At 40.0% G+C, this 72089-nt stretch overlaps 2 protein-coding genes and 1 long non-coding RNA gene across 3 annotated transcripts in view; 2 read left to right on the top strand and 1 right to left on the bottom strand.

The window, feature by feature from the left end:
- Window positions 1-4826, top strand: part of LOC103142119 (uncharacterized) — a 7945-nt gene extending 3119 nt beyond the window's left edge. The window contains exons 3-5 of the mRNA XM_007558009.2: window positions 1-1030; window positions 2555-2591; window positions 2699-4826. The exon at window positions 1-1030 is cut by the window's left edge and continues 769 nt beyond it. Of these exons, the coding sequence (XP_007558071.1) occupies window positions 1-1030; window positions 2555-2591; window positions 2699-4224 (2593 nt within the window). The 3' untranslated portion in view covers window positions 4225-4826. The remainder of the gene's footprint in view (window positions 1031-2554; window positions 2592-2698) is intronic.
- Window positions 4827-12276: 7450 nt separating this feature from the next.
- On the top strand, window positions 12277-29408 carry LOC103142118 (protein Wnt-11-like). The gene is made up of 6 exons (XM_007558008.2): window positions 12277-12543; window positions 14244-14413; window positions 17906-18150; window positions 21053-21330; window positions 21414-21706; window positions 27776-29408. The coding sequence occupies exons 2-6, from the start codon at window positions 14331-14333 to the stop codon at window positions 27948-27950; spliced, it is 1074 nt and encodes a 357-aa protein (XP_007558070.1). The 5' UTR covers window positions 12277-12543; window positions 14244-14330; the 3' UTR covers window positions 27951-29408.
- An 11468-nt stretch (window positions 29409-40876) lies between these two features.
- LOC103142117 (uncharacterized) lies at window positions 40877-43559 on the bottom strand. Its single transcript, XR_476655.2, has 3 exons — window positions 42952-43559; window positions 42489-42519; window positions 40877-42028 (listed from the first exon to the last, which is right to left on the bottom strand). It is a non-coding gene; the product is annotated as an uncharacterized LOC103142117 (long non-coding RNA).
- Window positions 43560-72089: the final 28530 nt, after the last annotated feature.

Raw genomic sequence — 72089 nt, 5'->3', positions numbered from 1 at the left:
GTTGGCAGAGGCTGTTGATGGGCTTTTAAACATGCCAAGAGAGGCTTTAGAGGAAATTCCAGAAACTTGCTGCTCAAGGTGGAAAAAACGGGAGGACTTTTTTGATATCCTTGCTGATACATTAGAGGGCGTACTCAGCTGCTTGGATGCTGTTAGCTCTAGTGCCACAGGCGCCAAGTCGATGCATGCTCAGGTTCTGTCTGCTGCTCTGAGGAACATGGATTTCATCGTCACTCTTGTGATTTTGAAGAACGCCTGTGCACCTCTTCGTAACTGCAGCACCGTTTTCCGCTGCGGAAACCCTGCTGACATCCTTTGCGAGGTGGAAAAAATCCCTTCCATCATAGCAACTCTTGAGAAAATGTTAAAAAATGTGAGCTCTGTGCACACCACTTGGTTTGAACAGGCATTCCAGTTAGCGACCAAGGTGGCTCCTGAACAAGTGTGCTTCTCAGAGGAAGTTAATAGCTATGATTCCCCAGAGATTTACTATGTAGAAAACCTGAGTATTCCACTACTCCATAATCTGATCGAGGAGATGAAGTATTGCTTCTCAGAAAACCATTTAAAGGCTCTGTCTGTCCTGTCACTGCTTCCTTCTTGCAATCCACAACCCATACTTTCAGAGGCCACAGACAAGCCTTTCAGCCTTTACCTTGCAGATCTTCCTGAGCCTGACATGGCTGAGCACGAAATTAACGCTTGGGCTGCCGTCTGGAGAGAGAAATACCAAGATAGTGCTCTTCCAACATCTATCGCTGAAGCACTTGTTCATCCAGAGTCCAAAAGCCACCCAACCGTTACCTTACTGCTCAGACTGGTTGCTGTGTTGCCGAGTGTCAGTATGGAGTGTGACCTGATGAAGACCACTCTGAACTCAATGAGGGATCTGTTTAAAAACACCACATGCAGAGGCAGCCGGATCAGTCAAGTGATGCTTTTGTTGCACTCCACGACACTGCAGAGACTCCCAGAAGTCATTGAGATGTGCATGGAGGTTGATCCAGAGAGCACTCCATGTCTGTCCCAGGTACGTTCACTTGTCACATGGATGTTTTAGCCAGATAACTATACTAATGAAAAATATTGAATGTCTTAATAATATAAACTTTAAATTTTATAAATGAGAATTGGTTGCAGTAGTTTTAAATAGACTCGGATATATATACATATACACTCCCTGTCTAATTTTGGTAAGTTTGGAGAGAAACCATATGCTTTTTGTTGCCATCAGCGCAATTCTGGCAAAGATCTGCTTAGACCTTTGATTACTCTTCTTATCTTGGCACATAGCTACCTTTTAAATGTAATCCGCCGATTTCCAGGTCCATATTATCCAAAAGATTGGTTCTGAATTGGATAAAGCAGGCTAAAATTAGTTTTTATGTATTTGATTACTGTCATGGTAGAACACCCAGTTGTCTCTAAAATTCAACCATTTAGCTGCTTGAGGTGAAGTGGAAATATTAAGAGGAAGGCTGCCTTCTCCTATTTCTCCCACCCACCTATCCAAGCACTAGTATTGGCATTGGGACCATCACCATATTTAACAGCTGGTCCAGTTATCTCAGGTTTGAAAGCCTCGTCTTTAATCCTTCAAACATTCATCCTGACGTTGTGGCCAGATGCCTAAATCTTCGTCTTGTCTGCCCATAAAACTTTGATCCAGAATGTATTTGGCTTGTCCACATGGACAGCTGCAATTTTCAGTCAAGATTTAAGAGGTGTTGATGTTGGAGCAGGCTTTCTGCTTATTCATTTCAGTTCAAATGCTTTATTTTTCCCAAAGGGAACTGAAATAAAGAGAAATGTTAAACTTGCTGGTGTTTCAGCATGTTCAGGCTGGGGGTGGACCCTGGGTTGGTACTATTCAACCTAACCAACTTCTTTTTTATTGGAGCTGCCAGTTTAGGCCAGGTGGTTGAAACCTGGACAGGGTTGGGTGTCCCAAGCACTCGCCAAAGCTAGAGCAATTTGTCTTCCGTAAAACCTATGATTTGTTAAAGTTTACCTGATTTAGATGTGAAACTAAGCATTGTTACTCCCATTTTTGAACATTTTCACCAACAAAATGCAGTTACAACTGTGACTTTAAACTGCCAAAATCTGATAAATGAAAGTAATATTTAATTTTGCTTTAAACAATCCTGATTTTTCAAATCTGTTTTAGTAAGTTTGTCTTAAAATCAACTTTAATGTTTGATGTTTCAAGACGTGTGGAAATAACCCATGCCAAGTAGGTCAATGTTTTGTCCAAAACCCTGAAAGGCCGATGGGGAAACTCAATTTGTACAATTATTGAGTGCTGAAATGGAAAACTTGAATGGATGGGAGAGTTTTGATATATTGGAGGCTTTTAGAAAAAGATAAAATCCACTATAAATCCAAAATCTTTAAAATGTATTGAAGTTGTATTCACCCAGAAGAAGCATTCAAATGCAAGGCAAAATTGTACAGTACTTTCACAATGAGCTCATATGACTAATGCAGTGATAAGAGAACAATCTGTGGTTGCTATCTATGCTAGATAACTAAGGTTTTCAACTCATTTTAGGTCATGAAAGTTCTCCAGAGACTGAAGTTGGACAGAAGTAAGTTGATGTATTGCTTATTCGGTGACATCATTATCACCAAGTTTTGTGTTCTGTTTAAATTCAAGGTAGGAGTATAACTTTTGTTTTCTCTTATTGAAATTTAGGGGACCTCGATGTGAAATCAGCAGAATCCCAAGAATCGAGTGTTGCAGAGAAACCTGCAGATGAAGAGGTGAAAGCACCAGATAGGGGAATGACTCAAAAGGTAGCTGAAGGACCTAGAACGGCGGTGTCTTTCTACGAGCCGCAGCTACGTGAACAAATCTTAAAGGAACTCTGGGACTCTCAGTTCTTCACGGTCATAACTGAGCAAGTTATTGAAATTGATGGTGAGCTCTATATCCCATTGTGCATCAGGTACTTAAACAAAGAGGACATCCAGTGTGAGGAAACACTGGCTTTCATCCCTTTCACCGAGGACTCTGATGTCCTTTCCGAGGCCATAGAAACTGCCCTGTCTGAGAAGTGGGGACTCAACATGGAGTATTGCAGAGGACAGGCCTCACTAAGTGTTGGTGAAGCAGGAGCTCAGATGAGGGCTGTAAGTTTAGCCATTGCAACAAAATACCCTCAGGCTATTAGAACAGTTAGCTCTGCTCTGTCCCTCAATGTTTGGCTGGCGAGATCCTCCCCTGCTGAAGAAGCAGCCAATGGATCCGTCCTCATGGATAAATTATTACACTGGCTCACAGAGGATGTAGAACGCCAGAACATGCTGGAAGACATGATCATGTTGACGTTCCAGCAGGATGAGGCAAAGGCCTGTGAGCTGAGAGACAAACTCATCAAGAACTGGGAGAAGAGTCATGATATGCATGAGGTTATGGTAGAAATTTTGGAAGCAGCTATGCTCTGCCTGAATGAGCTGAAAGGAGAGGGAAGTACTTCAGACCAGCAACAAGCGTCACATTTTTTTGACGCGATCAGAAACTTTGAGTTTATCTTTTCAACTGTGGTGCTGAAGAATGCCCTGAGCTTAACTAAAAAGCTAAGTCAGTCTCTTCAAGGTAAACCTTTAGATATGTTGCTTGCTGTGAATACCTTGCCTGATCTCAAAGCGTCCCTTGGTAAGCTGAAGAGCGAGATTGACGTCCATCACAAGTCCTGGTTTGAGGAAACGGTCTCCTTGGCTTCTAAGCTAAACGTTCAGATGCTGCATTCAGTTCTTCTAGAGCCGCTGAGTGACTTTTACAAAGAATCTGTCAGCGTGAAAGTCGTGGAGCACTCGATAGCAGAAATTGACGACCTCTTCACAGACAAGGTACTGGATACTTTAAGATGCCTGGAGATTGTGCCTTATGCAATGTTCAAAGTGGAAACCAGCATTCTTAGTGGTCTTGTGTTTCGCCTGTACAAGGAGGACTTGCCAGACCAGTCCTCTCTTCACTCTGAGATGAAGGCGTGGAAGGAGAAATGGTTGGATCCTCTGGCAGGTTACCTTCCAGCCACTGTGCTCGATACGCTCAAGACATCACAGATCAGAAGTTTTAGTAATATTGAAACGCTCCTCAGACTTCAGGTCATTTTGCCATTTTCGCGACGGGAGAGCAACTTCAGGCAGGGGAAAAGGAGTCTGCAGGACTTCATTCACCAAGAGAAGAGATCCCTCTCTGAGCTCCATTCTCTGTAGGGGTTACAGGTCCTCTGGTTGAAGCTTTGAGCAGTGTGTTTGAGAGGAAGTGGACGTTCGTGCCCCCCAACTAAAGGACTGTTTTAGCCTTCACGGACAATTGTCCCTGTACATTACTAAATTTTTGTTGGTTGTCATCCTTCAATCCTATGCTCTGTTATTTCCTTTCTTTCACTTTGTAGTTTGTACAGTTGTATCTCCCAATGGGACCAATATGATGGAAAAACACAAAGCCCCAGTGATGGTTCTCAGTGCTTGTGCCTTGATGAGAAACTGATTTTTATCCCTTATCATGAAATTGAGATGGTCAGCATTGTCCCATTGGTTTTACTTGAGAATCTTCTGCCCCCTCTACCCTCATAATCAGAAACGACACTGAGTTTAATCACTTTTACCAACTTTTTATTTTTTAAGACTCACTCTTATATTTCCTTGGCACAAATAGAAACTGTTAGTTCTGTCATGTCTGATTATTTTCTGTGTTTGCCATCTCCTTGCGAGAATGACTTTGCTGTAAACGTATCTTTGAGAATAATGTTTCCTTTATAGGAAAATCTTCATATATATTTGTCAAAAAACAATAATAAAATGATCCAAAAAGATATGTTCATTGTTGACTATGAAAAGGTAAAGGTAATTTTATTTATATTGCACATTTTCAGCAACAAGGCAATACAAAGTGCTTTACAGGAATTAAAGGGAAATACAAACTAACAAACCAAAGGAAAGAAGAAGAAGAAAGAATCTGTTGATCTGAAGTAAATAAACTAGATACTCCTATTCAGGGTTGGTAGATAAGTTTAAGTAAGTATCCTCTGGTCTAATTCCTTTCCTCGTTGGAAAGAGTCTAAAAAGTAGTTAAGTAGTTTTTCTGGATTCTAAATTTGTTCTAATTCCTGTTCTGGGTTGCTAAATAAGTATAATTAAGTATTCTCTGGACTTTAAGTAGTCTCTAAACTTGTAAAAGTAATGAGTACTCCACAGTTTCTAAGTAAAAACTAAATGAAGTGTCTTGAAGTCTGTATGCTAATATGAAAGTCAACACAAGGTGGCGCAGTGCACCTATTCAAAACTGTCTTGTAACAAACTACAGGCATTAAAAAGTAAGAATACTTTTTAACTATAAAGCCGTTTCCTCACATAATAACCAGATTTATCAAACAAGACTAAAATAATGGGCTAATTTCCCTCGTTAATGACGGAGTCTGTTTCCTATTGCTCTAAGAATATGTCCAGAGGAAACATTTGGGATTCTTCATCTCTATATGCTGTGTAAATATTTAGTTTACAGTTGCTACTTATTTGCCAGTCGAGCAGGAGGCCATTCTGGTTCTCGGTATGAGGGAGGGACGTGTTTAACCTGTATTTGCAGGAGATGCAAATCATCTCTTCTGTGATTCATTGTCGCTTTTGTCTGTTAGTTAATATGTAATTTAAGGAATAAGTGTATTCTGCAGGTCTGCTGTTAGACGTTGCCTTTCCTGTTAATCATTTGTTAGGAATTCCTGCAGTTCTGAAAGGAGGCATTGCAATAATAAAAAAAAAAACCCTGCATGGCTGTTTAAAAATTATAATCTATTGAAAACAGTGATTTTATTTGTTAAGTTCTTGATCTTTTTCTAGTACAAACTGAAGTGGCTATAACCTAAGTGTAAAACCATTATTAAACATTTTCCAAAAGGTTCTTAGCATCAATATTAGGCTACAAATTACATTTCTGTAAGTGGTAAATCTTTTGCGTTTGTTCATTCATCGCTGATTTTTATAAAGAATGTCACTTCAGTTTGTTTAGTCACAGTTGTAACGTTGTTTTTCCATTTTCTCCCCCAACAAATTTCAGTTTAATGTTCATAGAGAAAATATTTCTGTTACGTTAACCTCTGAGTACTTTGACATGAGAATGTGTTTTTATTGAAGTTGGCTCAAGAACAGGGAGTTCAGCACTAAATTAAATACTATTAGACGTTTCTGTACTGTCGGAACGTGCTAAAGTAAGCTAATTTAGATGTAAAAGCAGGAGGCTTTTACAACAGTGACATCTACGTTACTAGGTCAGATCTGTGACTTTAATAAATTGACATCAAAATTGTTTTAAGAAGGCTTTAAAATAAAATTGAACCCGGTGAACCTTTCATAAACCCTGCTCTTTGCTCTCCACCAGGAGCTAAACATCTGCAGGCCGTGCTGTATTTGTTGACCTTTTTAAATGTCTGTGCTCAGGCTGCTACAGGTAAAATCTCAGGTGTGGCCTGTGCGTTTGAGCGTGAAGAACACATCCTCCCTCTCTAAGCAAAACAAGGCATTCCCATAATTGACCTCTGCAGCAGGCTTCCTGTTTAATGTCAAGGTCCTGTGCTGATATAAGAGCCGTGGCAGTCTTGTAATCATATCCACACACGGCTGGGATTTAACTACACTTGCAGGAAAGACAGAGGGGCTTAAATGGATTTCATTTCAAGGTTCTCTTTCAGGGAGATTTGACAGCACAGACCGCAACGCAGACCCGTCAGCAAGCAGAAAAACTTTTGGTTTGAGTTATTCAGACGTCAGCTTGTTCATTGTACCCTCAAGAAACACTTCATTTTTATTTGCAGTTGTAAAACTGTACGATTTGAAACAGTAAGTGAAATGTGAGGGATAGTGTAGGTATTGTTGGTGAGATGGGATCGCATAAATTACCCTCTGGATCGACAGTAAGAGGTTTTTCGATTTACGAGGGATCTCGAGGTTTATCTAACTCCAAAGTTATTGCTTTCAAATCCTAGATCTGGATCCGCATCCGTTAGCGGTTATTTTTTGACTCTTGAGAAGTCTCCACTGAGCAATGTGAATATACAGAAGAGGAACGTCCAAATCTTTTGTAATCCTTAAAAACCCAAGCTTTAATCCGTTATGAGGATGTTTTGGTGTTCCGGTCTAACAGTGTAAATATTCACAAGAACCAGATGTATCTGCACAATTTATCTAGCGTGGTGTTTAGAAGCCAGTGGCCCGGTCGATGGCGAGATTAGTGATCCTGCCGTCGCTCCTCGGCTTTGTGTTTAGCAGGAAGTGTGGGAGCAGAGACAGCTGTAAATGAATGGAGTGTCTGAGAAGGTTGGAGTCGTCTCCCCACCCCTCATGGCCAATCCTAACCCCCAAGGAACTTGACACATTTTGCTCCTCTTCAGAAACACCTTTAGACATAGTAGGGTGTCGTCGTACGTTGTGATGAAGGACCTGTATGACTGATGCTCTGACAACGGGACCTCAAACCTCGAGTTGGACTCACTGAGATGTAAACAGCACCGTGTTGGCAGGAAGATACTGATCCCAAAACTCCTCTATCAAGAATGTGGACAGTATTTTCACCCATAACATTTTAATTTAGCATGTAAATATCAATCGTAGCAACACAATGTCAGCTTTTGTTTACAAGAAGCATTTGTTGAGTGATGATACAGGTCTGAAATGGGCTGCATGGTGCCGGAGTTCAGTCTGAAGTGCTTGTGAAGGACCTCATGTTGAGTTCTGAAGTCTTTCCCCCATCTGTCACTTAAAAGCACCCCCATCTGTCCATACTCAAAGCACAAAGATGCCGAGGGTGTATAATGATGCGTGTGAGACGACGACTGGACGACGCTTGTTGTTCCTGTGGAGGTTTCAGACACAACAAAGTTTGGGGATTTTCACCTGGTGAATGCGAGGCTCTCGTCACTCAAAACTAAGCCGCGATCTGCAAAAACATTTCGAAACCCAATCTGAACCTAAGCTCCGATCCAGAATGTTCTTGTTATTTGTCAATAACCAACTGGCAGCACATCCACATGCCTACGTGTCATGCACGAATCAGAGATAAGAGGCTAAATGAAAGCTAGCTGTTACAGCTGCGGTTCGCTGACTGTTTCCATTTGAAAAACCCACTTTTAAGCTTCAATCCAGAAATGATGGCTTTTAAGAAAAGTCCTGCTTTTCATTTGACAGGAGAATTATCTACGGTTTTCTGGGGGCTTGGCCGATGATGAACAGCAGGCAACGATGAAGGTATCCTCGTCAGAAAGTGAAATATGTTCGTTTATTAGTTTATTGTTGTGGTTTTCTTATTGCGGGCACTGACAACATTAAAGGGAAAAGAATGTTTTTTTAAATTAAGAAAAATTACTAGGTCCGTAAGCTGTTCTACTCTTCTTCTTCTTTTGAAATTTGAACCTACGGATAATTAATTTTTCCAATGAATATGGACTACTCTCTTCAACCCTCTATGTTGGTTTTGTGAATATATCCTAAGCCATGAAAGTAACTGTGCACAATTCGGGCTGGGATCCTCCTGGGTGAAAACTGAGGGTCCTCCGCCCCATTCATGATATTATGCTTGATCCTCTTGAGATTACATGGACAACAGCTTGGAGCTGTGAAACCTCTTCCTCCTCAGACATTAGCACACAGAAAACCTTCTAAATCATTTGCGCAACACAAGCAGTTCCTCAGCAACACTAAAATACAGTTACACATAAAGGGTTTGACTGAAGGCTAATAAATTGCAGTTTACATTTTTTTGGTTTCTGAAATATTTCTTTGGGATTTAATAATATCCACCCATCTGAGGGTATTTGTCTCAATTACATGACATCGCAGCTGAAAATAAACTCGAAGCTCTGGATCAAACCGCATCTGATTGAAAATGTATTTGAACATTTCCAAACCGTGGAGCTGGAGCTGAAGTTTAAGAGACACTGATGCATGTTCGCCAGTAATCCAGCCTCGGCTGCAGTGACAGTTTTAAAAACTCCGATGCAAATGTAACATTATCTCCGCGAAGCTGGTTTTCATCTTCGACGAGGATTATCGATCTTAACTCCGTTCTGGGCCTGCTCCTCCATGACGTGAATTATTTCGTTATAATAACCCCCACTCCCCCTGCCACCCCTCACATCTCCTGTGTTGCTTGGAAGGTGAGATGTGAAGATCAAGGGGCTGCATGTTGATCCTAGCTCAGGAATGGAGAGCCTGTGTGTAAAAAGTCTGTGGACAGGCCTGGTCCTGCTGGAAGCTCCACAACTCCCACACACACTCTGACCTCGTTGCCCATTCACAGCCGACTGCCATGTAAAACACATCAAGCCTCCCTGACACCATCCCCCCCGCCACGCTGGCCCTGTGTATTCTAAACAAGGTTCATGCATATGGAGTTGTTGTAAAGCTGTTTGGCAAACACGTATTGAAGCCAGCGGTGGGTTCCCAGAGGAAGAGGGGGGGATTGTTTTGGTCAAAAGCAGCATGACAACACCTGGCCCGCCGCCGCCGCCGCCACTCCCCGATGGCGCAAAAGGCCAGCAGTGGAAGCTGCAAGGTCAAGGCCTGGACAAGAGCTCAGCTCCAGTCACTTCCTGAGCCAAAGCCATACGTCGCATTCCTGCAGCCGCGGCGTATCGCTTACAGCCTGGTTAATACTGGAGGAAAACAGACCGAGCAGGAAAGCTATGTAACATTAGGAAGCTTTTCTGCTCCTTTTTTTAAAAAAAAAAAAAAAGATTTTTAACAGAACATGTGTTAGAGAGTGTTTGTGTGTCTAAATGTGGACGGACCACAATATCCTGTCACACTGCATTACGGCGCATATACTGTAACTGTTATATATGGTGTCCGAAATGATTAAAGAAAGATGTGCATCGTCCTGCGAGGAACTCGAGAACGTCGTTTTATATTTTCAAATAGCTTGGGTTTGAAAAATTTGGAGAAAATTAATCTCAGTTGGCATAATCTGTATTTATGTTTCTATATTAGCTTTACATTTTTTAACTTGATTACATCTGAAAATTGGCCTGCTATGATAATACATATTGCTGGATGAGAAATTGTCCCAGAAAATATTTCAATAAATGATAATATTGTAGTTTTGAGAACATTGAACATTTTGAATTAATATAACAACCATGGCAGAATAATGCAAGTTTGCCCTCTCAAAGATTAATGCACTTTAATTTGGTACATAACATTTAACACTGAAACTATATGACATTTTGAACATCCAAGATGAAACACGACAACAAAAAGCAAAAAAAACAAAACAAAAAAAAACACTCACACACACACACACACACACACACACACACACACACAACCGAAATCATAAATAAAATGGATTATGAAGTTTCTAAACACTTTAAAAAATACTAATCATTAGACTGGAAATTACCGAGCTCATTTGAGTTCATCATGTAATTAATTGCTCATTGCGACGGGCTTTTAGGAAAGTAAAGACGATTTGGAAAAGCCGAGTCCCTGAGTTCGTTCATTTGTTTCGTATGTGTTCAAAGAATCCAGAAATGCCACAAAGTCTAAATGTAAAAATATTTTTTAAATAGTAAATGAAAAAAGACATTAATGATAGGAGTTATTAGAGAGTTTCAGTAACCCTACAAGGCTCGACCATGTATATCTATGATCGGACTACATTCATTGTCTGAGTTTGGTGTTTGGAACAACAACGGTACTTTTGTTCACCACTTCTCCCGCTCTGGATTCGGATGCAATGTAAAATAAAACAGATAAACTGCATGTCACGTTAATAGGAATGGTCTCGTTACCTCTATCAAGTTGTTATGGTTTGAAAACTGGAGTACTATTTTTTATTATACTATTCATACAATTTATAGCATAAATAAGATGCCAAGAGTCCCCAGAAAATTCTCCAACTGTATGGAGCACAAAGTAACACAGCACCACCTGTTGCTGTGCACTGCTGGTCAGCTGACTGTAAGAGAACATTTTTATCTTGTCTGCAAGAAAGAGAAAGATATAATTTGGCTCTTTGGAAATGTTTGCAATCATAAGAAAACCTGATATATGTTTGACTATGTGTATCAAAATAGTAAAAAAAATAAACTAATACATTTTTATAGAAACCTTTACGTAAAAAGTAATCTTTTATCAATTTATAGGAATAATTGTTGCTGCTTCTTTTTTTCCCCCCAGAATTATCAAACCATGAGAATGTGATAAAAGTTCATGCCTAATTAATAGAGACTGAGAAATGAACCATTACACAGCCTGACAGTAAAACTGCATAAATATATATTTTTTGACTGGCAGTTGAAAAGACAAAACATATTGTTAGACAGTTTTAGTCCCCGTACAAGGCGTTAGTTACCCTGGTCGTCTAAGGCATTGGTTCGCAAAGTTGAGACTGGGTATCAATAAATATGGAATGACAATCCTCTGGAGAAAATAATAAAAATAACAGTTGGTAATACATATTCCGGCTAAAAATGTTAGAAGAGACGGAAAACCGCTTCAGGGTGGATAAAACAATATATTGGCTTTGCTGTCTTTGTATCCCTGCAGAAATAAATAAAACGTTTAACTGATTCTCAGAGTAATGAGTGTTGTCCTCTGACATTTTGCAAGTCATAAGCTTAACAGTTTGAGAACAACTGATCTGAGATTTGAGTGGATTTACTGAGCTTCAGTGCTCGGAACAATAACAGGACTTCTGGATCGGCTCGGCGGACTCTTTGGACTCGGATGCCTTTCTGATGCAACATAAAATAGACAAAAGTTTCCCCCTTTCTTTACTATAATGCTTAAGTCCCAACAGGGTTTTCACAAATAAATCATTAAAACTTAGTAGTCTTGCAAAACGTTCATTTGCTTTTATTCCCCGAAGAGGACCATAAGATTAAAACTTTAAAACAGGTGTGTCGTTTTAAGAGTAAAAAAATAAGATTCTGATCTAATGCATCATATATAAATAACATTTACATTTACAAGACAATATCTTAGTGGTGACATAATGCAAAGCTCGATAAGACACCACTAAATATCCTCGCAGGGATCTGTAATGGACTTTTACTGGCGTTTGTTAATAAAACCAGAGAAACCATAAAGATGTCACTGAGCAGAAACGTGAACGGACTATTTATCATCAGGGGCTGACTGGAAGTCTGTCCTCTCCAGCTCCCTGTGGGAATATGAAGGTGTTTCGCTCCGGGTCCAAACACCGGTGCAGCCCGCGTTCTTATGCTAATGCGGTTCTGACATCAGCAGTGAGATCAAAGCGGGGCAGGGGTATTTTAGAGCTCAGTCTGCCCCCACTCAGCTCACTTCCACTCCAGCCTCTCTGTCTGTCCCACACTCACACACAGGCTGCTGGCCGGACACCGCTCACACACACCATGCGTACCTGTCCGGAGCCCATCCACCGCCCCGTCTTGGATTTTACTAAAGCTTCCGGCTGATAGGAACCAGGACAGCTGACCTGAAGGATAACGCGACCCGCTGAGATTTAACTTTTTTTTCCTCCTGGCTGCTTGTGCGGACTTGTGGAGCGGCGCGGTAAAGGTGAGCCGCGGAGACACGGCTGGAGGAAAAGTTCAGCTGCTGCTTCACAGCGCGGTGTTCGGTTTAAATAATGTGCTGCTAAACAGCATCGGCGGAACCGTAGGCTGTAATAAGGTCTTGTTGTCGCGGCGGCAACCTGCAGTTTATCATTTTATGGTAGGTGATGAGACATTCAGATGGAGGTGATTTGAAGTCTTTCGGTAGAAATATTTGGTCTGCTTCGACGGAATGTTTTGTCCTAAAAAGTATTTTTAATTAAATTTTGATTCGTTCATTAACTTTTAAGATGTAGTTAAAACTGTTAAAATGACCACACACACAAAAAAACACGAAACAAAAAAATATGCATCTTTCCTTTAAAAGTAATACAGCCTACTTAGCTAGTCTCCAATTGTTTATCCTAGATATTTTAACTAAGCGTAAACAGAGAATGTAGACTGAAAAGAAAAACTTTCCTCTCTCTCTCCCTCTGTGTGTGTGTGAGAGAGAGGGGGGAAGAGAGAGAGAGAGAGTGTGTGTGTGCGTGTGTGTGTGCAGACCTACCTTTTAAACAGGAGCTACCTTATTGGGTCAGTCTTGGTCACATGTAAATGTCGGAACGTCATTTAAAACGTAAAAGCTTCAAATAGGCTTTCCTCGAGGATTTCTCGTTGTCCATCGATTAGCTAAAGATTGTATTGTATTTACCTCACAGTGAAAACCTGCAGAGCTTGAATAGCCGCTCCCACACTCTCACAAACACACACACACATAAATCTACACCAAGGCAACAATTAATATCACCCAATTTAGTTAAAACAGCTTCCAAAGAGACTCCAACCAATCAGCGCCGAGCTGCGGACCTCGCGCTTTACGTGCGCGACTTATCAGCGGCGTGCACGTTTCACGCGCTCTCTTCAAAGGCTTTGAGTTTATCAGTGGCTGTTTTTATCAGATCAGGCCTCAGAGGATCTGCCCCGTCCCCCTCTCTCTCTACACAAATCACTGCCTTGATCTGAGCTGCTGTCTTGCTAATGTGATCCTGATCTGGAGCTTCTCACATCTTCCCTTGTGACAATAAATTGAATTAAAGGAGTGAAAATAAACTGAATATACATGGCGTGGTACGGAACAATCCCACACTGCAGATTCCCTTAATTGGAATGAGTAGAAAAATTAAAGTATGACACTATTTGTTTGTGTTCAGTTTCAGATTATGTAAACAGTAAAGTCAGTTTATTATTTTTGGTTGTGCCGTTTTGAGCATGTTTACAGTTGCAGAATAAAGATTTTTGTGAAAATGCAAACTGTTCCTTTGTCTTTAAGTTTCACTGCTGTTGCTTTTGTTTTCCCTGTGTTTATTGGCTGGAACGAGCTCCGGCAGAGGATTTTCCGTGCTGTACGATTGAATACTTGGCCTACAACAGCTGCTAGTGGACTCTGCCTTGAGAAGTTTTTCCCCATATTTGCTTTATTTATGTAGTTTTTGCTCTTCTCTCTGTTTCCCATGTCAACACCCCTTGATATTTTAGAGACGGATTTCACCAAGTAAAATTAAGCCTGAAAATAAAAAGACAAAATAATCCAAATGGAAAATAGTACGACTTAATGCACTTAGTTAAATTTATCCTAATGTGAATTCTTCAAGTTGAAGTTGCGTTTTACATCTCATGCTGAATTTCTTGTGTGCGTTGCACTGATATTCTCCTGATTTGCTGCAGGACTTTGTGACTGTGGGCCGGGCCATGCGCGTTGACCTCTGAGTGTGAGCTCTTTGTGTTTGCGTCCCGTGTGAACTGGAAGCCATCATGAGGAGCAGCTCTCACATCCTGCCTCTCGGTGTGCTCACTGCTCTGCTGCTGTCTCAGGTCTGCTCGGGCATCAAATGGCTGTAAGTATCCTCTACAATCCTACCGTCTTGTTCCATAAGCAGAAAGTGTGTGTGTTTTTTTTGTTTTTTCCCCCACCAGCTTAACGTGTAAACTGTTTTCACTGAAGATTTGGAACTTTGTTTGCTGGATGTTTTCGGAAAGTGGAAAAGCTCGCGGCAGCTTGGAAACAGACACCAGCTTTCCGTGAATTTCCACTGTGTTTTCCGTGTGTTTGTATTCGATGATGGGGGGAGAGCGACTGAGCCGCTGGTTATCGAAATTACAAAGGAAATCGTAATTGTTTCATTACTTGTAATGCGGCCTAAAGTAAAATCTTACACAATTTATGCCGCACGTTTTCACGTCGGAGACGGCGAACGTGACGAATTCTGGCGGCAGAAGAAGAACAGGAGGGCAAAATGAGTTGGCGCCGCGGTGGTGTCACCGCTTTCTGTGTGTAGTCTAGTTAGGCCTCAAATTATAAAAAATGGCTCGCTGTAGCTGGAAGACGCAATGCCGAGGCTGATTGCTTTTACTCGCTGTAATGTAAAAGCAAACAACCAATTTTCACAAGAGGTTTGGAAAGTCCATAAAATTCCCAGTTTGCTATTTTAGATTTAGTTTATGTTTGAGGTGAACGTTTGCTATTTTCTTCTTCTTTTTTGCAGAGTTTACAGAGATGCACTGATGTGATTTCTGATTTTGTTGCAGCTCAAACCCGCTCTTTTTCATTCTGTGTATTTTCCCGGATAACTTTAATGCATATAAACTCATTTGTGTAAAATGAGCTGGTTTGATAACCTTAAGTGAAAACACAACAACGTAAAGTTGTGTGGTACAATATAGATTTTTAAAATAATAAAAAAAGGACGTTTATAGCATGATTAAATCACTTTTATTTAAATAAAGGGCCAAAAGAATTTCACACTGTTTCTGAAAGAAGACAACTTATTTATTATTACGTTTGGTGCCGTTATGATTTTAATGTGTAGACCTAAGCAAAATGAAAAAGGTATTTTTAACTGCTTATTGCACAGAATACGGTCTCGTTTTGCTGTGTGTGTTTTTGGCCGCTCTACTAGTCACACTTTTTGCTGCTTTAGCTTGACAGCCGTGGTTTTAAGGCAGCACTACCTTGATAATGAGGCTAGTTGGTTTTGTTTGAAACTGACAGATTAAGCGATCTGAATCTGTCTTAAAGTGAGGGGAAACGTGTGCAGCAACGGGTTGGGGAGGGAAGCACAGCTCTACTCTCCACAGAGTTGGGAAAAACGCTGAAAGTCTGAAAGACTGAAACAGGTTTCACGGTTTTGAAAATATAACTTTTCAAGTCAAGTTTATCTGTACAGCACACTTCAGCAACAAGGCAGGTTAAAGTGCTTTACGTCATAAGAACATAATGCATGTTTTTTGCTAGTTTCACCAATTATGAAACCAGAATAAAACATTATATTTTGACAAATGACATCATCACAAACGCCAAAAAAATAATCAGAATCAAATTAGCGGTGAGGGAGGTTGACTTAGAATAATAATAATAAAAAAATAACAATAAAAGTGATGATTAAAACTATTTGTTACTTCTTTTTTTTAGGTAACTGCGTGGTACGGCTTTCACAGCGCCACAAATATTTCTCCTGAAAAATATTCCTATTTGAAATAAGCTTCTTCAGGACGCCACACAGTTAGAGACGTGTGATTTATATCACTAAACTGCACATAGAAACGTCATGTAATCACATTTTCGAATTTACCGATATTTGTTGATGCTCTCGCGAAAAAACAGTAAAAAAAACAAAACATTTACATTAACTGGAATTTCTCGTGACAACAATAAATCAAAATTCTTATCATGACAACAAATCTGTCATGATAATTGATACAACCCCTAAATAAAATATTAAAGATATATATTGATCAACGTTCCAGTTATCACAAATGAAGGGGAAAGCTTCGATTTAAAATAACTCAGTGTTTCGACAGTTTTGCTATTTTCTATTAGTGAACCTTAAAAACTGAACACTGCCTGTTTGGCTCTGACTCTGGGGATGCAGAGTAGAACCTTGGTATTGTGTAAAATTTGTTTCAACAGAAAAACAACAAAACAAAACTAGAAAATATGCATCAGTTCATGCATCAAAACATGCGTTACTTCCAGTTTCAATCACCGGCTGATTGATTCCTGCTTCACTGTGTGTGTTTGTCGTGAATCCTCGCCGTTGTGCGTTCCCTGTGGCTGCAGGACGCGCTGGCAACACCTCAGCAGGTGTGCCGGTGAGAAGCCTGGATGCCATGTGGTGAATCTAAGTGGGAAAGCTGCAGAGCCCCGATCGCGCTCAGCAGCACAACTCAAAACAGATGCAGCTGTAAACACCTGCGAGTGCTGGCTCGGTTCGAGCCCGGCTCAGTCGCACCGAATCGCCAGGCACATAGCGGCGGCCCCCCTAATGCGGAACAGGCGCTGCGAGCTCGGTCCCTAACCTGCTTTAATGTCTGAGATCGTTACAAACCGAATCCGTCCAACTTCTCATTGTCTGTGCTCTGCTGATTCATGTCAGACTGAAGCCGCAGAGGACCACACTTCCTGCGCTGGGAGCTTCTCTGGATGTTTTCTTTCACTTTTTTCTTCTTTTTTTGGCACATCTTCAGTGTTTGAACAAAAGAAAATGCCTGCGCCAAGACGAAGTCACTTGTATATTATGAATATGCATCTGACTTTACTTTGCAGGGTGTGATAGACCCGTGCTTTTCTGTCTGTGCGTGCCAGAGCAGGGGTTAAAGTGTAGGCAAAGACAGAAATCAAACACTTGGCACAATGAAAGGAATAAATCTCGCAGTTTTATCCTCATAAAAGTAATACTTTCGCACATCAAGCAATCAATATATTTTAACCATCACCATAATCAAAATATGCGGAGTAATCCAGTCAACAATAAGCTATAAATCAGTTAATCCCATTATAAATTAAAATGAGAGCAATCATTTACATTTGCGTGCTTGTTTGTCTCGTTTGCTTAATCTTTAAAGAGATGCTCCACTTTAATGTTATTAAAAAGCCGCCATTTTTGAAAAATGCTGCAAACATTTCACATGGTACAAAGTTTTCACATTTTGTTTTGGTTTTACAAAAGTCCAAACAGGCAGTTTTGCCAGTTTTCCCTGGCTGAGCCTCATGTTTTGAAGGGCAATTTTGTATTATTTTTACTCCATAATCAATTGTACTTATTCTTTCGGTTGTTTCATGTATTTGCTTTGGATGTTTAAAATGTCTACCAGTTTCAGAAATAAATGTCAGAAATCAATGTTCTTTTTTTCAACCTTTGAGAGGTGTACTTGCATCAATATGCCATTATTATTATTTTAAGAGTTAGAAAAATGGTCTCAAAACGACAACATCATCGTTTTTTATCTTCTGGCCAAATGCGCTAACATTTCAGGCTTAACACGGAGCGTATCACGAGAACACACTGACTGAAAGTGCGTTTGTTTTTTTTTTCTCTGGCTGTTTGCAGAGCGCTGTCACACACACCCGCCTCTAGACCCGTCAACCAGACGCAGCACTGCAAGCTGCTCCCCGGCATGGTGTCCTCCCAGGCGCAGCTGTGCCGCAGCAACCTGGAGCTCATGCAGACCATCATCCAAGCCGCCCGCGAAGTCAAGAAAACGTGTCAGAAGACGTTCGCCGACATGCGCTGGAACTGCTCCTCCATCGAAATCCCCGTCAACGCCACCAAGTATCGGCCGGACCTGGAGAGAGGTACGGCTGGCGTCGAGAGAGAGAGAGAGAGAGAGAGAAACCGCTGTGTTTCAAACATGGATGGGCATTTATCGTATCGTTTATCACTTGTCGTGATAAGTTCAAATTATTGCCCATATTATTAGTTTTACTATTTTCTTCACAGTTTTTTTTCATTGAGATTATCAATAAACATCAATAAATTTGGAAAATATGATTAAATTAAATTACTATGTGCATTTAGTGACACTAATCATACTTCTTTCTTTGACTGGTGTCCTAAAGAAGCACATCACACATTTTTTCGAGAGCAGTATTTGTGTTTGTGGAGCTCTGATTGCTGCGCCATGCAGTCACAGCTAAAGTTCCCCTAAAAGAGAATGAATAAATTATTATTTTTTGTCAATTTTATCATTATCACAATAGTACCACAAAATATCGTGATACAATTTTAAGTCCACATCGCCCAGCCCCTGTTCCAAATCAAAGCAAATATTTAAAGCCAGACTCGTTTGGATTAAAAGCACGTTTTCCATGATCGCCGTATAATTTTGCTGCCAGGAAAATAATTCCCATCGCTTTAACACGAAGAACCCCTAGAAAGGAATTGAACCGAGGCTGTTACTTGGTGTGGTAATTTGGCTTGGTATGTCTGAAAGGCTCAGTTTTCTCAGGCCGCATGCCTGCTTGAACTGCAGTTTGATCCAGCAGTTTCCCATCGCCAGAGAACCTTGAAACAGTCAGTGGTAGTTTCAGGGACGGCGCGTCGGGAAAAGCGAGGAGGCGTTTTGGGGCGTACAGCGCTCATTGAACAGGACATGGCTGCCTTGGGGTAAACGAGCAGTCTGCACCGGACAGGAAATGGCTCATCGCTGACCGGGCCTGGCTTTGATCTAACCGTGATTTCTTCCCGTACCTCCGATTGCTCCCATGCTTTGACATAATGTGTGCGCACGTCACTGCCAATCACATCGGCGCTCACTCTACATTACAGCATGAGAACCAGTCGTTGTGCATGCAGGTCTCTGCTTTTTTGCTCTAACAAAACCAAAGAAAGCACATAAGAAAAGTTAGAACAGACATTAGAGAGGCAGAATAAGAAGCAGAGCGGGTTTAAATATGGCTATCAAAAGTGGGCTTTTTATCCTTTTTCCTTGATATTTTCATCTGAGCATCTTTAAATGAGTGAATCTTGTGAGCATCTTTAAATGAGTGAATCGTGATGAAAGCTGCAATGTAATGCTTTTAATTGTTTTTATACAGAGCCTTGCAGAGGCAGGCCTTAAGTCAGGGGTGTCAGACTCATTTTCATTTTGGATCACATCAAGATTGGATCACAAAACAGTCGGCTGCGGCAAATTGTATCTATAAAACCCTTTAACTAACTGTTAGACTGTTAATAAATAGCTGCCTCTGTTTGATGAGTTCTTAGAATTAAATATTTGTGAAAATAGAAACTTATTGAAGATGAAAACATTGATTTCATTCATAAAATGATGTTTAAGCACACAACTGTTTTTTTGAAGTCTCTAGCACAAAGAGGTCCACATAAAAAGTTATCGTGGGCCCGATTTGGCCCCTTTTCTGTGAGTTTGACACATCAGTTTTCTAAGAGTGAAATCTGAAAAGTGTGGTGTGCATTTGACTTTACACCCCAGCTCAGTCAACTCATGATAGAGCCACATTTTGTTGCATTTACAGCTGCAGGTCTTTTAGTGTATGTCTCTAACAACTTTGCACATCTAGGCACTGAATTTTGTACCTAATCAAACCTCAAGCTCAGTCAAGCTGGCAGGAGAGTCTGTGAATAAACGTTGATGAGGTCACTGTAACACCTGAGCATGGTTTGATTCAAATATATTTTCTTACTGCATGTCAGTGGTTGTTGTCCTGCTGGAAGGTGAAGCTCTATCCCCTTTTGCAGCCATTTTTAAATCCAGCATAATTATTTGCTGGATTTAAAGAAGAAAAACATTTGTGTTTTTCTTCTTGCAATAAAAATAATTGATGGTAGTGGTTGTTGAGTTAACACAATGTGAAAATGTTGCAGGAGTGTGATGACTTTTTCAAATAAAACGTGTCTCCCTATGTCAGGGTGTACAAGTTTTTGTAAACTTGAGGGCACTGAATAATTTTATTGTCTGTTATTTTCTTATCTTCTGAACAATTAAATGCAAATTCAATAATTTACTGAAACAAAGTGGAAAAGAAAAAAAATTATTGTAGGTAGAAAAAAGGGTATTTTCTCCTAATACAGGGAAGTTGTTCTGTTTCGGAACTTTCTGGGTGAAATGTTTTATAATTTGTTGGTCCAGAAAATGTTTTTAATCTATTTTTAGCAACAAATACAAAAACTTTAAAGCCCAAGTTTGTACTTTTGAGTAAATAGTTGCTGGACGTTTGTGACATGACTTGGGCTGCAACTAACGATTATTTTAGAAGTCGAGACAATAAATCAGTAAAGATATTAGTTAAATTTTCCATTTAACCACTTATGCCTTTTTTATATAATATATAATATATTAGAAACACAAACAATAAACCAAATAATTCAAGAGAAGAAGATAAACATTTTATTGCCTAAAATGCTGTGGCAGGTGAAATTAAAACTGTTCCACTTGAGGGGTTTGGATAGAACATGTGTGCAGTCAAAAATGATTTATTGTAAATGCAAAATATATATGCATATATTTTTCAAATTACTGATCTGAATGTGCTGATATCATCTCAATGCAGTTAGCGATCAATCGATTAGTAAATTAGTTGACGATTATTTCAATAACTGATTCATCACAATTAATTGTTTAAGCCCTAAATCATGATATTAAAATAAAAGTTAAAAAACAAGTAAAAAAAATTAGGTCCATTTGCGGCCAGAGAGGCCACACAAACGTTGTTCCTAATACTCTGATGCGTCTCTCAGGAACGAGGGAGGCCGCCTTTGTGTACGCGTTGTCGGCGGCGACCATCAGCCACACCATCGCCCAGGCCTGCACCTCCGGGGATCTACGCACGTGTACGTGTGGCCCCATCCCCGCAGAGATCCCAGAGCCCGGCTACCGCTGGGGCGGCTGTGCCGACAACCTCAACTACGGCCTCTTCATGGGCTCCAAGTTTTCAGACGCCCCCATGAAGATGAAGCGCTCCGGGTCCAGTGCCAACAAGCTGATGCAGCTTCACAACAGCGAAGTCGGGAGACAGGTAAGCGGGTGTTAGAGAGGAGGAGTTCTGCACAGTTGTTCTTTCTAGATGTGGTGAGTTAATCCAGATTCGTTGGTGTTCAGGCACTGAGAGAGGCGCTGGTGATGAAGTGTAAATGCCATGGTGTTTCTGGGTCCTGCTCCATAAGGACCTGCTGGAAAGGCCTCCAGGACCTCCGGGAGATCGCCATGGACCTGAAGTCCAAGTACCTGTCTGCTACCAAGGTGGTTTACCGGACCATGGGCACGCGCAAGCAGCTTGTCCCCAAAGACATTGATGTCAGGCCGCTGCGGGAGAATGAAATGATCTATTTGCACAGCTCCCCTGACTTCTGCACCAAGAACGAAAAACTGGGTTCTGTTGGGACGCAGGACAGGTAAGAGCAGCATTTGGGTTTCTGTCTCTTTCATTCCTAAAACGACCTGTTCAGCTCCACGTACCGTTACTGTCACTGTCACTGTCGCAGCAGTGAGGCAAAATACCACAAATTAGCCTGCCATCTGATTTACTCAAAAGTATAAAGTGTTAAAGTACTGATCCAAAGGCTTTTATTTAAACTGAAAAGTAAAACTATTAATCGGCTTAATCATGATGATTAAAATAATCAACTAATCTATTATTTGATTTGTAGTTACAGTATATTTGTTAAAAAAAAGGCACTTGCTGAAAAATAACATGTCCAGAGCAGTAATTAAGCCAAAAATGTAATACATTTTGCACTACTGATAAAAAGAAAATAAAGCTTTAGTTTCACCAAGTTTTGTAAAAATAAATAAAAAAAAATAAAATAAAATGTTCCTATTAAGCAACTTTTGCTTTCTAAATGCGAATCAGTTAATCTAAAAAAAATAATTAGCCTACACTGTACTGATGCTAAGTTGTGCAGAAAGGACAGAGCTTTTCACATGTTAATATTAAATGCATCTTTTTAGCTGCAGATGCATCGTTTGCAATGATCAAGCAAACAATAAATGAATGATAAGTTATTGAATTTTATTAACTGAAACTCACATTTTAGCGCATAAATTTGAATTTGTTTTTTTTGTTTGTGCGTCTTTTAATCTATTTTTGTAACCATCTGCTTAGCTTGTATCGATCAAGAAATGTTTCCAAACAGCTGATTTATTTTCTTCTCAATCTTCTAACCAAGCGATCAGGGCTGAGTTGTTTTTAACCAGCAGTGCTCAGAAAACAGGTGGGAGACGGTGTTGGCACCAACTCACTGATCCACAGGAACTAACTTTTATCCCCTTCATCGCAACATGAAAACTTTAGCCGTTAATGACTGAAACTGCAGAGGCGTGTTTTTCAGATCAGGATAAAAACTCACCAGCCTTTTTATAACTTGTGGACCTTTGGAGTTTTGTGGAGGGACAGAGCGAAGCATTTCTAATGGGCTGCATTTTTTCCAAAATAATCATTTTGTCATATCACTTTGAAGTAGTCAGTTCATATTTTATGTTAACTTGAATCATAATGGATTTTAAACCATCAGCGCTTGATTAAAGCCATCTGTGGAGAAGCAAAGAAAGAGAGAAGAAAAGAAAGAAAGAAAAGGAGGAAGGAAGGAAAGAAAGAAAGAAAGAATAAAGAAAGTAGAGCCTCCTCTGACTGAACTGATTATAATACGGTTTCACAGTGTAAATGCTGTAAAATAATCACATTTATGGCTAAAACCTCGGGATTTAATCACGCCCACAGCTGTTTCATCTCTTCTATCGCCACAAAAACAAAAGAACACGGAGGTCTAACATGTATTTTCTATAACAACATTATCACTTATAGCTTTATTACATAAAAGCACGACTCTTAATCTCGTGATTTGCCTGTACGGCTTTGTGGCTCCGTCTCGGACTCCCCGGTGGAAACGTTAACCACGTCGAGCGTTTGTTTTTTAGTTCGCCCAAAGAACCTTGACGAGGTCCGGAGATAAACGCTACAGTTTTTAGCACAGCTTTTTGCTGGAGGCATCACTGTTCAAAGCAATGTTTGAGGTAAAAAAAAACAAAAAAAACAAATCCATCATAACCTCCGATGGGTTCTGGGTTAGATTTGTAAGCGTGACTCATATCAGCACCAGACAAAGGAGGAAATGACCAGTCCCGAACGTCTGCTCATCCAGGAAGTGAGCTCCAGCGAAACGCCGCCCGCCGTGCCTTTCAGCGGCGTTTATTTTCCAGGCCCGGCTGATAAAAAGCGGAGTGCCGTCTGCGTTCCCCACCGCCCCCCCGTCTGAGCATGTGCCGCTGAAAAGGCCACTGTGAATGGAGCGCTTGTGTTGTTATCTAAAACAATTACTAATGGAGTTATTCTTAGCGCCGAGGGCCCCTGGAGCTGATACTGCTCTGAGTGGGCGGCAGAAACGGGGATCTAGCCAACGGCGGCCAGAGATAAAGATGGACCCACGCCGTGCTCGTTTTCGGAGAAGACATCAGGCAGGAGAGAACCCGTAGAATCACAGATTTAATTAAAAGTCGCTAATTTAAACGTCTCTCTGTTGCAGAGGATTACAAACAAAGGAGTGGAAGCAAAAAGTCCAGATTGGCTCCTGTGTCGACGTTTTGTTTCCTTTTTTTACGGATCACAATGAATCTTTCATCCTTCAGGAGGCAGAGGATGGTACCTTGGTACAGACGCCATCACTGCCATATTAGGGCCGTCTGAGCAGCTGACAGATTTGTTTTGTTGTAAATGTCATATAGAACACATGACTGTTAAATCATGAGTCCTGCAGTCTTGTGCCACTTATCACAGATAAGCAGAGGACCGGCTTAATGTGGAGGACACTTTCAGAGTGCAGTGCATGGTGATAACACACCAGAAACACAGCTTATAACATCATGCTTTATACTCACAAGTGTTTACACTATGACCGCCACGTCGTTACTGGCTGATACTCGACCTGTTGGGCATGTGTGACGCTCTCGTTTTCTTGAGCTGAGATTTGTTTTTAAGATTTTAAAGAAAGCCAATAGTTCCTATCTTGAAACTGAACGTGAAGAATGCACTTCACTTATAACTGTTATTGTTTTCTATAACTATATTTTTTTTGTATTTCATTCATTTATTCATTTGTTTTTTGACTTCTGAGGCCAGGTGAAATCTGTGGTGAAAAAGCACCAGGAGCCACAAATAGACCCCAGAAATTTGCATTTTGGTTTGATTGTAATGCAGCAGGATTGTCATTCAAGGTAGCATTAAAAAGATCTAAAAACGTTTTAAACTTGACTTGCTGAAACTTGCAGATACCATATATAATAGGCCACAGCTAAAAGTTAGTTGTTCTATGTTATTTCAGAGAGGTCTGCAGAGCAATGGATGTTGTTCTGGGAGTTTTGGGGGGGCAGTCCGGTCTTGGGAAAGTTCACTTTTGTGTCATGATTTTTAGTGATATTTTAGTGACTAAGGTCACCGAGAAGTTAAAAATTTGACTGTAAAATATTTTTTAAATGATTTTTGTTCTGTGTTGCTTTATTTGGACCTATGACAGATGTCTGAAGCACAGAGGGGGTATTATGTATTTTCCAGACACACGGTGCCATTTTATAGCACAATCAATTAACTATGTGACCTTCAGTTGTTATGAAAATACTGTCTATACAGAAAAACTATTTTAAAATATTACGGCCATTTCTGACGCCTTGAAATTGGCCTCTGTCTCTTTAAGAAGCTCCTACTATTTCCGACACTCCATCTTTAACATGTCAGCACAGCAATACTTCTCTGTGATGCCGTTTGCAGTTGTTATTAGGAATGTTGTAGTTTGTATGATAAGCTCAGGTGTTTGCTAACCTGTGGGTAAATAGGCGGAGCATTGTATGAACAGGCATTTAGGCACTTCTGATTGGTTGCCATGGGAGATTCAATGATTTCTGATACATGCACAAATGTATCAGAGCAAAACTCCAGTTAAGTTTTTGAAGAGGGAATAACGTTATAAAATGACATAACGCTCTAAAAAGTCAACTTTGAAAATTATGCCCCTGTTAAGAGGACATACATGAAAAAATAATAATAATATTGGATGGCATCTATTGATACCAAAGCTAAAATTGTCCAGAACTAAACAGTTTGTGTTCTCCCACATAAAAAAATCACCAGAGGAAATTGCTGCCTCTCTGTAGCCATCTAATTTCTGATTTCAAGCGTGCCAGCAGTAATCTGCGTATTTCTTTTCTTAACACCATAGTTAACTTCGTTCTTCCCTTTCTGCCAGCAAAAAAAAACAAAAAACTATCGCCTGCTTAGTGAAAATCCAAGTGGGATTCTGCCAGCATTCCCAATAGATGAAATGGGATCACTTGCTGCATTGACTTGTCATGTCCTGGAAAGACCTGATATTTTGACCTTGAGCAGAATCCTGATGTTTGCATCTAGCCCTGCAGACGTTTTGTCCTCTTTCTCCTGACTCTTCTAACCAGTGTGGCGGCCCGCTGGCTCCCTCTGATGCAGCAAACCTGACGCTCTCAATCCTCGCTCTCCCTGCCTCCCTCCTGCAGCGGTCATTAGTTTAGAGGCTCTTTTACCCGGCTGGTCATTAACACCCCGCCACCATAAAACCAAACAGTTACGTTCGGAGGGGCGAGCCAAAGAAAGGGAGGGTCGTGTCCCGTTTGATTTATGACAGGACTATTCTTTGCTCATTCGGGATGCCTCCGGGCCTCTGGAATGAGAGGCGCCAAAGCAGCCATTGCTCAAAGACAACAAAATGGACGAAAAAAATGTCTGGAATAAAGAGAGCACGAAAGGTTAAAGCCCAACAGTCGGTCACAACCTCTCAGAAGATTATCGAAGGGCCTGCGAGGGGGCGCAGGAGTTTTTTTTTTAAAGAATTACAGTGTAAATTAACCCTTTCATGCATGAATTATGATCCTTTGTGTCAGGATTTTTTTTCCAATTTTTTAAAAATTATTTTCTTAAGGCATAAAAAAGGTAGGAAAAATAAATAAATAAAATGTTTTCATTTTATTTTTTTAGGTGATCAACTGTAATTTTCTCCAAATACAAAGTTGTTATTTGAAAAATACATCAGTAGTGTTGTTCTTCAGGGCTTATCTGATGTCACAATATTTTTTTTACCTGCCAGAGTCGTCTACAGTAGAAGGAGGGACCGGGTCGGTTCCCATGCTTTTTTGTCTGTTGGCCATATTGGATTTAACAAAGATAATTTCTTGCATTTGCAGCTGATGGCCAGCAGTTGATGGTGTATTTTATGATGCATTAGTGTCCACTTCAGTGGTCTGTGTGCATTTAAAACATAAAAATCCACAAGAAGCACAAGAACATGGCTTTTAGACAGCTGTCCACCGTAGTGACCACTGTGCATGAAAGGATTAATTGAGTTGAAAGGGATTTAAAAAACATTCATTCACCTCATTCTAACTAGAGATAGAAAAATCTATTTTCCAAAGACAGAAACATTTTTAGGTACAATCCTCTGAAACCCCTTAAAAAGTGTTCAGAGATCAGCTTCTGCTATAATTCAGACGTTCTGTAATTGATTCCAGACATAGGAGCAGTTTGTAGCAAAGACCTCTTCCTCAGTTCAGATTGGACCCTCGGGACCACGAGAAGGTATAGGTAAAACCTCACCGTCTGGTGGTCGATTTAGCTTAGCAGATACGTACGTAGATTTCCAAAAATGGATTTATAAATCTGTGATTTAGTCTTCTGGTAGAGACCAGCTCAGAGAAAAAGAAATCTGTGGAGAGAGCTTTGAGATTTGTTATAAGTCTAAGACAGCCATGCTAGGCCGAGTCTAACATGCAGAGAATGAGATGCATGTTTCCAACATGTACAACCTCTTATAAGCTATTCTTCCCTGGCTTCAAATGGGAACAGGGTTGATTTCTGGGGTTGCACTGATTACAGTTTTCTGAATACCGATTTTTTTTAAACCAATACCAAATTTGGCTGCCGCAGATTTTTTTGTTTGTTTGAAAAGTGACTAAATATAGCGACAATAGTTGCAAAGTTGGCATCGGTGGGGTGACTGTTGTTAACCAGACGTGTTAAGCATTCTTAAAACAAACCTGCTTATACAATCAGACCCATTCAATAAATTAAAACATTAAAAAGTTAACTTATGTCAGAGACTGTATCAGTCTTTATGCATGTTAATTACAATAATTTTCTGCTTACGGCCAATAAAAACGTTTAAAATTAGAATAGTGCATAGACCATTAAAAAAACTACTTTTAAAAACAGAAACGTTAATGAAAAGTATGTTTAATACCTGCTTAAAGGTTATTTTTGTAGTTGTACTGTCATTGTTTGCTAAAACCAAACGTACCTTCAGTACTCTTTGAGTTTGCTTTTATTTGTTGTGCCATAATGTATTTTTATTTTTGCTATTTTAGATGTGAAAATGTTTTATTTTAAAATATTTTCACTGAGGGGGAGTCTTCCCATTTTTTTTATTTTATTTTTCTTTTTGTTTTTGCAGGCAGTGCAACAAAACATCCGTCGGCAGCGACAGCTGTGACCTGATGTGCTGCGGCCGCGGCTACAACCCCTACACGGAGACGCTGGTCGAACGCTGCCACTGCAAGTACCACTGGTGTTGCTACGTGACCTGCAAAAAATGTGAGCGCAACGTGGAGAGATACGTCTGCAAGTGATCCACTGGCGGGCGGCCCCCCCGTCGAGCCCTCTCTCCCTCCCCAGGCTACAGATTAACCAAAGCACTACAGTACCCAGAAGGCTCCAGTCTTCAGCTTTAGCATGCGTATCTCAACAAGAGTTGGTATATTCTTGTGCAGTATCCGTATCACGTTTCATCTCCAAAACTTCCAACTGGGCTTCAAGGTTTGTTGATGGGAAAAGTGTGGAAAGAGGACCATCCTAACGGGTGTTATCCGCTGTCATGTTAGTAATCGTAACCCCTCACCCTGTGACAGAGGTACGGAAAGCCAGTTTAAACATATCTCTAGTAAAAAGAAATAATATTGGATATTGGATTTTATGCTGGAGGATATGTTTGGCCTCCTTCCCTGGATATCAAAGGGCTCTCATGGATTCAGATTTTTTTTTTTTAGGTACTATCGAAACTATTTTTTTCTTTTCCTCTGGAGCAATACCCCACAGAGGAACACAAAGGGAAAACCTCACATACTTTTCAATCACGGATCATTTCTGTGGTTGATGCCTGGGACTCGTCACGTGCCCCGCCTGGACCATGACGTGCCTGATTCCCTGTGGAACGAGAGAAGAAATCAAAGAACTTTGTGAAACGGTGCATTATCTCAATTTCATGCAGGCAGATCAAAATATATTCTATTTTTCAGAGCATATGAGCGTAACTCATGGGTTTTGTAAACCACTTTTGCGTGGGTGTATATACTGTTATTTTGTATACTGAAATAAAGAAATAAGTATTTATAAAATATCCCATAGCCTCACAGACTCTTTGCATTTTAAATTAAACACCATTAAGAGTCATGTTGTTTCATACCATTTAAAGCAGCTGCAGTATATTTTGTATTAAAGCAGATCATCTCAGCATTTCCTCGCAGACATATTCATACCACTTGACCTTCAATATTATTTACTGGACTTTAATGTGAGAGACCAACACGAGGCAGTGCATGATTGTGAAGTGGATGGAGAATGATAAATGGGTTCAAATAAAAATCTGAAAAATGTGGTTTGGATTTGAATGAATTCTCTCTGCGTCAACGCTTTGGTTGAGAACAATTACAGCAGCAGCAAATCTTCTGGGGTATTTTTCTGCGTGTTTTGCACATCTAGAGAGGGACATTTAAGCCTTTTCTTCCTTTCCAATCAGCGCAGGCTCACTCACACAGTACAGAGAGATTATATGAACAGTTGATGTATGCTTAAGATTGCTGTCCTGCTGGAAATTTCCTTCTGACCAGCTTCCCTCTCCATGCGGCAGAAAAGCCGGTAAAGCGCTAATAGCTGACATAATTGTTCTCTTCACCTTTGCTAATTTTAAAAACGTTTAGTGCTCTTTGCGTCCATTAATATATAATTTCAGGACAAATCCTAAAATCGCTAATTTCCTTGACTGTTTTGCAAATTTCCCATTTAAAATAAAGTTTGACGTTGGTGTTTAAGTTTTGGTCACATAGACGTTTATATTCATGCTCTTCTTTTTTAAGATTATGTATCCTGCTTATGCAGCTCTTCTGTTTCCTCTCCTCAATTTCTCTGTTTTCCCCATATGACTTTATGTCAAATAAAAAATGCACTGGAACAAAATAAAACATGGACGGTGATATGAAGATATAGAGCATGTAAGTTATAATGTCAAAATTAAACTGGTGCTCGAGTGAAATCATTTGATTTGAAGCAGATGAAGCAGAAGCTTCATCATTAGCTTCTGCTAAATAGCATGTTGATGTAGCAGTTTAGCGTTAGCGCAGCTAATGTTTATGAGTTAGCACAACGAACCATTTATTTAGAGGGGCCACCACCATTTTTTATTCACAATTATTCACTTCTTTATGTTGGTCTATCACACAAAAGCCCAATGAAATACACTGAGGTTTCTGGTTCTGCAGTGATGAGACATGAAAAGATTTGTAACTGACTTGAAGGGTTCAACCTGACAGGCTGTTTGGATTATTCAACTGAACGTTTTGCCTTCTTATAAAGCATTAATAAAGCAACTATCTTATCTTTAGCCTTAACTCCTCAGCTTCCTATCTGTGTGAGACCCCCACTTCCGGCTGTAACATGAAATAAGCCAAGTTGATTTTTTTTTTTGCTAACATAAAGGCTTAGTTCTGCCTGCCTGAAACAACAGTCCTCTAAGGGGGCTGCTTATGATTTTTAGTGGTAGATTTCTAAATTTATGAAAGCTGAAAAATTCAGAGTATTTCCCTTCCCTCACTAAAAAGAATCAATCTTATGCGAACCTCCTCACCAGCACTTTTTTTTTAAAACCGCATATTCAATGACTAAGGAGTTGCTTCACAGCTGTAATCATCTTTTTTTTCTCTTTTATTGCGTTCTTGGCTTCAAACCCAGGTTAAGCGGATCCCATTAGGCGGATCTATTTCAGGTAATGAAAAGAAATGTGACTCCACATCCAAAGCCAAGGCCCTGAATACACAAACTTATTTAATGTTCCAACAGGAAAGCAATGACGATGCATGCTAACAATGTGACTGGGTGTTGGAACCGAGCAGCAAATGCTTAGAGGGCTCACACCGACAGAGATGAGTTTAACAGGGAGGGCATCGTTTATTTTGGGGCCGGAAGGGAAGGAAATAAATCTACGTAGCTGAACATAGACAACAACACAGTAGATTATAGGCTATTTGTTAGCAAGCTTAACGTTCTGTATAGCTCGTCATCTTTTAGCTAACATTACCAGCATCCAACAGCTTTACTCAACTCATTCGGTTATTTTGGGGGGAAAACTGTGCCAAGTTCTTTGTTGGTTTTGCGGCCATGATTCAAACACACACCTGCGTAGCTCTGCACAGCAGCAGGGTTACGACATGTTAACAACGGATTAAACAGTTTTTGCTGCTGAAAAAAGGGACAAAGGACACAGATATGGGAAGTGCGGAAGCCCCTACTGTATCAAATCGAAACACGAATAACAGAGAGTTGGCCACTTATAGGTAAAAACAACAAACAGCTTCCAGTCCAGGTGGCACGGCTGAATCCATGGCGCTGGGTCTGTACAGCAACAAGCTAAAGGCTTTGGAGGTGGTGTTGAGTCTGGGTGGGTGATTGGTGGGGTTGTTGGGACTTTTTTCTGTCTGTACTCAGACCTGCATCATCAACCCCAAGGACTCTTAAATCATCAGCATTCCTTCTTATGTTCCTATCAGGAGAAAATAGCTGATGACTCCATCGACTGCTCTCAGTCACTTATAATTCATCCTTGTAGAAACTGTTTTAACCCGCCACCTTCTGCACTACAGCTGTATCTGTTATTGACAATGAGGAACATTATTGTACATGAAATTATATTATTTGCATTTAAATATGTTATTGAATGCTTTGGAATAGATACATTTTAAATTTATTTTAAATAATTTGCAGTCAGTTTATAGCAATATTCAAAAAATTCCTTCATTCATCCTGAAATCATTTAAACTGCCAATATGGCTTGTGAAAAAGGCCCTCACATTTGATTGGTTAAAGCTGCAGAAGGTAACTTGTAAAAAAAAAAAAAAAAGGTTTTTATATATTTCTTATTTGTTGAAGGGGTCACCATGTAGTATGATATGAGACAGATAATCTGTGAAGAAATTAAGATCCTCTGCCTTCTCCGAGTGCTAACTAGAAAAACCAATCAAAGCCAGGAGGAGGTTCTTAGTGCTGTCAATCACTCCTCTGTGTGCAGCTGCTCATTCCTTTTCCTTCCCGCCTTGCTCTCTGTTATGCTCCAGCTAGCACAGCCTGCCATGAATGCTCAGTTAACATGGCAACCGGTCACGACAGATAAACTGTTTTCCTATAAAGCAAAGTTGTTTCTTTGCCTTTAGCACATTCAGCAGCGAGATTTCTTCAAACAGCTCAGGGAGGATGTGGAGGAGCTCGATCTTTCCACAGATAGTCTCATAACAAACTGTCACGACACGGTGACAGTTTTAACAAGCGTGTTAAAAACATATATATTTTTTTAAATAAAAGTTACATTCTGCGACTTTAAGGAGCCACTATCATGATGCAAACATGCAAAATTCAATTTTTGGATGTTTTGTCTCCAAGATTACTCCGGCCAAGCCCAGCCTCTCACTTGACAACCCACCCACTTCATTACAAGACAACGCTAAAGTTTGTTCTGTTGTTGTTCTGCATAATGGCTGCTGGACAACAAAAATATTTTATCATCGGCTGCAATACAGAGCACTTGTCCATGCGTTTCCTCCCAGTCACGGAGAACAGAGCTGCATGGCCTCATTTTACTTTTGCTTGCAATGTCCCTGGGATATTGCCAAAGAATGTTGTAGTTTGCACAAATCAGTTTAGGAAGGAGTCCTTTGAAAACTACCAACAATAGTCGGACTTAGACGGAGGATTCTGTTCCTGTTATTGGTGGCAATGTAAATATGTAATGATGTCTCGTGTGTCCCACCGGGAGGAGACCCAGAGGAAGACCAGAGACAAGCTCGAGGCCTGGAGGGTCTATGTTTCTCGGCTGACCTGAAAACGCCTCGTGGAGGAGCTGACCCAAGTGGCAGGTGGAGAGAGAAATCTTGGAAAGTTCTCTCTTCTTAGCCTAATGCATACACTTAAGATCCTACAGCTCTCATCCTGAGACGTAATGTAAATTGTTTAATGTTGGGAATGTCTTCTGCCGTGTTTTTTAGTCAAACCTCAAGCCAAGCATGAGGTTTGACTAATTCCCTCACACCTCCTCTAGATTAGATAGTGCTCCCACCTGACCTGCTTCAGTGTGGAAACGCTGGACATCGCCGAGTTACCCTCCTGAGCAACCACCGTTATCATCAAGCCGTGAAAGTATTCAGCTGACCTCAGCCTCACCCCGCTTAAATTATCGCACCTTCAGATAGTTCACATAGCAACGAGCTTCATGTGAGGCCCGATTGTGCCGCCACAATTAGAACCTGTTGTTACTCAGTTGTATTATTACACTTTCCAGATTTTGCTGGAATGTGAAGAGATTTGGCTAAAACCGTTTAACAAATAGCCTCAAAACTAGCGCTAGGTTGTCCAAAACAGACCCTAAAAATAGAATTACTTCCATTGTTCTAGTTTTCTTTCTGTCTCTCTTTCTCTGAATATCTAAGTATCTGCTCATGGTTTGCGTGACCCCTTGCTCTGTGGGAAATGCCCGGTAATGGAGGAGGAAAAGAGGGCTTTAATGGAGCGGAGTGAAAATATATCGGAGGCTAATGTTGACCCGGACAATATATTGCTGATTGCCTTTGTGCAGCCTGCAGTCTACATTCAGTCTGTGAATGAGGGCCACAAAGAATTTGGCTGCAGCAGTAAAGCCTTTCAGATGTACTGACCCGTACTGTAAATGGACTTTTGTGGACCATCACCCCCAGCCTCACTTTGCAGCCTTTAAAAAATGAGCCCAGCACTGTGTGCTGTTTAAATGGTGCTTATGTGTGTTTGAGAGTCTCTGGATGTGTGTGTGTGTGTGTGTGTGTGTGTGCGTGTGTGTGCGTGTGTGTGTGTGTGTGTGTGTGTGTATGTTTGTGTTTGTGTTTGGGCAAGTTGCTGGGAGATCACGGATAGTGCAAGGCATGCACCTCTTTTAGATAAAGACAAACAAGTGGACAGCCAAGATACAAACAGCGACACCAGCAGCAGCTGATGGTGCTTAGTCACAAACCAGTTCAAATAAAGACCCGTAAGTGGACGCAAATGAGAAGCCAGAAGTCCACTGTGCCAGATGCTGAGGTTTTTCCTCATCAGGTCAATGTCACTGACGAACCTAGACGGACATGACCCATTAGTGGTCATGTGACTTTAAGATCAGAAAAAGGTGGAGTGCTCCTTGCAGATCAGGTTTTCACCAGTGATGGAGGGATTGAGGAGGAGATTGGTAAATAGATGAGGGTTGTGTCTGCCCTAATCTATGCAATTCTGCAGTTTTTTGTAATGAGGAGAGAGATAAGCCAAAACAGAAAAGGTTCGGACTCTCATATGTGGTCATGTGATACAGATAATGACGAACAGAATGAGATCTGATCGGGTTAATTCTGGTAGAAGACCCTATGGTAGACTCGGACCTCGAGGGGAAATATCCTACAAAGCCTGGAAAGACATTGGGATGCTCTGGACTGAGCTGGAGAGTTTAGTTATTTTATTTTATTTTATTTTTTGGTTTAGGTCTAGCTAAGCTGGTTTATCTTGCTCACATGCAGAAACTTAAAGTTCAGATTGTGAAAAATATATTTTTTAAAATGACCAGTGATTCCAACAATTTAGTATTACATCTTTTACAAAAAAATGACCCATCATTTCAGTATCATTTTATCGTTCTACTTTTAACTGAGATTTATTTATTTATTTTTGTTTGTTATATTGTGAATATTTTGACAACTGTGCATGTGATTCATTATTCACAAAAAAAAACAAAAAAAAAAAACATAAAAACATTTAATTTACTTTACAAACTCAGAAAATCTGGGAATGGCTCTCGGTTTAAAAATACAACTCCACTCTGTCTCCAAGAGACTTTTGCAGTATTTTATTATTTTATTCCCTCTACCAGCTGCATTTCTTTGAGTATGATATAAGACACTGGAACAGATGAAACTGTATTTGAGAGATTTAAGACGATGCTAACGTGTGTGGTCGAGCTAGCAAAGGAAAGCCAGAACTGAAGCCCCGCAGGAAAGGAAATAGCAAAGGCAGAATTAATATGAATGAATGAAAGGAAGAGGAAGCTAAGTGTGCTGGGAAAAGTAAACAGCGGCCCGCATAATCGCAGTAAATCTGGTCGGGGGGCCACAGAGCAGTCTGTGCCTTTAGTCAAGGAGTCAACAAACCGGGAGGGGAAAAGCAGCTAGCTAAGCAACATTACTGAAAAGGGTTAAAGAGACTTTATTCATGTGAAGATCAGCAGAACCCTGATGTGTTTGCAAAGAGTCTTACTGGGTTAAACCGGCTAAACCTTAGCAACAGAAATCTGAAGATGACTCTTGGTTCTACACAGTGTGTGTCCGGTAAAATTGTTTTCAAGATAAGTAGGAACTTTTACTCATATTTCTGGTAAAAAATATTTGATTTCAAATTCCAGCAATAGAAACGCCGTACAGCGTGTGTTTCACGTTCTTCGGATATTGAAGCTTGGAGCCGGGAATAACGTCAACAGCTGATCAATCACAGTCTTTGTTTTCACTATGGCACGATAAAAAACCCGAATCATTTCAATGTCATCCAGACGTCTCTTTGCTGCTTTGGGATGATAAAAAGGGAAACTGTCACACTGTGTCCTGGAAACGTATCCTTACAAGAGCGTTATGTAGTAAAACAATTTGTAGAGATGAATTAAGAACACATTCTGTGGAATCTGTGATTTACCATCATACTTTATGTGGAAAAATAAAAGGAAGCAAAGATCATCATCTCCTGCAGCGTGCTATCCAGTCAAAAAACTGACCCAGACTGTGTTGTTTTTATCTCGCTGCTCCACGTCACCACTCTGCAACTCACGTCCTGTTTTCAGAAGCCTCCAAAACCTTCAAAACCAATTTGTAAAGCTGCGTTTTACAATTACTCCGAGTTATATTTGTACCTCTACCTCCTCCAACATGACTTAATGCTACAAGAGTCAGTGCAGCTTGTGAGATGAGTGTTGAGAACCATGGTTCTCAAGCTGCAGTAAAAGTATCACTTGTGTTCCCTTTTTGTGGTACTAAGCAGAAAGTCTGATATCATTTTCAAGGTATTTATGAAAACAGTGAACCAGAGGTCACCTGGGTTCAATTGGATTTGATCAAATCCAATTGAACCCAACCTCTAAGTTTGAACACTAGTGGGATTTGCTAAATGTTACACTGCATGTCCAGGCTAAATATTAGCAGACTTGTAAATACATAAAAAATAAATAAATACTTCTTCTAACAGTTTTATATCAGGAGAGCCTTGTTGGACTTTGAGGTCGGGTGTTGGTGAAAAAAAAAACTCCAACTGTACCCGCATGAATTTGAACTTTCTACTTTCTCAAACTTCAAGTTTGGAAATTTCATCTTCATTGTAGACACGGAAAGTAAAATTATGCCAGATCCTTTAACCAATCAGTACTGACGCCTACGCATGTTTCTACTTATTTATTCTTTTTCTATCTTTTCTGTTTGGCCTTAATTAATCTCCCACTTACCAGAAAGAGCCCGTTCAGGCCCTGTGTTGCTTTCTCTTTAAACACTCAAGAGAAGCAGAAGACTGGAAAACGCAGCGTTCATTAAAGCTGATCTGGGGAATTCGTGTTACCAGCCACAGTCTGGATGCCACCCAGAGCTTCAGACCAGAGAGAAACATTCGTCCATCCAGCAGCTCTGGGATCAGCCAACACAATCTGATAAGTGCAATTGCCCGACCCCGTTTTCCGACCACAGATCAGCTAGGCGGTCGGGCCATTAGTCTGTGTGAGGCATATCGTTAGTCTCCATGTTGTGCTTTTTTTTTTTTTTTTTAATTCTCATTTGTTATTTTTCCCGTTAATGTCTTAATCTAACAGGCTGCAGTCACACAAAGCTGATCATTGTCATTTAGGTATAATCTGTTTGGAGTGAATAAGGAGAACAATATTAAATGAAACATTGCCTGTGATGATTAGTTTTTTAGAATAATTGGTTTTCAAACAGGCAGCTGGTTGGAGAAAATAGAAAAAAACATTCAAGTTGGGGATTCATTTTTTTCTAGCCCAATTCCTTGAAATCCCTTCAAAAATAATTCATTGCACTTTTAATATTTCTGTGCAGGGAGTCACAGGCTTTTCTGAGCAGCAAACAGAAACATCTGCCGTAAACAGAGTGTCCCTTTCTTTACTAATTAGTGCGTCTCCATTTGAAGCGATTCCGGTGCGCTCTTTCTGTTTCCAGTTTTATAAAACAAACTGACAACGTTGGACGCTGTCGGGGGAAAAGCTCTTTGTTTGTCACATATACTGACATATTGAAAGCAGATGTGGCTCTTGTTTATTTCTCGAAGAGTACCCCGTTCTCATGGAGGCCGCGCGCGGCCCAAAAGGTCAGCAGACGTAAGCGTCAATCTTTATCTCACGTTCGGGAGGCTGCTGCTGATTTTCTGTTGACCTCCGGCCGAAGCGCGAGGACGCGAGTCCAGGCCCGGCAGCTCAAACTGCGACTAGACTTCCCTAAATTAGAGCGCGTAAACAACGGGAGCCATAAAAGCTGATTCCAATTCCCTTCGATCCGGTTAAGTTGTCCAAACGAATGGCTGGGAACTCAAATTCAGACGTTTCTTCTCAAGCTAATCACAGCAAATCAGCCTGTTGCTCTCACAAATCTTTCAACTTGTGCTCTCATTTGCAAGAACCATATTTTACAGAACAAGCAAGCAATAGATGTGGCAAAGGAATAGACCCGGCTCGTATATTTATCTCATTCTCTCGACCGTTTCTAACATCGGGCTACATCTGAACAGTGGCCAGATTACCCCCTTGATTTAATTGCTTCCATATTTCTCAGCCTCGGTGAGGTAATTCCATTTTATTCGAGCGCGATAGGCAGCAAGCAGAGCCATTTTGTGCTATTAGCCATGCTTGAAGCGCACACTTGATTTGTGACTTTTCTGAATAAAGGAGCTGTGTTGTGGGAAAAATAAAGGTTTCTCCTTTTTTTTTTTTTTCCACTTTCCGAGAACATCGAGCAGGAAACAATGTGCCAGCATCGATAAGCTGCTCCTGAATGTGGAGCAGCTGCTGAAAGGGTTCGAGCTCCAGGTAAACACCCAAGGCCAAATCAGCGCTGACATATTTTACACGTTCTGTCAATCCGAAACCTTCGTTCTGGTTCTGGTTCCGTCTGTTTCCATACAGGCTGAACTGATTTCCATCAAAACAGAGGGATATTGAGTTACGAAAGGTTTTTAGAGTGCATTAAAAATTTATTTAATTACCTCAGTAGAACATATAGAACCTATAAATGCTTCAAGTGCTGAAAGGGCAATTACCCACAAAATAAAATAGAAATTGCATTGAAATACTGGGATTAAATGTTCTTTTACTACTACTACTACTAATGTCAGAAATTATAACATATATCATCAAATTAACTTAATCAAAGTGAATTTAAAGCACAATTCACATAGTTTTTCATTTTAAAACAAATCAGGTTTTTCTTCTGACATATTTTTAGGAGGTTTTCATGATTGATTTCACGTAAGCTTATTTGTAATTTCTTTTATTTGAAACGTGAGTCTGCCTTGAGGAAGCATTAGAGACATGTTGGACTTCCTTTGTAACCGTTTGCTGTCATGGCTTAGGAATAAAAAAATCACACCCAACCAGAACTGAGAGCTGCTCCTGTCAACGTTATTTTCTTATTTAATTTAGCATTATGTTATGTCTGTGCAGCCCACGTTGTTTTCAGGACGCCTCTGAGGACGTCATGTGGTCGAACATGTCATCGTCACAATGTTCAGCAATGTTTCTGCACATAAACACACTGTCTCGTCGTTAGACTGATGACATCATTCTGCTTCATAAATCTCAGTCATGATTAATTATTCATACCTGCATAAACATATTTTCTGTTCCCTGCTGTACAGATGAAAAGAGGGAGGATTTCTTTGAGTTTTGCAACAACAGAGTCAGTTCTAATGATCCAACTTCTAAAATTAAACCAGAATTAAAATATGTCAAAATGTAAGAGCAATTTAATTTATTTTCTTTTAGCACTTTATCACAGGTGGGTTTTTAATTATTGCTTCAATATCTTTCATGCAGGAAAAAAAACAATATCCCTCATCTGTTTAATTCATTCATGGCTGTCTACTTACGAAACAAGATGTTAAGTGGAGAATGAAAAAGCCGATTGATCGCAATTTCAGAGAAATGCTAATGGAGTTTGGAGACTCTTGTTCTGGCTCTGGGCCCAAGTCCACACGTGAAGCCAGACTTATAAAGAGTCTGTAAAATGAAACAGTGAATTTTCTTCCTTTATTGGCATAATTTGACAGTGACTGCTCATCAAGCACAGCTCCACTTGTATCTAATTTATATACTTTGGATCAGCATTATTAGATTCTTCTTTTTTTTTTGCTCTTTCCTTTGGTTTGTTATTTTGGTTGTATTTCCTTTTAATTCACGTAAAGCACTTTAAATTGCCTTGTTGCTAAAAATGTGCTACATAAATAAAATTACCTTAGAACTTGTTAAAACAGAGAAGAGCTCAGTTTGTTGTGTGTTTCAGACTTTGGATCTGAACTTTCCCAGTTAAGTTCTGCACTATAAAGTATTTTGAAAAACACAAATAAGCAGATAAAAAAAACAAAAACAAAAACAAACTGACACAATAAAAAAAAGCTGAAAAAATTGTGGTGAAATTACGTTCATAAACTGAGACGCACCAGGAAGCTTTAAGTGATTCTTGGGTGATTTATATGATGCTGGGAAAATCAAAAACAGCTTTTCTGAAGCACATTGCTGAAATTGCTAAAATTTAAAATGCATCTAAGAAAGAAAAAGAAGCTATAATATGAAGGATCCCGGTCTGTGAAATTCTTGTTTTTTTTTTTTTTAAATATATATATATTTTACTTCTTTACGTTTAACTAATGTTTAACTTTTCCATCTCCTCATATGGAGCGAAAATAACTAGAGAAAAACACGAATATTTTTCAGTTTTCCGAGTGAGGTGCATTCCCATCCTTCCCCCTTTGTAAATACCCTCATATAGGGTGTAGAAAAATGGGCAATCACGATGTTGATGCGCACATTTGTATAAAGTTCATGCGTTTGGTTTGGTTCCCCGCTGTGCAATAAAAACCTTCAGCCGGGGCATCTGAATCTACGCTACCAAGATGGGAGCAGGCAACGCTCAGACTCCCTCCGTCCAACTCGGCATACATCATGGCGGGAGGAACTTGTTTCATCCACCAATAAACATTTTAATGTGTGCGGTCACAGAATCTTGTAGTGATAAATACTCCTGGAAGAGCTCTCATTAAACCTGCACTAAAACATTTCGCAGCAGTCTGTGTGGTCTTGTTTGGACCTCTTGATGAAATGATAACCGAGCAGCTGGAAAGTGTGAACGCACCGGAGCAGCCGGGGAACCCGGGGGCATTTACTGCCCCGCATTAGCTCATGTAATTGTCCCGATCAATGCTCTAAATTAAACGACAGGGTAGCCATTAAAGGTAGGGGGAAAAAAAGCAAAAACAAAATGCAATCGAGTGGTTATAGGGGTATTTTTAAAGGGATAGCTTGGGTTTTCTAAAGCGAGGTGAGGTTAAGCTCATTATCAGAATGAGTTTCTTTAGTAGTGGTGAACAGATGTGAGTTTGTAGGAAAAGTGAGTAAATCCTGACAAATCGGCTGCTTTAGGTGATTTAAGCACATCAAACAGAAAATGTTAATGTCTGAGGGAGAAAAATAAAAAATAATTACCATTGACTCTCAACATTTTGCTAAGTTTAGTCCTGTGCATTCGTCCTGATCCAGCCAAAGTTACAGTAATGGCAACTCACTGCAAAATTTATTCAGCATTTTCTTCATAACGAGGGAGTTGTTCAGCAGCAACGAAGGCCTGTAGGGCATCATCATCCTCTAACTGTATCACACAGATATATACTTTTTCTGTTTGAGTCGTTTTCAACTCCAAATGTTTATCTTAAACAAGTTTGTCTATCTCATTAGCTGTTAGGATTGCAACAGATTTCTTCACTTCTCAACAAAACCACTGTGATTTGATGTCTTTATGTACAAAAAACATTTTTTAAAATTCCTTTCAGCATTTAACAGTCTTGATATCACAATTTGTCTTTAATCGTTAATTAGATCTTCAATTAATTCATATTATTAGTATCCCAAATTTTGTTAAGACATGTAACAAAACTATAGATACACGTGGTGAGCTGCATGGAAGCTTGTTTTTTTTTTTTTTTACTGCAACTGTAAGTGTTGAAATATACAAATCATTCATACAAATTACTGAGGAAAGACACTGCCACCTTCCTTATTGGCTTATTTTACTTTTTTTTTTTTAACAATTGCATATGAGAATAGCAATCATAAGTATACTGTGGATATTGAATATGCGAGTATTGAATAGGTGAAGGTAACATTTTGTCCCACAGCTCATCATTATTGAGAGCTGAGAAGTAAAAAATTGTGGATATCTCAGATTTTCTGCCACAGCTCCCGGTTCTCCTCACTTGTCCTTCTTCCCCCTCTCGTGGCCCTGCTGCTCTTTCCACATTTCCAACTCGTTCTTAATGGCCAAATCCTAATATTTACATCTTTTGTTTTTGAGCTGAGGCCAAGCAGAAGCACGGAGCGGTGCATGTGTGCAGGATGCTGGAGGTGGCAGGAACTAATGATCTCATTAGATCTCCAGAAGGGAAATAAACATTTGTCCTTTTTTCAGAGTCTTGCATTACTGAAAGGCGCAGGAGCCCTTGGTGTGTGTGTGTGTGTGTGTGTGTGTGTGTGTGAGAGGGAGAGATTCCTTTTAATGGGTCATGTCGGGGTATCGTCACAGATCTCTGCGCCCGAGTTAAAACAATTCAAACTGCAGCACGGCTCAGAGGATGACACGTTTTTGTTCTTGCTCTGCGCTGAGCCAGTCGCTGCTGTCGCTCAGCACTGAGACATGAATGTCCCTGCAGGTAAAACGTCACCTCGTCCTCCATTTTCTCTCCAAAGAGGTTTTTATAAACACAAGCGGGGCAAACGACACGCTTTTCAGGATGTTCTTTAACACCTAAGTATGCTCTAAAAGTGACAGTCGTGTCCAGAGCAGCAGAATCCCCGGTTCTCCGTGCTGCATGCCCGCTGCAGATTCATGGCAGATTTCTTTTCTCTTTCATCTCCTTTCCACCCTGATCTGCAGCAGAAAACACAGCATAGCTGGGAGGATTGGACAGCGGTGCATTCCTTCACGACTCTGCTCCCTGAAGCATTTGCATCACAATCTTCACTCCGCAGCTCAACACAATTCACAGCTGTGCTGGTTCAGCATCCCGCGATCTGAGATTCCAGAGGAACACACTTGGCTTCCAGCAGATCCTTTCTGATGACAGCTCTTAATGCTGTTGAATAAAACTAGAACAATAGAATAAAAATGTTACCTTTTTTTTTCATTTGAAACGATAAGGATGACAAAGAACATTTTCCTCAACAAATAATGCAGCATTGCACTATCCTAAATATATAGTAATTAATGTTTAACTTCACAGAAGCATTATGTGAAATAAAACAGCACACAGATCTGATCAAACATCAATGTTCTTCTGCGCCAAAGTGAAAAACTAAAAGGTAAGATGTTAAAATGATTCACTATAGCAAACTCCATCAGTGGGGTTGAATTAAGGACTTTAGTTCATAATAATGAATGAGTTTATTCACTTAAAATTACATAGAGACATTTTATTTGGCATCCCTAAGCTAGCACTGGGTTGTGTTTGCTGAGTAGCTAGCACAAGCTAGCGCTAGCTTAGTTTAGCATTCACTTACATCAAAAATTAATGGAAAAAAAACTGTAGTTTACAAAGTGTACACTTACGACAGATTCTTGACTTAATCTGATAGAAAATCTGTGGAGACAGCAAAAGATTAGGGAAATGGCAAGGAGGACAGCCTCAGAGATTTGGAGTCCATCACCAATGCTAGTTAGCATGCTATTTGGCAACGCTAGCTTGCTAAAGGATTTAAGGGCTTTAATGCCCATAAATATTTTTCTCTTGATAAATACATATTTTAAAGTAGATCATTAAATGTTTTGTTTTGAGTAAAAAATAACTTAAAATGTAAATTTGTAAGGGCTATGAATAATTTTAGGCTTCACTCTGTTTTAAGTATGAATTTTGTTATTCAGATTCAAATGATTGAAAAAGTCTTGTTACAGATATTATAACTTTTTTACTGTACATGCTAGGCTAGCAAAATAACTGACTTAACTGGTTTTAACCAACAATTTAACAGAATTTTTCTGACAAAACAATGCAAAATGATATTATATTACTTACTGGTTAATATTCTAGACATTAAGGACACTGAGTTTCAGATTTAGCTGGCGTCCTCAACACTGAGACCTTCACACTTCTCTCCGGCTGAACAGTTTGGAATTAGCACCTCGGCCTCAGTTGCTCCCCAAATCCCCCCTTTTAAAAACCTCTGCTAAACTTGTTGGTTCTCCACCTGTGTACTCCAAACACACACACGTCTGGCTGACCCCCTCCGACCCGACACCACACTCCAGCATTCCTCTTGGTGTCACATGGCTGCCGCTGAGCTCAGTCTGAGTCGAACAGGCCGTTTGATTTGTGTACCAACACGGTGCCAACATTCCAGCCTGTCGGGTGTTTTGTTGGAGGGATTTCCTGTGTGCTCTCGTGCCAGCACGTTTCGATCACTGCTCCGCCGTGACAGGTGGACGCAGGGCCAGGGGTGAACTGCTAATGTGGAGGCTCCACTTAAACGTTGAGTGCTTCTCTGGGAGATGAGACTAAAGTGTTGTACCTGCTTTTTGTTTGCAGCTGCAGACAGGAGTGCACTTTTATCCCTTTAAAGACCTTTGCGAAGTTCTTTACCTCGTCAAAGGTCACTTTTCCTTGTCGGCTCGACTGTCGTACCAAACTTCAGCCACACCAGGGCCAAATTAACTCTAAATCAGATCATGTTTAGCTCAGATTAAATCAAGCCAACTCCCCAACTAGCTGCAGCTGTGAGCCCGGCTCTGTTTTGGCTGGCGTTCCTGAGAGCGCTTTGATGAGGACTGTGGCATGGCTCTCGAAACCAGTCATCCCAGTGATATTTCACAGATACGCCTTGAGTCTATCAGACCGAATTGGGTTGACTTCGTATTTAGACTGCTGAGCCTGTCCTGGTCAGAGAGGAGCTGTCTGGTCAAACACACACTGGTAAAGTTTACAAACCGGTCGGAGGTCAAAGCGGTGATGCCATTTAAACAACTACAGCAGATGCTGATCCAGAGATGACAAACAGAGGATTGTTTAGAACGCTGAAAGGAAAGGGGAACCGGTTCTTCGGCCTTTGAATTCGTCAACAGGGCTACAAAAAGGGGCGAGTTGTTATCGTGAGTACAGTACACGTTCCTGAACGCCCCTCTGTACCGTTTCAGCTTCAGCTTTGTCAGTCTGCATTCCTTCTAGGCTTTAAATTAGATTCAAACATCTGTGTCTGAGACCTTGGCAATGGGAGCCATTCTTTCCTAACTGCCAGTTAGAGATTGTTGCCGAAGGTAAATAGATTACGGGAAGAAGGTTCCGGGGAATCTTTCTCGGGCGCCTAATTCTGGAAAACGCCGCGACCTCAATAGCTCTCAGATTTGTCCTTTGGTCTCTGCCAAACGACACCTGGGGCTTTGCTAAGGCCTGTTAGCTGTGGCACCACTCAGAATAAAGAAGGAGGCTAATTATTTCCAACGACACTTTAAGTTGCGAGCTTAAACTGTTGACCTGAGGGTGTGGAGGAAGAAATTATCAACTATCTTGTCAGTGTGATAGATGTGCCGCATTTGTGGAAGTTGAAGGGGGGCCACGTTGTGACTGTGTGGCTTTTTGATTCAGACCCGTCTTGAGGGGATCCTGCATGCATGTCTGGAATCTCAGGTTCCCTCTCTGTTTGTTATTTTCTGCTCTTGTTTTGATAGATGATAGTCAGCTTGTGCTAAGCTGCTCTGAGTGTTGCCTACTGAGTTAAATTTAAACAGGTCGAGGGCAAACTTCTCAATTTCCGGGATAAAAGTTTTCACTTTTATTGCTCGTATCAGCGTAGAAAAATGGGCCTTCGAATTCATTTGCACATTTTAATCTGAAAAAATGTGCTGTGCATTTCTACGTCGCCCCCTGACTCAGCTTATGGGTATTTTGGGTATGTTACTTTCAGCTTTAAACTAAAGTTGTTTTGCCAACTCTTCTTTACAAAATAGCTTAGTTTCAGTCAGATTTGATGGAAGGTATCTCAGAACGGTACGATTTTAAAGCTACTGATTCTAATTTAGATTTTGGTTTGAACTTTGACTAGACCATACACTCTTAACCCGTGTTTGTTGACTTTACTAGAAAACTGCATGCGAACACGTTGCCTCGAACCATTCTAGTTTTTACACATAGATGGAACCAAGCAGGTTTAGCTGTGGTAACTTTGTAGCAAACACATTTATCAGTCTTTACCAAAAACGGTTTAGCTTGCAGAAATTTCTTCATATAATAGTACTATTTTAAGGTAAACTAACATAACCACATTAAGCAAATTACCAGTATAACATTATTTAAAGCTACTTATAATATTTTGTTTATATAGTAACCATTGAGGGACCCTAAAGATCTAATCATAAACATTAGTTCTTCCTTTGGTAATTTAGTAATTAACGTTGAATCACAAAACTGTTAAATTTTGACTGATGACACACGTCAATGACACATCATGTGTTGTGACCCGGTATCAGTTTTATATTTTTATTATTTATGTATATGTATATATGTTGTGCTCAAAGGAATTTCTTGAAAACTGAAAAACTCAGAGCTATGGATGAACTTGCAAGGCTAAGTTTGAATAGGCTCCGCCCCCTCGCTTAAAATAAACCTCTTAGTTATCTTTGTACAACTGGATCTTTACATTCTGCATCATTTTTGTAGAACATTAAAGTAAATTAATTTGATTACTTAATGAGACAACATTTAAACCAAACGTGAAAGAATAGTCAATCACTAAAAACTTTAATTACAATTAATATTTAGATTAAACCTGTATTAAGAAATTTGTATGCATTGGTCCAAACCATTCCACTGAAGCTATTGGTGTATGCTTCCCTGTAAAGAAACACATTCCCATAGTATGCTACCACTACCATGCTACCACTACCATGTATGATGGTGGGGATTGTGTTAGCTTCCTGCCATAGGTTTGGCGTCATCAAATCAGAGCACCATTTGTGTTTTGTCATTAAATATCTACGAGATAGTCAGCGTTTCTGGTTGGTGTGTGGTCAAAAGCTGAAGGGGTGGAAACACTTTGCACACGCCGGTCCAACACTGAGCCCGATTCCTCCTGCAGGAAGCGGTTCCCGTCCTCTGGGCGCTGGCCGCTGCTCATGAAAGCTCAGTGAGTCAGAAAACACCTCGGCTGCACGGGGAGTGATGTGCCGAGGAATCAAACTGGTTTACTTCCTCCGTCTCCACATGCCTGAGCAATGTGTGTGAGCAGCCAAACCGGAGAGATTTATCAGCACTTATGAACCACTACCCTCTGCCTGACCCCAAGAAACCTCCAGAACAAGGAAACTTAATAAATCAAGGGGTCAAACCTCAACATTAGGCTCCCCAGTAGATGTATGTCATGTGCTTGAAAAGGATTCCAGTATTTACCATAGTTCCTTCCTTCTTTAAACCAACTTTTCCTCTCCCACTGTGTCAAGGTTTTCCTTTTGTGACTTCTTAAGCGTTTATGTTATTTCTCTTCTCAGCGTTTCTCCTCTTGTTCTCCTGGTTGCAGCAGCTGGTCTGGTGACTCTGGCCCCTAACCTGCCTGCATGAGGCCGTGATCATTTCCTGTGGACCCTCCTGGCCCCGTCTGCCTGATAGCAGCTCTAATCCCCTTTGCTGAACTCTGTCTGCTTACCGCCTGCCAGCAAGAAATAAAAAATACGTACATTCAGTCATTTGCTGTCATGAAACAGGGGGTAGGAAGACTGTCATATATTTCACATAAAGTACTTTTTAGGAAAAAAAAAATGTAAGAATTTGTCTTGGTGAGATATACGCTATTTCCAAAGCATTTTGGGCCTTAAGAGAGCTTCTAATGTGATAAAGTTAACATGATAAACACATAAAGTCGCTAAAAACAGTATAAAAAAAATCAAATCACCTTTGACTTAATTTCGCTAAACAAGAAAAAGGCTGTTTTATGTATTTTCTTGGTGTGATTTCTCTCAGACTCTCACGTACAAATTCAGTTCAGGATGAAAATTAACCGTTACAATTTCACCTTTCACGGCGCAAACTAGCCGTTTTTGCACACGTTCGCCAACGTACTCGTGATACTTTCATAAAACTAAAAGCTGACCATCAGCTGAACGTATAGATGAGGATTGTGTTTCTTTTTTTCTTTATCAGTGACTTTCCAGTGTATATTTAAAGTTCTTGTAGTAGCCTAATGACACCCACACTTCCCTCGTCCATCATAATCCAACGTTAGTCGGACAAACAGTCCAGTTTACTGCATGCAGCCGCTGCCCAAGGAGGATCGCTAAAACACATGTTCACAGAGTCAGGAGAAACATTAATCAGTTGCACCTTCTGCTCCCAGAAGACGCCTGGGGCTGAAATGAAATAATAAGAATAATACATCACATACGGTTCAAAATTATTTGTACAGTGTACATCCGTGGGATGTATGCTAAACCCCCTGATTGAGATTTCTGGACCCGCCGGATCATTAATAACTTGTGCAACAGAAATAATCTGTCAGCGTGCAAATTATATTTACTCAACCACAGCCATGTTTGGTGAAATTCATGTCTTTCATGTCATTTTCACTTTGGAATTTCTTTTTAAGTGGACTGACAAATTGAGATATGACTACAAATTGTAATCAGAGCGTTCTTGTGGTTCTCCACATTCTCCCTGGAAATAACTACAGTTCTGGGGAAACGTACGAACTCGGCTTATGCCATGAGGTCTAACAAATGTCCAAGCTGCACGGAGAAGGAGAGACGCGATTTCTAATCTGTCGATGCTTTAAAAAAAATAGACGATCGTCAGTCGTTTGGGTTTTAAGATCTGTAAATGATTTTTTTTTATGCGGTTTACTCAGCTGGATGCTGCGTGTTTATTCATTTATTAAAGTTTGCTGATTTCATGAGATTGTTATTGTAGTTCTTATTTTGGCAATCTGTCTTCAACTTCTTGTAAGCATATTTAAAAAGACAAATTCAGAGGGAAAACTTCTCTGTGTTTTTATAGTTTTATTAGCTCTGATGGCCTTTATTTGCGAGACAGCAAAGTGAGTTGTGAGAAAAGTGGAAAGATCATTGAGCTTTTTACTCAAACCGCTGACTGCTGCATCAAAGACGAGGCCTCTCCACTAACGCAGCGCATCGAATGTTTTGTGGGGGTTTCAAATAATTTTTTTGGTACCAGTGGCTTTTTTACGACAGCAAACTGACAGAAAAAAAGAGGTAAAACAAAAAAGGAACCAAAGACTGGAGTCTAACTTTGGACAGCAGCGTTGGGATCTGTAGCCTCTTTAACCACTTCAAGCAGTGCTTTATTTTTTTAAAGAAGAAAATCTACCATTTAACTTGTTATATTTATTAAGTGTAGGAAACAAAAGAAGAAATAAGATATATATATTTTTAGTACCAGCTTTAAATTAGTCTTCCATGACTTCCTGCTTCCCTGGTTTGCAAATCTGACAAGACCCAGTGGCCCATTTCCCTCAGGCCTCTGAATATCCACCGTTCTTTAAAAAGTCTCGTCAAACACAGAAGTTTACATCCCCATACCACCACTGCTGCTGTTTGCACACCTTGCCAATACAAGTTCAGGCGCTCTTCCTTTCTAATCTTTAGCACGTTCAAACCTGCATCCTTATTATTTCACCCCAAAACAAACAAAGCTGAAAAGATGAAATAAGGTTGAAAATAGAGCTTTTCCTGCGTCAATCATTTGACTTTCTTCTCACCTAATGCAGCTTAAAGTTTTATAGAAGATGACAAACTGCGCTGGATTGGTGGTTTTTCTTGGTATTTCTGGAGCAATGTGGCTGTATTGATTTGTGTGACATGACGGTTTCTCAGGCGAAACTGTCTCTGCCTCACTGACAATGTGGTGAGCCACAACCAGTGCTTGCTGGGAACTGATGAAGCCCTGATGTTTTTAAATCTAATCCAAACCCGCTCACCCCATCATCAGATATTATATTAATTGTAAAACCTTCAGGACAAACTAACAAACATTTGATAAGCTGTTCCCGTTTCGTATTTGGACGTCTCCTTACTTCTTGAAGGAATGCCAATAGTATGATGTGTGTGTGATAATTACAGGTTCAAGCTAATTAATAAATCAACATTTCTTTTGCATGTTTTATTTTTTTCCTCTCTTTTAACTGCGTCAGCGACTGACACACACTCTGAGCAATACACTTCTTCAAGTATTTACTTAATAAAACGAGTGCAATAAATTACTCAGATAATTGCCGTGACACAGTTGTTGTAAAAATATCGCACTGTTAGGTTTAGCTCAACTTATTTTGTCATACAAAAATGCAATTACCTTCCTGAAGTATGTTTTGAGATTGAATCTACTCGTTCTTTCATATGAGTTCTCACAGAAAGTATTCAGACTTTGTAATAACCCAGCGGGGTAATTTAATGGGTCCAGTAGGCGAAGCTTTTTACGTGAACCCAGCTGAGGCCAGTTCAGCACAGAGTGAAACAACCGAGAAAAAAACAAAAAACAAAAAAACCCTAACCAATCTAACCGCTCTGGATACAGAGGTGAAAAAAATTAATAAATAGGCAGTTATTTAAATGTATCAACATTTAATTAAAAGTTAACAGACGTAAATATATATAAATATAAAATTTATATATATTTTATTTCCAAAATAGATGTTTTTTTTGCTATATATGTAACATAAACTAACCATAAATTCATCGTCACTTATCTGATGACCTATGAAAATCAGTGGACATGGCTAATACTGCCTCTGGTTGGGTTAGTCGGTTGCTATGCAACCAGATATTACAGACCATCACTCTATTGCTCGTCTAACTTGTGATGCATTCGGTAAAGAACGACTCAGCTCCTTCATTTTGAATAAATAAAATGATTGCTACAAAAGTCAGTGTGCTGCAGTTTTTAGACAAAAACTTTTTCAGCTCACAAATTCCATGTATCAACATTTTCCTCTGTGCTGTTGAAGAGTCACTCACCTCGAGATGCCAGATGCTTGAAATCAAAAGTGATGGCATGACTTAGTTTAGGATTAATTTGGGGAATACCTATAATGGTGGCCAATTAGGGACACTCAGAGGATTTCAAATTTAATTCCCAGATGGTCAGTTAAGAGAAAAGAAAAATGATTGGTGATGTCACTGTAAAATTAAGGCACTCCACGCTGTTGACCCCAGCATACACGCACTATTTTAATCACAAACTTTGAAGGCATGAAAGGACATTATGTTCCACAAATTTCTCATTATTTATATAATTTTTAGAGCCACTAAATCTGTTTGTTTTTTTATTCTACCAACACACATGGTAGGAATCGGTCTACATAATTGGACGGAAAGGACTTTATGTTTCTGAATATTCACTTTACACGTTTGCCCTGTAAAGTGTATTGGAACAACATTAGTTATAAGAGATGCTATGCGAATAAACTGAGTATTCAACAAATAAGTGGCACGTGGGAATGCATAGAAAGAAAGTAATTTGTTTCTCTTAAGGTTTGCAGTTACGACAGACATAGATAACTATAATATAATCATAAAGATAGTTTATTTATTAATCAGATTTCGTCTGGATTGACTCTGAGTACTTCTTAATGTAAATGTGACTTTGATAGTTTCTTCCATTGGATAAAATGCACCCCTTGAAGCACACACCATTTAAAGAAATCATACATTTGCCCAAATCACACAGTAGAGCAGTGGAGTGTGGTCAGATAATGCTGCATTTTAACGGAAGACACATTCTGGACAAAACATGAAGAGGACCCTTCAGACAGCTATCAGCAGCGACTCCAAAAGGCAGGTCCTGTAATTTTACTGGGTGGTTAATTTATATTTTCTGTCATTTTAATTTTAGGAATTACCCAGGATGGTGGGAATAAAGCAGAAACAGAACAAGGGTTTTCAAAGCAAAGCATGATTACATATTTTTCAGGACATCCATTAACTTTTGAACCCGACAGAGTAAAACCACACCCTGCGCACATTATAAAGGCCCAGGCTGAGGGAGAACAAAATGTACTGTGACATTAAAATAATAGTAGTTAAAACACTTTGTTGCTTAATGCCTGGACGCTAGCTTACTGTCGTTTCTTCATGTGACTCACATTGCAGTTGCAAAGACACGAGAGTCAAAATACATTCAAGAAATCCTGTTTTTAAATTGATTTCTTGTTTTCAAAACTTTTACATTTCAATTTCCATGGCTGGGGGAAAAAAAGTATTCAGACTCTTTTGAACTTTCCCACAATTTATCACATCGCACATAAACTTCAAGGTATTTTGTAGTGATTTTTACGCAAAACACACCCAAAAGAAACACAATTATAAAGAGGAAGGAAAATTATAGCAGGCTTTTCACTATTATCTTTTTGCGTCTAATAATCTGAAAAGTGTGGCACGTCACAACCTAAAGATACTATGCCCATGTTTAAATGGCTACGGTAGGAAGATGGTTTGAGCTTCATACAGGGGCAATACTTGAACCTGTTACAGGCTGATAAAGAGTCGAGACCGGGGCAAATGTTTACCTTCCTGCAGGACAGGGACAATAGAGTTACAATGAAATGGTAAAGCAGGTGTTAGGATGGCCCAGTCAAAGTCTGGGCCTAAATTCAAATAAGAATTAATGATTTACAGACTATCTCCTTGTTCTTCCAAAAAAAAAGGTAATTTTCCAGATGTGCAAAACTGACACATCCTGCAAAAGAGCAGCTGTAGCTTCAGTAAAATGAGGTTCTATTGACTCACATTGTATGTCTAAAAAATAGAAGAAAGCATTTAATTGTGTCTCCTCACTTCTACTCTTTACATCAGATAAATCTTGCAAGTTTTAGATTTTGAACTTAAATGTGTGAATTTGTGAACAATAAACTGACAGAGTAGTAAGTTGTGTTACCTTTTTATTAATATGTCTCCAAGAGTAAAGTAAACAGGGGTTTTTAAGTTAACACTAAAAATAACTGAAAGAAAAAGGCGGGAGTGAGAACTGGCTCAGGTTTCTGGATCCCGTGTTGCACCGTGTGAGGTGGAAGTGGGATACACTGACCTCTCTTGTGTGTTTTCAAGGCAAATATTCATTGTAAAACAGTTTACACTGGTTGAAGACACTGTCCTCTCACGTTGTGTTGCTTCTGAGCAGAAGTCATTGTGATAAATTGTGTTGAATAAAATGGATGAGACATTTTTATTCATTCAAATTGGATCAAGAATGTGTATCCTTCTAACTTAAAATAAATATTAATCTTATAGTACAATTGAAAATAATGTTTAAGTGTGTGCTCGTTCAGCTAACTACCACAGGAGGTTTGGAAGACTTTCATTGTAGCCCAGAATGAAGAACAGAGCCTAATTTAAAGTGATGCTGAACAGAACAAAAGCGGTTTGTTTCTGAGCGATCCGGCTCGGTTTCCGCTGCAGGCCGAGGCCGCCACGACTCACCGATGCTCCCAGCTAACCGGCTCCTGTGGGCCCAATATCTGGACTCTACAAGTGTCCCCCCCCCTCCTCAGCGGAAACCGAGCCGAGTAATGAAAAGTGGCTGCCGAGACACCCCCCCGCTGACAGACAGCCATTGAACAAGATGTGTTTGTTTGCTTGAAGGATTCAACAATGAAAATTTGCTCATCAGCTGAAGGTAAACACTATTAGCCGTCTCTGATAGCGACCGCAGCTGTACACAGAGCCTCGGCCGTGGCTTTGATGTGTCTTCCATATAGGAATAAACATTTAGACTCCAATTAAAACCATATTTCATTTCTCACACAAGCTGTTTCTGAGTCGTTATACGCTCACGGCACGCAATGTTCCGAATCCCCCCCGTCCCGCCATCCTCCACTCGGACTGACAGCTGGACACTGAGTAGATGAAAGATGGATCAAATATTTACTCTCGCTATTGTTCTCCTGGTGGCCTCCCCTCTTTCACAAGCTGATCTATTCATTAGATGTAAACAGGTCCATATGACGAATCATTAACAAATGCAATCTGGCAGTTTTTTATGGTAGTTTCCTCTGTGTTTGTCCTTTCGGCTTAATGAAGCTTAGACCACTGTCAGCCTGTGATAGAGAGATAAACGAGCCGAGCGGATTCAGACTTGCAGGGCTAATGCGGCGGCAGCAGAACAAATATTATTGCAATTCCTGCTGGCAAACGAAACTCCTCTCTGCTCTTCTGAGCTCTTTACCAAAGAGGAAGAGGTGATAATTAGACGGTTTCAGCTGCTTGCCTACTGAAACTCAGAATCTGATTTAAAAAAGAAAAAAAAGAAAAACTGCATTCACCTGCAGAAGCCCCTCAGTCGTCTCCAAGGAGACGAAACCAAACATACTTTAAAAATCGCATCCAAAAAAAGGGGGGAAGTCACAATTTTCTATAATAATACACAATTACGTATGTCGTGATTATTTGTCGTTCTGCCTGCAGGGAGAAATTTTATTGTAAAGAATAAAAACGTGACATGAGTCAAACGGGAGCAGTTGTTAGCACCTAATAATTTAGTCCAAACAAAGACTTTAAACGACTACCGTTATGTTTATTGGTTTTGCATAGCAAAAATGGTGTGCAACGCTTTTTGACTTCTGAGTGACCTCAAAAAAGAAATGAATGGTTTGAAGCACATCTACTGTTATTACGAAGCTATTCGTGCTATGTGGTGAAAGAGGATTTTTGTTTTCTATCAAATAATAATTTTGACTAAGTCTTAAACTGGATTGACTGTTGATTAAAATCATTTGAATGTATATTACTGAAATGACACATTTTGTGTTTTACATTATTTGTTTCCCCTTTCAGTCAACATTAAGGGTTTTAAATTCATTGCTGTTTTTATAATATGGAAATAAACAGATTATATTTGTTTACACCCAGATTGTTTTTGTTTTATCGTAAGATGGATAGAGTAGAATAGAAACAGTGTTTACTGTCATGCAGAGCGGATATTCAGGTGTTACAGTAGCTTCAGGTGTAAAGACTCATGCAAGAAAAAGTTCTTCAAGTGTTCAAAACAATACAGAAAAACTAAATTGCAATGACAATAACAGTAGTAGCAGTGGGAATAAAATAAAATAAAATAAATAAAATAAATAATAATAATAATAATAATATACTGTACAAGACTGTAACAGAAAATAATGTGTTTTCATTACAAATAAATCCAAGAAATGTGCAAAAGAGTCAGATCACGTCTCCATGCATAATGCGCATGTGTGCTGAACACTGAAGAAGTCTGTCATATTACGAATGAACCCAGAACGAACAGTCCGGACCCACTGTGATTTACTGCAAATGGCTGACATGCATCCAGAGATGCTGGTTCACAAGAATGAGATGGGATGAGATTTCAGCAAGAGATTTGGGAAAAGTTAAAACCACAATTTCTTTGGCTTCAAAACTAAGGTGACCAGTTTCATAAATCCCAACCTGTTTTAAAGCCTCTCTAATTAGTGTAGAGTAATTAAGTCCAGTGGATTTTACTTTTCCTTATTTTTTATTTTAGTGTGTTCTCGTTACCAAAAAAGGTTAAAAAACATTCCTTTTGCGAATCTTGAGCTGTTTTTTAAGGGGGGTCTCTGTTCAGTGCAGAATTGATCAGTTCTGTGTTTTAGACTTTGAACAACAGATGATTGAATGTGGTTCGATCATCTGAACTGTTAAAGGACTGAAATGTGAAAAAACTACAAACTGGGAAGCGTCTGAGCACAGAAACTAGCAATAGGACAAGTTCCACCTTTGATTTGTGAAACTGTGTGTACACTGGCCAATGCAAGCATGCAAACAGAGATCTGACAGCTGGAAACTGTTGAGATTTTTATTCCACGTCGCTCTTTATTCGTGACTCCAGCTGCTTCGGTGACACTGGAAAACAAGAGACGAGAAAAAGAAAATTCTCTAAAACTTTAATATGAAAGCCTCGCAACCGAGTTTTGTTAAGAAACAAACAGTGACGCGAAGATCAAGGGACACAGCCGAAACATCAGGGAGAACGTTGGGGAAACTTTTAAAGCAGGGTTAGTTTATAAAACCGAATGCCAAGCTACCTGCACCGTTTCATACGTCTGAATACGTTTCGTGTTTGCTGTGTCCTCAGCAAACATTCACTGTGTTTGGTGATTCAGAAAGGACATCCGTAGGCCTTTGCAGTGGACGACGTTGAGTTGAGAAACGTTCAGTCTTGATTTACTGTTTTAGCGACGACATTCACCTAACCTCCCAAAATGCAGCTGAAATAATTAACGTAATTGTTAAAACTGCCACAATGAGATCGAACCGATAGGCCGCTGGTTTGGTCGACTCTGTCGTCGTATCCTTGGCTTTCCTGGTGAAGTGGTCCAGGAGACCCTGAGGAAGACTCATGGTTGCCCTGGAAATGCCTTGGGATTCCTCCGGAGGAGCTGACCCAAGTGGTCCTGGGATAAGTGGATGATAACGGATGGATGACTGGCTGGGAGGGTGTGGATATTAGCTTATTCGGTAGCTTCTTCACTACTGCTAAGACAGTTTTCATTGAGTGTATTAAGGCATATTTGGTGTTTGAACTACTAAAATAGGCAGAAATAAATGTATTTAGACGGAGTCTCGAGAATTCATGGATTTTGGATGTTCGCTGATCCTAACCCCCTTGAATGCTGGGGTCCGCTGTACCTCTTCACGTTGACATCATCTTGATCCGCGTGAGACAGACGTCCCTTTGATGAGACCCTAAATGTTTCTCTACAAATGACAGATTTGATCATGGTGATATTTTGGGCTAGCGTGAGACATAGCGGTCATATCGTACAACTGAGGAAAGTAAGGGCGTCACTGTGACCAGATGTTGGAACTGACGACCCCACAAGTTATGTAATCATGAATCACGTTGTTGTAAGTACCCAGCACATGCTGGGCAATTGCACCATCCAACCACCAGGGCTCATACAAACCTACAGCGACCCAATGAAACACTGGTAACTGACTGATCCTTATACACCCTGGGTCTCAAACTCTGCTGATCTGAAACTTAGAGATGTGTCTCTGCTTGACCGCTCATCGACTGTTTGGCTTTGAGTGATATATGGGAGAGCCTTTACTCTCTATGGTGTTTATTTGAACAAAAGCAACAAGATAGTGTGTGTGTACTGGACCAACACCAACCCTAAAGGCCAACTCTAAAGGCTGGGATGCACAACTGACAATATTGGATGAAAAACAAAATAATTCACTTCAGGCGTCCAAAGCCTTTTGTGTCAGCCTTTAAAAATGTGTGATGGTTTTTTTCACACGAGGAATAAGCAGAATGGTTCTCCTTTTATAAGACTAAAAACTGCTTTAAATTAAATGTTCCCAACACGACCGCAGCACTCGTAAAAATCCTGAATCTAAGGGACGGAAGTGAACTCGGCGTCGTCCTGCGCCTTGGCTCTTTAACAAGTTATCACTCAGCTCTCCCTTAATAAACTCAGTAAGAACTCTCTGAGCAGCCTAATAAATCTACACACTCTAATCTTCCCCTTCACTCAGAGCATGAGGCAAACGCAGCCACGGGGTATTTAGTTTCTCTTGAAATCCCAAACCAGAGCATTGATGAGGACCTAAGATGTAGCGCTCCCTGGGGAACAAAGGCATTTTATTGGAGTCCGTCCCTGCAGGGAATTTCTTCTCTTTCAAGAGGCCGAGCTACCAGAGCCGTCCCCGCTGCTCCCTGTTGTGGTGGGATTACAGGGTGAAGGTCTATCTGCCTGCTGCACAGAGTCGTTGAGGTCAAGCAGGGCTGGGCTGATGGCCCCTGCCCCCTACAGCATTCCTCTGGAGCCACGTTTGGCCTTGCTTTCGAACTACACCTGAGAGATGAGTGCGATTCAGAGACGTTACGGACACTGGTTTGTATTTGACATCCTGGAAGTCAAAATCATGTTTGGGTTTTGGTGAAAAAGTCATAAATGTGTCTATAGTGATACTTACCGGGTTCCTACAAGGATGTGACTTTTTATGAAGTGAATTGTACCTACATGCCACCAGAGAGTATTACAGTGTTACTCTATGCAAGATCTCTGTTTACTCACAGAGTATGAAATACAGGGTGCTATTTTTTTCAAGGTACCTACAGCAATTTGGTTTACAGGAAACACTTTTGTAAATTACTTTAAAATATACTTCTCAGTATTTGCGATAAAATATATTTTTTAATTTAACCCTTTCATGCATGAATTATAATCCTTTTGTGTCAGGATTTTTTTTCCATTTTTTTTTATTTTCTTAAAGTGTAAAAAAAAATTAGTAAAATGTTTTTATTTTTATTTTTTATTATTATTTTTTGGTGATCAATTGTAATTTTCTCCAAATACGAAGTTGTTATTTGAAAAATACATCAGTAGTGTTGTTCTTTAGGGGTTATCTTCTGATGTCACAATATTTTTTTTACCGTCTACAGTAGAAGAAAAGACCGGGTCGGTTGGCATGCTTTTGTCTGTCGGCCATATTGGATTTAACAAAAATAATTTCTTGGATTTGCAGCTGATGGCCAGCAATTGATGGTGTATTTTATGATGCATTAGTGTCCATTTCAGTGGTCTGTGTGCATTTAAAACATAAAAATCCACAAGAAGCACAAGAACATGGCTTTTAGACAGCTGTCTACTGTAGTGACCACTATGCATGAAAGGGATAAATTACGTGAAAATAAGTACTAACTTCAGGTAGCAAACACAACTAATATCAACAAATGTCCCATTAATATCCAGGACTTCCTCTGTATCCATCACACTGGTACCCTGTAAGCATTTAGCTCTATTTTTACCAAATTTCTCTCTCTCTCTCTCTCTCTCTCTCTCTCTCTCTCTCTCTCTCTCTCTTTCTCTCTCTCTGTCTCTCTCTCTCTCCATGACATCATAATTAAAAGAACTTCACATGTGGGAGCAGTTCCAGTTAAAATGCTCAATAGCACTTTATCTTCTTTTAATGCAGTTTCCTTTTTTCAACTGGCTCATTTGCTCTCAAACGTCCTCTGTCTTTCCATCTGTTAGGTCACTTATTAGCAAAGCACTGCGGGGATGTTGTGAGCCCAGGACACCCACAGCTGTTAGTTAGGGATGATTTGTTTAGCTTGCTGTAATCAGAGAATGAGGTCAAATGCTTTCACTCACTGCAGAGAGAGAGAGGCACTGAAACGGTGAGCATCCGAAATAGAACCGAATCCAGCAGGTGCGTACCGACATTAACTGTGGTTCCTTTGACCGCATAATTTGACATTTTGAAAATAATTTTGCCTAATTAAAACAAAAAGAAAATGTTGGTGCTATGAGATGGTTTTTCAAAATCATTTCGCAAAGGTGCAATGGAAACACTTTTTTCACATCACATGAGTCACATGATCAACAACCGGATGTTGCCACTGGCGGAAACCACGTAGAAGAAGATGACAGGAAGTAATTGAAAGATCATAGTTTGGCATGCTTGTTAATGACTTATCGTGTAAAAAAAAACAAACAAAAAAAAACATATTTATTTATTTATTTATTTATTTATTTTTTAAATTGTGTTTCTTATTTAATGGAAACAACGCAATTGCAAAATTGTGTTTTGTCAACAGTAGTGGAATATTGACAAGGTTTTGCACACGTTTGTAATGGAAACACAGCTGTTTCTTTTTTAAACCTTTAATCTTATGTTTTTTCTTTGAAAACTTTTCCAAAATGACAGGTTAGATTGTTTCTAATCACACCGACTAAGTGTGACTATTGTCTGTAATAGATCTTCAGATGAGCAGGATTAGATCCTCCTTTATTTCTTTCATCTCCAAGAGAGAGCAGGATGATGAGGTGGTAACCGTGGGAGAGCTTGTGCAAACTTTGGTTATTTTTACAGCTCCCTAATGAAATAATATCACAGACATAAGCAAACCTGTAAAAAAAAATAATAAAAAATACAATCATAAAGTCCAGCGCAGTTATCAGAGGGAACGTGAAACATTGGTTTCCCCATCAGTGGAAGTTACGCTCCACCGCTCGGCCCGCACCGTCCACCGCTTGCTATCTCTGAGTGTGAGTGTGACTTTTCCCCGAAGCTGTTGCGACTTGATTCCTCCTGATCGGCAAAGCAGGAGGTCGTCGTGCCGCGTTGTGTGCGTGTGTTGTGTTTGCATGCCAGCATCCAGCGCCTCTGTGGGGGAGCTGCCGCTATTAGCGCTCAGATCCGGCTCGGTCTGGGGTGAAACTGCGCACAGACACAAGCGCTCGGCGTTTTGGGAACAACTTTTACAGGTCCTAATTGTACGCTCCAAATGAGAGGCTGTAAATCACATCACAGGAGGACAGTTGGGCCGTACAATGATACAGGAGTCTGTCAGCGCAAATAGGGCTTTGAAGGGACTCCAGTCTGACTGGCATCCTCTGCCACTGAACATTTGGGTAATTATGGTCTGTATGCGTTTGTGTGTGTGTCCGTGTGTGTGTGTGTGCGTGTGTTTTCTCTGTTTATTTTTCTGAGCAATAATACATTATAATTTTATGTTGTTATTGCCATGTTGCCACACTGTTGATGGAGAATTTCTTTTTTTGGCTGCAAATTGAAAAGCTGGCTACATACCAAGCAGAGATCAAACAGTGTGAGCAACTTTCAAGTTTTCTTTTAGTCATAAATCTACACGAGAAACCCGTCATGGTTAAGAACACGCCGTTTCTCTCTTAATGTTTCGGATATAAATGTAAAAGAGAAAAATCTTAATTTTATTTATTTTGAACATATTATTACCATGCAGACAAAATAAATGAGAATCAATAACTGGCGTGTTGAAAAAGGAAAATTGCTTATTTATTACGCCGCATCTTTGCTATGTGTCATTAAAAATCCCACAATATTTTGTTTGTTATTGAGTCCTTCTTTATAATTTACTACATGGGTAGGACATATATAAATAATATTTATCGGTTTTAATGAAAACAATACAACATTTGGAGAACAAAATTAAGAAACTTCTGTTTGCTTTGACACAAGAAACTGTGTACAATTAGCTCCCTTTTTACTGTGTACTTGTATTTAATGATATTTTCAGGATTACAGGACTGTGGATTGGTGCAACCTCCGTGAAATCATAGAAGATCTGTTCGTTCTTCCGAAGCATGTGTGTTTGTTGTTGTTGTTGTTGTTGTTTGTTTACTCTGGGTAAAGAGTAAACAAACCTCAACCAGTAACTGTTACAGCTTAATTATTAACACTATTCGACAAAAACATCATTGAGAGATTGTGAGCTTTATGAAACTGCTGCACTAACTGTCATTGTAGTATATCCACTAAATGCTGAGAAAACTGAATCTGGAAGGAGGAAATGAACAGACTATCTTTCAATATGATCTAAAATTAAAATCGGCAAATCAAAGAATTTATTCCACATCAGTTTGATGGATTTCTATTTTGGGCAAAAGTACAACAATCGGTTCAAGCCAAATGACAATAAACGAAAACTCGCTTGATTCAGTTATTTGTAATGTGGTTCTGATTATTACAAATGGCAGGTTGGGTTTTTCAGTGCTGCATGCTGCGTGGTTTTTTAGCAAACACGTCTGCATTTGTCTTCATTTCTGTGAACCCTGACCTCGGACTTCCCTGTAAGAAAGACCCACCTCACGCTAACTGAAGCCTGACTTTCTTAAGAAATGCCACTCGATTCTCATCTCCCTTCAGCGCTCCTTAAACCGGGCCAGTCGGCGAACAGGAGGACGGGTTGTGACACAGGTGGGAGAGGAGGCTAGGGACCAGGAAATGAATCTAAACATTAAAAAATAACAGAACTAAACAAGACCTAATCAAAGAAAGAGACTAAAGAACACAGACCCCAAAACCTGACATAGAACCCCCTGACTGGCTGGATTTGACATCATTCCTTGTCACGATGTGAAGCTAACCATTTTTTTTTTTTTTTTTGCTGCCGTCTCATTTCCAGTTCCACGTGGACGAACAGAAGACTCCCTGTGCTCGACACAGTGAGCCGGTGCCTGCTAACGACCTCTGACCTTTGACTTTTGTTTTGGTTCAGAACGTGGACACACGCTGCCAGGACCTGAATGGCACCCTGCCCTCCTCTGGTGATTGGAGGGGGGGGTCAGGAGGTAGAGGGACTTCTGACATTCCCCTTTGACCTCTCGAGCGCCTCGTGCTGCGTGATCGAGCTGAGGCAACGTCAACAGAGAGATGGACGACCAGGCAGGCTGGCGGTCAGCCGTCTTCGTGCTTTGCGACTTTGTTGGTCCTCACAGTCCTGTGAGGAGCAACAAAGTTTAGGTGGACTTTTCCTTTGAAGCCTCGGGGGAGCAGAGCTCTGAGCTCGGCTTTATTGCGGGGAAATGGATGGGTCAGGTACCTGCTGTGACCTGTCGTTAGCCTGAAGATAGCCTTATCTGCTTAGAGTCAATCAGAGCTCCGAGCTACTGTGATTACATTTGCAACCACCTCTGTCGGGGCTCCGCGGCCCATTCTGCCGCCGAACGCCTCCTGCTGCTACTGGGCAAAGTCCTCAGAATAATGGATCCCAGCGAAGCAAAGTAGGAGAACTGCATGGGATTATCAAGCCCCATTAAGGAGTTGTTTGTCAGCGCCCAACATGACATGACTCCCTTTGGTGCTACTCATGCCTCCTCTGAACCACAGCATTGCAGGAAACAGATTAACTTCTGTAATTGAGGCTTTGATTTGATGTTCTGTGAAAGTGGGTAACTAGCTGCTGCTGATTGTCTGCTGTGATGATGACAGGACTGACTCAAATGTGGAGTACTTTTACCCGCTTGACACACAAATATAAAAGCAAACCTGCTCCATTCCAGCAAAATCTAAACTATTTTGACGGTGCAACACCGATGTCCAAACATGGTGCTGAGTCAACAGCCATACTGTTTCCCCCCTTTAATTAAAAAAGATAATGTTTTTGCGAATGCTTTACATTTTTCTTTTTTATCTGCCTTAATTAAAAATGCATTTTTTTTTCATGTAACAAAGAAGAAAACAATTGATTATTGTAGGTCTGAAAAGAGTCTCAGACATTTCCCTTATGAAAAGAAAGGTACATTCTGGTTAGTTTTTGGGTTGACTGTATAATGTCCCATGATGTTAAAATAAAATAAAATAAAATAAAATAAAATAAAAAATCCCCAAACATGGATAGAATTATAAATATGCTTTCTGTTGTACCTAATATTTTCCACTTTAAAATAAATAAATTTGACTGAAATTGTAACTAAAATTACAAAAAGTGTCCATCTGCATCGGTTTTTCTGGAGACCCAAATATGAAACATAAGCACAATACCAAAAATTATTCCAACGGTCACAAAGGGTCCCAGAACTGAGACCATAATGCACCATTATGGTCTCATGATCGAAATGAAGTCAACAGACATCACTTTCATCTTAACCACATTTATGTTTAAAAATGGAGTTTTGTACTGTTTTAAAAAGCAGGTAACTGTCAGGTGCAGCAACAGGAGGAGACGAGCTCTGATGAAACCCTATTTGCCCCAACCAGTTGTGTTCACTTTTTTTTTTTTTTTTTTTTAATTACGTGAACCAGGAAGTAAAACCGGAGTCAATATTTTAAAAACTCCTTAGTTCAAAGCTAAGATATTAAGATAAAAGCCAAAGTAATTTCAGTAAATAGTAATCTGAGCAGAGTCTTATCACACTCTAGATGTTTAAAAACTAAGTTTAAAAGTGTCCCTATTGCATTATCTAATGCTTATTTAATCTCCCAGAAAGTACAATCCATTTTTTTTGCACTTTCTAAAGCATTGAAGTAACCAACTCTCTGTGTTGATTTCTCATCTGCTAACTTCAAAAAGATAGCAGAGAGTTGAGTAACAAGACCCAAAGACGTTACATACGACAGATGGTGGCCATGTAGATTTGTTTTTTGTTTTTTTTCTTTGGCATTGATTTTAATTTTTCTGTTATTCTCACAGAAGTACTTTGCCTCTCATGTCTTTGTTTGGACATTGAAAGAGAAGAAGAAAATCTGCTAACAATTTCCAACTTGGAAAAAAAAAAGAAGAAAAAGACACTACTTGTGACAATAAACCAGAATTCTTCAATCAGTGATGCGTGAAGCTGCGGTGCCGGCTCTTTGTAGCAGGACAAGAGCATCAAATATCAAAACACTTTGTGTCCTTGTAGACGTTTAACAGGTCCAAAAATTCCCATTTGGTCCTAATGTTCAGCTCATTCCCAGGGAGGGCGAGTTAAAACGAGCAGACAGCGGGGTGAAACATCTCGGGCTTTCTCTTTCTCTGCTTTATTTGCTTTGGTTTAACATTTCCCATTTTCAGAAAGACCACGCAGGCTGCAGCACAGTTGAGCCAAAAGAAAAGGAGCTGTTGTTCTTTCTAGACGTTTTTTTTCTTTTGTGTGTGTGTGTGTGTGTGTGTGTGTGTGTGTGTGTGTGTGTGTTTGCTTGGAATACAAACCTTGTGTGTTTTTCATTTCCATTCTGTCCTTTTTTCCATGCGCTGTAGTAAGAGGTTTAATTTGCAGATAATGCTGGGATGGATTTTTCTGACAAACCTAATAACTGATTAAACACAGCCTGTCAGGGTGATTGGTCTTGGGTTTTTGGCTAATAACTGCCAGAGCTGCGAGTCGCTGTTTCTCTGCCGCTCATTGTGCTTTCAAACAGGCATCGAGTAAATTGTGAGTTGTCCCGATGCCGGAGTTACCGCAGCTTTTCTTCAATGTTTAGCTAGATGTCAGGGTCTGATGATCCGTGACAGGAAAATATAGCGAAACCAATAAGAATGAAGACAATTTTTTGAAAAGCAAAACAGCTGTTTGGACGTTTCATTACACAATACGTTTTGCAGTTTTTTATTTTTTAAAGTTAGGATAAAGATTTCTTCAAACAGTTTATGATTTCTGATCAAAGATGGATTTTTTTTTTCTCTTTGTTCTAGAGGCTTCACTGTCAATTCTTTTTTTCCCTGTTTGTCTAGAAAACACTCAGAGATTTAGGACTGGCACAGGTTTCAGCACTTCTGCAGTGCACAGACACGGTTCCTCGCAAAAAGCCCCAAACTTCTGTCACACGCATATGAAGATAGATGTGCTTGTGAGGCGACCCAAAGCCCACAGTGACCTGGCAGCAGATTGGAAGAAGCGCTCCACTTGCTCTCAACCAGAGAGGATAAATGGAGATTGAGGAATGATCTGGTGCTATAGTTGGACCGGTGGCACAGCTGGGGTTGGCAGAAAGAGGAATGACTTGAGCAGGAGTCAGCAGGCTGATAACAAGGCAAGAAGAAACGACGTCTAAACAAGGAACAGGTGGATGGAACCTCATAATCAATCCCAATCTCCATGGCATTTTGTGATTGATCAACAGAAAGTAGCACATTCTGATGAAGAGGAACAGAAAACAATATGATATCCTTAAACTCATATCGTTAAACTCACATTGGGCCGTAGCAAGATCATGTATATCCTCAAAGGGCCAGTTGTAGCAGAATGTATTAATAAAATAAGATTACTGTTAATACTTCTTAAAAGGTAGCAGTTTTTTAACATCTTTTCTCGTCATAGTTTGATCCTGTACAAAAGAGAATTGATTTGATTTGACTGATAAAACAATATTTTAGCACACAAAGGGACGACAAACATCCAGTGACTTTTACTAAAATGCAGATTTGGGCATGACCATTTAATACACTTTAGTTTATTTCACTGAGTCATTAAAATAACACAAAATTAAATCTGGAAAAAGATGATGAACCTGAAACATTTAGGACATAGTTTGCTCTTTTTTTTACTTTTTTTTTTTTAATCTGCCAAAACTGCAGTTTTNTTGTGTTTCTTATTTAATGGAAACAACGCAATTGCAAAATTGTGTTTTGTCAACAGTAGTGGAATATTGACAAGGTTTTGCACACGTTTGTAATGGAAACACAGCTGTTTCTTTTTTAAACCTTTAATCTTATGTTTTTTCTTTGAAAACTTTTCCAAAATGACAGGTTAGATTGTTTCTAATCACACCGACTAAGTGTGACTATTGTCTGTAATAGATCTTCAGATGAGCAGGATTAGATCCTCCTTTATTTCTTTCATCTCCAAGAGAGAGCAGGATGATGAGGTGGTAACCGTGGGAGAGCTTGTGCAAACTTTGGTTATTTTTACAGCTCCCTAATGAAATAATATCACAGACATAAGCAAACCTGTAAAAAAAAATAATAAAAAATACAATCATAAAGTCCAGCGCAGTTATCAGAGGGAACGTGAAACATTGGTTTCCCCATCAGGGCAAGTTACGCTCCACCGCTCGGCCCGCACCGTCCACCGCTTGCTATCTCTGAGTGTGAGTGTGACTTTTCCCCGAAGCTGTTGCGACTTGATTCCTCCTGATCGGCAAAGCAGGAGGTCGTCGTGCCGCGTTGTGTGCGTGTGTTGTGTTTGCATGCCAGCATCCAGCGCCTCTGTGGGGGAGCTGCCGCTATTAGCGCTCAGATCCGGCTCGGTCTGGGGTGAAACTGCGCACAGACACAAGCGCTCGGCGTTTTGGGAACAACTTTTACAGGTCCTAATTGTACGCTCCAAATGAGAGGCTGTAAATCACATCACAGGAGGACAGTTGGGCCGTTCAATGATACAGGAGTCTGTCAGCGCAAATAGGGCTTTGAAGGGACTCCAGTCTGACTGGCATCCTCTGCCACTGAGCATTTGGGTAATTATGGTCTGTATGCGTTTGTGTGTGTGTCCGTGTGTGTGTGTGTGCGTGTGTTTTCTCTGTTTATTTTTCTGAGCAATAATACATTATAATTTTATGTTGTTATTGCCATGTTGCCACACTGTTGATGGAGAATTTCTTTTTTTGGCTGCAAATTGAAAAGCTGGCTACATACCAAGCAGAGATCAAACAGTGTGAGCAACTTTCAAGTTTTCTTTTAGTCATAAATCTACACGAGAAACCCGTCATGGTTAAGAACACGCCGTTTCTCTCTTAATGTTTCGGATATAAATGTAAAAGAGAAAAATCTTCATTTTATTTATTTTGAACATATTATTACCATGCAGACAAAATAAATGAGAATCAATAACTGGCGTGTTGAAAAAGGAAAATTGCTTATTTATTACGCCGCGTCTTTGCTATGTGTCATTAAAAATCCCACAATATTTTGTTTGTTATTGAGTCCTTCTTTATAATTTACTACATGGGTAGGACATATATAAATAATATTTATCGGTTTTAATGAAAACAATACAACATTTGGAGAACAAAATTAAGAAACTTCTGTTTGCTTTGACACAAGAAACTGTGTACAATTAGCTCCCTTTTTACTGTGTACTTGTATTTAATGATATTTTCAGGATTACAGGACTGTGGATTGGTGCAACCTCCGTGAAATCATAGAAGATCTGTTCGTTCTTCCGAAGCATGTGTGTTTGTTGTTGTTGTTGTTGTTGTTTGTTTACTCTGGGTAAAGAGTAAACAAACCTCAACCAGTAACTGTTACAGCTTAATTATTAACACTATTCGACAAAAACATCATTGAGAGATTGTGAGCTTTATGAAACTGCTGCACTAACTGTCATTGTAGTATATCCACTAAATGCTGAGAAAACTGAATCTGGAAGGAGGAAATGAACAGACTATCTTTCAATATGATCTAAAATTAAAATCGGCAAATCAAAGAATTTATTCCACATCAGTTTGATGGATTTCTATTTTGGGCAAAAGTACAACAATCGGTTCAAGCCAAATGACAATAAACGAAAACTCGCTTGATTCAGTTATTTGTAATGTGGTTCTGATTATTACAAATGGCAGGTTGGGTTTTTCAGTGCTGCATGCTGCGTGGTTTTTTAGCAAACACGTCTGCATTTGTCTTCATTTCTGTGAACCCTGACCTCGGACTTCCCTGTAAGAAAGACCCACCTCACGCTAACTGAAGCCTGACTTTCTTAAGAAATGCCACTCGATTCTCATCTCCCTTCAGCGCTCCTTAAACCGGGCCAGTCGGCGAACAGGAGGACGGGTTGTGACACAGGTGGGAGAGGAGGCTAGGGACCAGGAAATGAATCTAAACATTAAAAAATAACAGAACTAAACAAGACCTAATCAAAGAAAGAGACTAAAGAACACAGACCCCAAAACCTGACATAGAACCCCCTGACTGGCTGGATTTGACATCATTCCTTGTCACGATGTGAAGCTAACCATTTTTTTTTTTTTTTTTGCTGCCGTCTCATTTCCAGTTCCACGTGGACGAACAGAAGACTCCCTGTGCTCGACACAGTGAGCCGGTGCCTGCTAACGACCTCTGACCTTTGACTTTTGTTTTGGTTCAGAACGTGGACACACGCTGCCAGGACCTGAATGGCACCCTGCCCTCCTCTGGTGATTGGAGGGGGGGGTCAGGAGGTAGAGGGACTTCTGACATTCCCCTTTGACCTCTCGAGCGCCTCGTGCTGCGTGATCGAGCTGAGGCAACGTCAACAGAGAGATGGACGACCAGGCAGGCTGGCGGTCAGCCGTCTTCGTGCTTTGCGACTTTGTTGGTCCTCACAGTCCTGTGAGGAGCAACAAAGTTTAGGTGGACTTTTCCTTTGAAGCCTCGGGGGAGCAGAGCTCTGAGCTCGGCTTTATTGCGGGGAAATGGATGGGTCAGGTACCTGCTGTGACCTGTCGTTAGCCTGAAGATAGCCTTATCTGCTTAGAGTCAATCAGAGCTCCGAGCTACTGTGATTACATTTGCAACCACCTCTGTCGGGGCTCCGCGGCCCATTCTGCCGCCGAACGCCTCCTGCTGCTACTGGGCAAAGTCCTCAGAATAATGGATCCCAGCGAAGCAAAGTAGGAGAACTGCATGGGATTATCAAGCCCCATTAAGGAGTTGTTTGTCAGCGCCCAACATGACATGACTCCCTTTGGTGCTACTCATGCCTCCTCTGAACCACAGCATTGCAGGAAACAGATTAACTTCTGTAATTGAGGCTTTGATTTGATGTTCTGTGAAAGTGGGTAACTAGCTGCTGCTGATTGTCTGCTGTGATGATGACAGGACTGACTCAAATGTGGAGTACTTTTACCCGCTTGACACACAAATATAAAAGCAAACCTGCTCCATTCCAGCAAAATCTAAACTATTTTGACGGTGCAACACCGATGTCCAAACATGGTGCTGAGTCAACAGCCATACTGTTTCCCCCCTTTAATTAAAAAAGATAATGTTTTTGCGAATGCTTTACATTTTTCTTTTTTATCTGCCTTAATTAAAAATGCATTTTTTTTTCATGTAACAAAGAAGAAAACAATTGATTATTGTAGGTCTGAAAAGAGTCTCAGACATTTCCCTTATGAAAAGAAAGGTACATTCTGGTTAGTTTTTGGGTTGACTGTATAATGTCCCATGATGTTAAAATAAAATAAAATAAAATAAAATAAAATAAAAAATCCCCAAACATGGATAGAATTATAAATATGCTTTCTGTTGTACCTAATATTTTCCACTTTAAAATAAATAAATTTGACTGAAATTGTAACTAAAATTACAAAAAGTGTCCATCTGCATCGGTTTTTCTGGAGACCCAAATATGAAACATAAGCACAATACCAAAAATTATTCCAACGGTCACAAAGGGTCCCAGAACTGAGACCATAATGCACCATTATGGTCTCATGATCGAAATGAAGTCAACAGACATCACTTTCATCTTAACCACATTTATGTTTAAAAATGGAGTTTTGTACTGTTTTAAAAAGCAGGTAACTGTCAGGTGCAGCAACAGGAGGAGACGAGCTCTGATGAAACCCTATTTGCCCCAACCAGTTGTGTTCACTTTTTTTTTTTTTTTTTTTTAATTACGTGAACCAGGAAGTAAAACCGGAGTCAATATTTTAAAAACTCCTTAGTTCAAAGCTAAGATATTAAGATAAAAGCCAAAGTAATTTCAGTAAATAGTAATCTGAGCAGAGTCTTATCACACTCTAGATGTTTAAAAACTAAGTTTAAAAGTGTCCCTATTGCATTATCTAATGCTTATTTAATCTCCCAGAAAGTACAATCCATTTTTTTTGCACTTTCTAAAGCATTGAAGTAACCAACTCTCTGTGTTGATTTCTCATCTGCTAACTTCAAAAAGATAGCAGAGAGTTGAGTAACAAGACCCAAAGACGTTACATACGACAGATGGTGGCCATGTAGATTTGTTTTTTGTTTTTTTTCTTTGGCATTGATTTTAATTTTTCTGTTATTCTCACAGAAGTACTTTGCCTCTCATGTCTTTGTTTGGACATTGAAAGAGAAGAAGAAAATCTGCTAACAATTTCCAACTTGGAAAAAAAAAAGAAGAAAAAGACACTACTTGTGACAATAAACCAGAATTCTTCAATCAGTGATGCGTGAAGCTGCGGTGCCGGCTCTTTGTAGCAGGACAAGAGCATCAAATATCAAAACACTTTGTGTCCTTGTAGACGTTTAACAGGTCCAAAAATTCCCATTTGGTCCTAATGTTCAGCTCATTCCCAGGGAGTTAAAACGAGCAGACAGCGGGGTGAAACATCTCGGGCTTTCTCTTTCTCTGCTTTATTTGCTTTGGTTTAACATTTCCCATTTTCAGAAAGACCACGCAGGCTGCAGCACAGTTGAGCCAAAAGAAAAGGAGCTGTTGTTCTTTCTAGACGTTTTTTTTCTTTTGTGTGTGTGTGTGTGTGTGTGTGTGTGTGTGTGTGTGTGTGTGTTTGCTTGGAATACAAACCTTGTGTGTTTTTCATTTCCATTCTGTCCTTTTTTCCATGCGCTGTAGTAAGAGGTTTAATTTGCAGATAATGCTGGGATGGATTTTTCTGACAAACCTAATAACTGATTAAACACAGCCTGTCAGGGTGATTGGTCTTGGGTTTTTGGCTAATAACTGCCAGAGCTGCGAGTCGCTGTTTCTCTGCCGCTCATTGTGCTTTCAAACAGGCATCGAGTAAATTGTGAGTTGTCCCGATGCCGGAGTTACCGCAGCTTTTCTTCAATGTTTAGCTAGATGTCAGGGTCTGATGATCCGTGACAGGAAAATATAGCGAAACCAATAAGAATGAAGACAATTTTTTGAAAAGCAAAACAGCTGTTTGGACGTTTCATTACACAATACGTTTTGCAGTTTCTTATTTTTTAAAGTTAGGATAAAGATTTCTTCAAACAGTTTATGATTTCTGATCAAAGATGGATTTTTTTTTTCTCTTTGTTCTAGAGGCTTCACTGTCAATTCTTTTTTTCCCTGTTTGTCTAGAAAACACTCAGAGATTTAGGACTGGCACAGGTTTCAGCACTTCTGCAGTGCACAGACACGGTTCCACGCAAAAAGCCCCAAACTTCTGTCACACGCATATGAAGATAGATGTGCTTGTGAGGCGACCCAAAGCCCACAGTGACCTGGCAGCAGATTGGAAGAAGCGCTCCACTTGCTCTCAACCAGAGAGGATAAATGGAGATTGAGGAATGATCTGGTGCTATAGTTGGACCGGTGGCACAGCTGGGGTTGGCAGAAAGAGGAATGACTTGAGCAGGAGTCAGCAGGCTGATAACAAGGCAAGAAGAAACGACGTCTAAACAAGGAACAGGTGGATGGAACCTCATAATCAATCCCAATCTCCATGGCATTTTGTGATTGATCAACAGAAAGTAGCACATTCTGATGAAGAGGAACAGAAAACAATATGATATCCTTAAACTCATATCGTTAAACTCACATTGGGCCGTAGCAAGATCATGTATATCCTCAAAGGGCCAGTTGTAGCAGAATGTATTAATAAAATAAGATTACTGTTAATACTTCTTAAAAGGTAGCAGTTTTTTAACATCTTTTCTCGTCATAGTTTGATCCTGTACAAAAGAGAATTGATTTGATTTGACTGATAAAACAATATTTTAGCACACAAAGGGACGACAAACATCCAGTGACTTTTACTAAAATGCAGATTTGGGCATGACCATTTAATACACTTTAGTTTATTTCACTGAGTCATTAAAATAACACAAAATTAAATCTGGAAAAAGATGATGAACCTGAAACATTTAGGACATAGTTTGCTCTTTTTTTTACTTTTTTTTTTTAAATCTGCCAAAACTACAGTTTTAAATCCACAATTGTTTACAGATGCCCTGTCTGCACTGCTTTGCTTATGTCAATTAAAATATTGTTAGTTCAGTTTATAATTGAGAAGGTAAAAGTAAAAAGTAAATTAGTTTTTGGAATTATAATTAAAAAGAAAAATACAAAGAATACAAAGTTTCAACTTGACATTTTTGGACACGACTTGTTTAATGCTATTAAAAAATATACTTTTTACATATTTATTGAAACTATCACTATGTTGTGATAGTTTGGTGCAAAACAAATAATCTGTGCAAAAAAATCAAGGTCCTGTGCTTTCTACCAGTGGTAATTAGGCACAACCAATCAGAGCTAGGAGGCGGGTCTTAGTGCTGTCAATCACCCTCGCCTGCACCTTCACACCCTCACTTTTCCCTCCCCTTCTTCTGGGGAGCAGGTGCAGACGAGGGTTGTGCTAGCAGGTTGTGCTATTAGGAGCTCATTCCTAATAGCACAACCCTGTTGTGAATGCTAGGCTAGTTAGCGTAGCCACAGATCAGGAAGAATAAACAGTTTTTCCTGTAGCGGTAAGTCGTTTCTCTGCCATTAGCACGTTGAGGAGCGAGTTCATGAGGTGACAGCGCTAAGACCCTCCTCCACCGCTCCCGCTTTTGGTCGGGAGCGGCGCATTTTCCAGGAAAGAGGTGGAGGAGATAAATCTTCTCACTGACACAACATAGTGATAGTTTTAACAAATATGTACCGGTATATAAAAACATGTTTTAAAATTAAAAAATTTACTCCAACTTTAAGGAATTGCAGGTCAAGGTAAAACTAAACAGCGAATGAACTCGTCGGGGTGTATATGGGGACAAGGGTTCACTCCACATTCCAGGCAGGAATCCACATAATGTGCAGCAAGTTGTCTGCCGTGACTAAAGACTGCAGCTCTTCCAATAAATGCTCCCACTGTCCTGCTGTGGAGCGGCCAGGAGACCAAAATAAAAGTCGAAGCTAGCTTCTCCTCCCCCGACCGCAGGTGGAACCACACGCCTTGCCGTGTGCTTGGACAAATGTTTTCACACAGGTCGTCTCTCCTCACGCTTATTAAGATCACAACTTATGTCACCAAATGCAACAGTGAGTGCGTTAATGCAACGGG

Source organism: Poecilia formosa, unplaced genomic scaffold, assembly GCF_000485575.1.
Source record: "Poecilia formosa unplaced genomic scaffold, Poecilia_formosa-5.1.2 Scaffold93, whole genome shotgun sequence".
Classification (NCBI taxonomy): Eukaryota; Metazoa; Chordata; class Actinopteri; order Cyprinodontiformes; family Poeciliidae; genus Poecilia; species Poecilia formosa.
Note: the sequence above shows the minus strand (reverse complement) of the source record. Positions and strands in the feature narration are given on the sequence as shown.

Coding starts and splice junctions, on each gene's coding strand:
- LOC103142118 (XM_007558008.2), top strand. CDS start 14,331: ATGAGGAGCAGCTCTCACATCCTGCCTCTCGGTGTGCTCACTGCTCTG. Junction 21,331..21,413: donor ACAGCGAAGTCGGGAGACAG/GTAAGCGGGTGT, acceptor GTTGGTGTTCAG/GCACTGAGAGAGGCGCTGGT. Junction 21,707..27,775: donor TCTGTTGGGACGCAGGACAG/GTAAGAGCAGCA, acceptor TTGTTTTTGCAG/GCAGTGCAACAAAACATCCG.